The sequence below is a fragment of the Anabrus simplex genome, chromosome 3 (genome assembly GCF_040414725.1).
Source record: "Anabrus simplex isolate iqAnaSimp1 chromosome 3, ASM4041472v1, whole genome shotgun sequence".
Lineage (NCBI taxonomy): Eukaryota > Metazoa > Arthropoda > Insecta > Orthoptera > Tettigoniidae > Anabrus > Anabrus simplex.
In genome coordinates, this window is record NC_090267.1 from 130,650,327 (window position 1) to 130,722,415 (window position 72,089).

The 72,089-nt window shown below is 38.7% G+C and overlaps 1 protein-coding gene across 1 annotated transcript; it reads right to left on the minus strand.

The window, feature by feature from the left end:
- Positions 1–8,129: 8,129 nt before the first annotated feature.
- On the minus strand, positions 8,130–60,400 carry HDAC11 (Histone deacetylase 11). The gene is made up of 9 exons (XM_067144204.2): positions 60,275–60,400; positions 59,825–59,977; positions 52,962–53,103; positions 52,758–52,868; positions 39,386–39,477; positions 27,016–27,226; positions 26,542–26,708; positions 15,743–15,851; positions 8,130–8,998 (listed from the first exon to the last, which is right to left on the minus strand). Exons 2-9 carry the CDS (start codon positions 59,854–59,856, stop codon positions 8,831–8,833), a joined length of 1,032 nt encoding a protein of 343 aa, XP_067000305.1. The 5' UTR covers positions 59,857–59,977; positions 60,275–60,400; the 3' UTR covers positions 8,130–8,830.
- Between the last annotated feature and the right edge of the window lie 11,689 nt (positions 60,401–72,089).

Here is a 72,089-nt window from a genome sequence, read left to right on the forward strand (position 1 = left end):
TGTTTTAAGATTGATTGAGGCTGATGATGCCGAATAAACAGTGGGCGAAACATGTACACTTCAAATTTCTGGTAATTTCCATGTGTATTTAACCACACAATAGTGGAATAAATTGTATTGAATAGGTGGTATTAAAATTACTCCTTGTATAAACTTTGTGATTAAACATGACTTACCATCACAAATATTTCTTAAGGGAAGATCTATTACAAAGACTCATTTTCAGCGTCAGTATAACGCGTCATGTTAAGAGGGATCATAGGGATCATACAGAAGGAATGCTACCTTTTGTTACCACTGTAGAAAATAATAAGTTTCTCCTATATTACTTCATATACTGCCTCGAAAATTTGCAAGATACTGGATAACATCTTGACCTATTAATTGATATGCCATACTTCAAAATAGAACAGAAAATTATTACATCATTAATTAATGAATTTTTAGAAATGTATTAATTACAATTATGATAACAAATTTGATAAGTCTTTAAGTATGAGTCCAATTGGTGATGTCCCTATTTTGCATCAAACCTAACATAATATTATAGAGGATGACCTACGATGAACATTGTTAGGAAATTCAAAAGAGTAACTTATTTTAGAAATTTGGTGCCCAAAATTATATATATTTTAAAGCAAATTTCTGTTTTTAAGAAGTCTAAATTTTGCCTCAATTCCATCATTGTAATCATCCTCCATACATATTACAGATAAACAATTTTGCAATGTTTCACTATCACACAAATTGTTTTCAAGATATCATGTTTCTTGTGTGATAGAAGTTACTTTTGAGAAAAAGAGGCTGCAAAGATGTAAAACAATTTCACTCATATTTTATGCTAGACTGGCATAGGTTAACCTCTCGTTTTGAACATTCATAGCATATTCTTTCAAACTAAATCATCTTCTGAATCTTCTAACCTCCAAAGTTGGCTCTCTTGCCTTTTTCTCTGCCAACTTGGCAGAAAATAAGGTGTTTTGTGTTAATGGTAATAATTGCCATGCATATTTATAATGCACAAGCTGTAATCTCAACACACAAGGCGAGTGTGATGAAGTTGCTTTTGATATTGATCGATGTTTGAAAGTCTATCATGCACTAAAAGACTTCAGTTAAATGTAGAAGGTAATGCATTTCAAAAGGTTGTTGGTTGATAGCAATACACTGCCTCGTAAGAGGTGACTAAAAAGTGACCCAACGGGTCAAACTTGGGAGTGTGGATTGGCGACCCTGTGGCCCTAGCTTAATCAGGCATGGTTTCCACTTACTTGTGCCAGGCTCTTCACTCCCATCTTTCCTATCAGCATTAGGTTTGAGAGGTGTAGGGAGTCTCATTTTCATGCACTTCGCAGCTCTTTCCTTTTCCAATACGTTAATTTTTCGAAGAGTTGTACCTCTTCCTATTCCCTTGTAATTAGTGTTAGGAGAGAATGGTTGCCCAATTGTACTTACTCTTAAAACAATAGTCACCACCACCATCTAAGTACTTCTAGATTTCAGAACATAAATTTACATAATATTATCATATTCCCAGGGACTTTAAACCAAAATAATCATAATTATATTATATTTGGGGATGTTAGGTCATGTAAAAATTATTATACACTGACGCGTTGCAAACCTGCAACCAGCATCATTTTCAGAGTAATGACAAAGATGTTAGTGGCAATTGTCACTCCATAGTAACTTCACTCAAGATGGAAAGAGTTGTAGAAATGTACTTCATTCCAGGGCCTCCAGAGTCAAAGAAAAGATGTTGAAGAGTTAACTATGGAGGATAGCCATGATCTACTCAGTACATAGCTGTACCCTTTGTTAAAATTAATTAGAGGTTTAGCATTTTCTATCTCCACACGAATAATTCTAGGTACAAAATGTTTCTCTTTAAAAATGACAGATGCTGCATCAAAAATGATTTGATGGTCATTATTATGGCCCGGATGTTTAAGACATATATTTTATCTTTATATTATTTCCATGGAAAATACAAGGTAAGCATGATTTGATCTACGGTGACTAAAATTAAGCAATTTTCATGGGTTATATAAAGTCATATTTTGGCTCTTAACTTTTTTTGTCAATTTTTGATAATTTTTCATATTGTTGTCATATTTCCTGGTGAATTTTGGTGCTTTTGCCATATTTTTATCTTTTTATTCCATATTCGCATATCAGCTTTCAGTCGTCTCAAAGACAGATTTTTCACATCTTCTAATTGTTGTCTGTAATTTCTTACATTTTCTTTCTTAGAAGCTTGCCTTCCTCCCAGTTTCAGATGCCACTGGAGGAATTTGAATGACAGAGTTTGTCATCAGAAGTTGACGCGGTCAGTTCAGAACCTCTGATAATAGCAGATGTTTCGCATTCTATCTCCTCTGAATCTACAGAGAAGTCAATTGATACAGTGCTGTCTTGCCCTCATCTTACATCTCGCTCAAGAAGAAAGAGATACTCAGAATTACCCATTGACAAAGAATTTGTTATGTTTATCTGTGGAAGATAAGATTGAGCTATGAGAGATATGTTGGAGGAATGTCTAAAGGTTATGTGTGTAAATTTGAATATGTACTTACTATTGTTGGTAAATGTGATGCTGGCTGCCAAACTGATCACATTGCTGTGTCACCTGAACAAACCTGCAAGAGCAGAAATGCTGATGGAACTCCTCGAAATGAACTTCGTGAACAAATTTCGTTTCGGAAAAGTGAACGTGATTCGATGACAGTGGATTACGAGGAACTTGGAAAGTATGCTCGCTTGGAGAATGACTTTATTGGAGATCTCCAAGAAAAGGACGAGATCCCCTCTGTACCTACAACTCCCAATGGAAAAGAACTAACGCATTTACAAGGAGAAAATATTCAATGTAATGAAATAATCGCAGTTGTTTTTTTATTGCTTATATTAAGCTACAGGACCGGTTTCGACCCCACATACAAGGTCATCTTCAGCTGAACCATTAATATATATTTATATGATGAAGCTTTGATTAAATTGCATAGTCAAAGGAATGTTATATGATGATGTGCATTTAGTCACATACAAATGGGGCATGTCTTATCGTAAATTGGCATATATGTCAGTATGTACAATATTGCAACTGTATGTCTAAAATATTATGTTGAGGTCCTAAAATTAGTGTATAAAACATATCTTCACTTAAACTAACTTATATATATATATGTACAGGATAAAATACATTATATAAAAACATTTCGTGCACATGAACAATCGCATCTTGCTTGTTGGTCAATTCATCAACTCTCGTATTTAAGTCCCATTTTCAGTTGTACGCTCAGCTGCTGTTCTTGGTGTTTAAAAGATATGGTTGTAAAATTGCATGAGTAAAAGATTAGTCCTCATGTGGGATAAAACACTTTCCAATTTAAAAAGAAGAAAAGGTTGCCAGATGTATGGATAAAATTCGGCTAAAATATGTTCAGCCCTGCTATGTATGTTGCCTTATGTTAGAATCAAATCTTATTGTCCTGTGGCGTCCGTAAAATTGGGTTCAAAGTAATGGCTACTTTCCCATTTGTAGCTGTGCAATGGTGTTATGTTTATCTGTGGAAGATAAGATTGAGCTATGAGAGATATTATGTTGGAGGAATGTCTAAAGGTTATGTGTGTAAATTTGAATATGTACTTACTATTGTTGGTGTAGCCGAGTTGCGTTTGACGTGCGAGCTTGTAGTGTACTACTTCGTGTTCTTCTTGGGCTCATACTAGCTGCTGTGAGGGGAAGGGAAGGAGGGGGGTAGGGAGAGTTGTTGTTGTGGGGGTAGGGGTGGAGCTGGGTGTGTTGTTTGATGTTTTTCTGTTACGTGTCGCATTCTGTTTGTCAATTAACTTAAGGTAAGAGTTTTTTAGAGCGGGGATAACTGTATTGAAGATGTTAGTTTTTTCTGTGATTTCATTTATGTTGTAATTTGGATTGGTGTACTGATCTAGAGTAATGTAAAATTCTTCTGTTATGTTGAGCAGGGGGCCTTTGGGGTTTATGTTTAGGATTTGCATATCGTTATCGATGTTTGTAAAACTGTGTTTATAGTCTGCGACATGTTGTCCTATTGAGGAAAAATGATTGTGTTTTACCGCATTTATGTGTTAGTTATATCGGGTTAGGAAGTTTCTACCGGTGCGTCCGACATAGCTTGTCTCGCAATTATTACATTTGATATGGTATACCCCTGAGTGGTTGTATTTGTTGTTGCTATTGATTGTTCTGACGTTGTGTATGATGTTGGTACTATTGTGTGTAGTTCTGAAAGCTATTCTTAGGTTATGTTTTTTAAAAATGTTCGTTATGGGGTATATGTGTGCTGATTAGCAGTTTCCTTTTCTGCGATTATTTCATTACATTGAATATTTTCTCCTTGTAAATGCGTTAGTTCTTTTCCATTGGGAGTTGTAGGTACAGAGGGGATCTCCTCCTTTTCTTGAAGATCTCCAATAAAGTCATTCTCCAAGCGAGCATACTTTCCAAGTTCCTCGTAATCCACTGTCATCGAATCACGTTCACTTTTCCGAAACGAAATTTGTTCACGAAGTTCATTTCGAGGAGTTCCATCAGCATTTCTGCTCTTGCAGGTTTGTTCAGGTGACACAGCAATGTGATCAGTTTGGCAGCCAGCATCACATTTACCAACAATAGTAAGTACATATTCAAATTTACACACATAACCTTTAGACATTCCTCCAACATAATATCTCTCATAGCTCAATCTTATCTTCCACAGATAAACATAACACCATTACACAGCTACAAATGGGAAAGGAGCCATTACTTTGAACCCAATTTTACGGACGCCACAGGACAACAAGATTTGATTCTAACATAAGGCAACATACATAGCAGGGCTGAACATATTTTAGCCGAATTTTATCCATACATCTGGCAACCTTTTCTTCTTTTTAAATTGGAAAGTGTTTTATCCCACATGAGGACTAATCTTTTACTCATGCAATTTTACAACCATATCTTTTAAACTCCAAGAACAGCAGCTGAGTGTACAAATGTAAATAGGACTTAAATACGAGAGTTGATGAATTGACCAACAAGCAAGATACGAATATTCATGTACACGAAATGTTTTTTATATATTGTATTTTATCCTATATATATATAAAAGTTAGTTTAAGTGAAGATATATTTTATACACTAATTTTAGGACCTCAACATAATATTTTAGACATACAGTTGCAATATTGTACATACTGACATATATGCCAATTTACGATAAGACATGCCCCATTTGTATGTGACTAAATGCACATCATCATATAACATTCCTTTGACTATGCAATTTAATCAAAGCTTCATCATATAAATATATATTCATGGTTCAGCTGAAGATGACCTTGTATATGGGGTCGAAACCGGTCCTGTAGCTTAATATAAGCAATAAAAAAACAAGTATTGATTGGTGGAAATTCTTTCCTATTTTTAATTGTATTGCATGCATCTTCGGTAACTACTACTGCTGAAACCCTAACTGAGATGGAAAATGAAATTGCCAATCTGAATGTTATTTCTGATAAGAACAGAGAAATTCTCACCCTCCAGAATCAGATCTCACAGGATACTCTTGCTGAAAGTCTGATAGAGAAGATTTCTTTGTTGCCGTGTGAAATAACAAATCATTGCACTACTATTAAAGAGAGAGATCAGAAGATTTTTGATTTAGAAGAACAGGTATTGCAAATGTCTCAGTCTCCTCTTCTGCTGCTACTGAACTGGAACATGAAGTTATTGGTCTAAAGGAAGCTATTTCCAAAAAGAATAAGGAACTTGCTACAGTTCAGGATCAACTATCATCACTAAGCGTGAATGCTAAAGATCATAAAGAAGAACTTGATAGTATTTTGGATGAAAAAGTAGAACAGTCTGTGGTTATTGCAGATAATGACCAGACGATTCTTAGTCCTGAAAGGCAATTGGTACAAGTGTCTTCATTCGTAATGACTGCTGATACTGAATCTGAAAAAGTCACTAATACTATCCTAGAGAGCATGGAAGTAGTTCAGACACCAACTTGTAATTGTGATGATCAGAAAGGACGGATTTATAGTTTGCAAGATGATTTCGACATGGTGCAAGAAGAAAAAGCTCGTCATTCTGTTGTTAGTAATGACAAGGAGCAGAACTGTTCCTGTGGTAAGGGAGATTTTTGCACGTTAAAGGAGGAATATGTTAAGTTGTCTACTCTTGTTGAAGAAAAGGACAAAATTATTCTAGAACTAAAACAGCAGCTATCACTTTCCTGTGATAAAGAGGATCTTTGCAGATTAAAGGAAGAAGTTACCCAGTTGTCTGCTCTTACTGAAGGAAGGGAACATATTATTAGGGACCTAAAGGAACAGCTATCTCTCTCTTGTGAGACTGTGAAGGAACTGGAAGCTGGAAATGCTAACCTCAGTGTTGAAGTTTCATTGAAAGATACGGACATTCTTTCATTAAAAGATAAATTATCATCACTACATGTTGTTGTCCCTAGTGAAAAGCAGGAAACACTCAGATTACAGGAAAAAATAGCCCAGTTGTGTGCTGTTGGTAAAGGGAAGGACCAAACCATTCAAGTTTTGGAAGAAAAGGTGTTTCTTTCAACCGTGATCAATAATGATTGCGTAAAAAACTATAACGTTGAAATTAATAATCTGAAGACTATTCTTTCTGATAAAAACAATGAAATAGCTCTCTTGAATGAGCTGGTTACTTCACTTAAGACTCGTCTGGCTAATAGGATGCAGGAAATTAACAAGTTAGAGGAAGAAATAACAAAGAAGTCTGCTGTTACCGAAGAGAAGGAACAGAAGCTAGAGGAACAACTTGTGGAGCTGAGAAAGCAGTTAGAGCATCAAGGCAGATCAATGGTTTCTGTAGGAGTTGACACCGAAGGTAACTGTCTTGCCTGTCAGACTGAAATTCGTAACCTGAAGTTTGAAGTCCTTGCCTACAGAAATAAAACTGAACTTCTGAAAGGTCAAATTGAACGTGAAGAAATAAAGTATGAAAAGGCTGCTGCAAAGTTTAAGGATTCAATACATATGGAAGAATTAAACAAACCGTGCTATCAAAACGAACTTCTGGTGGAACTGATTCATAGAAATTTCCACAAACGTCACCTTCTTCAAGGGCAGGTACATTCTGAGGATAAGGAAGAAATGGAAAAAGTGTGAAAGCAAGAAAGAAAATATTGACTGTAATGTGAATAGTGGCAAGACTGCTGATAATAGCATACATAACAGATAATTTTTGTCTAGATATAAGACAGCATTTTTCTTTCTGTTTATTTTCTGTATGGGTATGATCTACCACTCATCCTGTCATAAAAATATATTTATGCAATTATGCAATTATTAATATTATTGTCACTAACATCTTTGTCACTGTTCTGAAGACGATCCTGGTTGTAGGTTTGAAATGCGTCAGTGTATAAGAATTACTACACAACCTAACATCCCCAAAATAATATAATTATGTCATGTAGTGGTCATGAATTTCTAAGTTCTAAGATTACAAAATAATCAATGTCAATGAGTAAAAGGAAGAACAAATACTGTCTTATTTCCCTTTCACAACATGACCTCTTCAAATGCATAACAATGTTTGGTCACTGTCATCATATACTAAAAGACTTACAATGAAGAGGGAGGTTTCACAGAAACTAAAATAATACTCACAAAGTAAACAATAGAAAAATATTAGTAGAACTGACAATAGGTGCTTAAGAGATTAACACATTCACTGCTGGTGACTCTTATAAGTGACAGAGTATGCTGTAATCCCACGTTACTGATGCTTATAAGTGTTCTTCCGTGTGGAAATTCTTAATAATAATGATATTTTTTAAACACCGAGTCATTGTTCGTTTCAAGCTTTTTGGCCTTGAAGAGGGTAACTAATTCCCCTAAAACGGTATTTATTTTTATTTTGTTGTGACAGTCACTACTCGTAACCTGCCATTAGGCAAAGCAAGTGTTTCTAATTCTCAATCACCTCCAAAACAAGATTACCCTCTTCAAGGCCAAAATGCTTGAAACAAACAAGAACTCTGTGTTAAAAATATCAGTATTATGTACAGATTTCCACATATAGGTGTTAGTAGCATGGGCTTACAGCATACCCTGACACTTGTAAGTCACCAGCAGTGAATGTGTTAAGTGGTATTAATCTTCCTTATGAAGGATACTAAACTTCCTTTCTACCACATGCAAATTGTGCAGTAGCAAAGATGAGCAACAGTTTCAGCTAGCTTGCTAATCCTTTAAAAATATATATCTTTACTCTGTAGTTAACCCTGTTACTATGCAGCAAGTACTGTATCAATTTATTACTCTGTCTTCGTGGAACTTACCTAGTAGTTGGTGAACTATATTTTGTATATCACTTTTGAAAAAAAACCTTGTCTTATGCTATTTATAAGATTGTGCTAAGCAAATACAAACATTTTCATCTACTCAATATGACTGAGCAAGTAGAAAAACACTAGAACACCAAAACGTCAGAAAGTAACTTTAAAGTATTATCTACATCACAATATTTATCTAATTTAACAAAAGTTTGTGTATCTTTATTTTCTTTTGCTCATCTTTAGCTGTTTCTTTTAGCAAATAGATTTTAACAGCTCAACAATTCAATCCTTCACATGTGTGTCACAAATACTGATTTCTTTTAATTGAAAATAGCACAGCTAAATCTCTGGATCAACTCATTCAACACTTACAAACACTTAGCTATTAGGAAGCCCTAAGGTTATTCAGAAGTTCTTTGAACTAAATAGACAACATTACAACTAATGAGTATTATCATTTTTGTTTAGATGAATTATTTACCAGTAGGTCCACTTATAAGACCTTTATCAAACAAATTCAGAATGGAATCCGCAATGATTCGGGCTGTCTGTTTCAAATAACCTCCACTTGTCAGCATGACAATTGGAACTCTGCGTTCATGTGCCTTCATGAAAACTAATTCATCCCTTCGAATAATACCCTGAAAGACAGAAAGAGGTCACAAGTTAAAACCTAGAATTGAAATGATCTTACACATGCTGAACATCAAACAAGCTTTCAGATCATTATTATCTATTAACATGGCAATATGAAAAGAGCAAGGAAATATTTGAACTGAAAAGTGGAAGGAAAGAGACCAAGGGGAAGGCCAAGTAATTGGTGGAGAGACTGTACAGTACAATCATAGGTGGAGAAAAACCAATACACATGGCAGGATGCCCAGAAACAAAAATTAAACTAAGTTGGAAGAGATGATGAGCACTAGTTAATTAAAAAAATAATTTAAATGCTATATTTTCGGGGCGCCGACCCATGTGGATCTTTTGCCCCTATGAGCACTAGTTACTGTAGTAACACCCTGAAACTGTAGTTGGCGACATGATAATATAACAGCTTAGGCTTTCACAGCCAGTGTCTCCATTGATTGCATGTGACCTCCGGAGAGGCCTGGTGCACGTCTTTCTATTTGACGTCCATAGGCGACCTGCGTGTCTGGATGTGGGATGTGGGATGTGGGATGTGGGGGTGATGATAAGGTAGGGAGAGCGTGAAACCCAGTGTTGGCACATAGCCTAATCCTGTTGAATAACACCAAGAGTGTCTGCTTACGCTTAAGGTCGCCATCAAGAGTATCGTATGTCCTCTCTCCATGTGAATACTGCGGAGAGGTCTAGAATTGAACCCAGGCTTTTGGCACACAATTCAGTGATTTGAAATTGAATACCACCACTTCTCCTACCCTGCTGATGGTGAAATTTGTTTCCACCAATGGGACTCAAATGGGTTGTTAATAATAATAATAATAATAATAATAATAATAATAATAATAATAATAATAATAATAATAATAATAATAATAATGTTATTTGCTTTATGTCCCACTAACTACTTACAGTTTTCAGAGACACCAAGGTGCTGGAATTTAGTCCCGCAGGAGTTTTTTATGTGCCAGTAAATCTATCGACATGAGGCTGACATGTTCAAGCACCTTCAAATACCACCAGACTGAGCCAAGATTGAACCTGCCAAGTTGGGGTCAGAAGGCCAGCGCCTCAACCATCTGAGCCACTCAGCCCAGCCCAAACTGGTTAACCACGGTGTCAGAACATATAGACTTGATGTGCAGACCAACAAAAAAAGCTGGAAAAAAATAAATAAATTAAAAAAAAAAATTGGTGCAGTTGGCAACAGCTCATTGGAAGTAAATATGCCAATGCAAATGCTGCAGGTGGAGCATCTAGGTATTAACGTTGCAGGTCCTTCAGTGAACTTATGCCAATAGTGAGCCGTTGCCTTTTTTGTAACACAGTTCTTGCATTTGACTGACATGAAAATGGAAATCCAGAACACAATCATCTTCAGGGCTCCTGATGATGGGGGGTTTCAAGCCCAGTATCTCCTGAAAGCAAGCTTAGTGCAGTGTAACCAAATCACCCAGTAAGACTACTCAGCCAGGTAATGCAAGCTGCTTTACGTCGCACCAACACACTGGAGGCCAGGAAGGATAAAGAAGAAATGGAATTGGTGAGGAGAAAGCCCGGCTATTTGAAGTTGTGAAGATTGTCCTTGTTTCGTGGTGTTTTCACGGTTCTCATTTCCTCTTTCCATTGATCTCTCTTCTAATGCTGACCTGTTGTGTTTATTCTACTGGTATTATGTATTTAAATAATAAATAAGCATTTATTGCAGCCAGATGGCCATATAATGGGATACAACAGTAGGTTTCAAGGTTATAAAGTAAGCATGAAATATTGTCACACAATATACTGCGATTTACAGATGCTCGAGACTATAGTCTTTGCTATAGTCAACTATGCTCTTTTCCCTGTTACAACACAGTGTTATGTGGTATATGTTGCATGGCTTCTCACACATAGAACATATACATTCTTTGTTCGGTTCACGATATTTTATGTTTTTGCAAATTTTGTGATGGAAGCCGTGTACGGTGAGTCTTGTGACTAGGTTTCTTAGTTCCTGATTTTCCTGTGCCCATCGTCTATCGGTCATTGCTTCTGTTGCGTAAAAATCCAGTGGTATGTCCTGTTGCTTCAGATGCTTCTGCTCAAGTACCTTCTCCATTTGCAGGGTAGATGACAGGTGTAGTTTGAATCGGAGGTCTTTGATATAGAAAGGTTTCCTTGCTAATTCATAGATTAGTCTGGACGGTGACGATCTTGCCACGCCCAGTGCTCTCTTAAGGAATCGTGCTTTCACTTTTTCTATCGTGGTGAGGTCTGTTGTGGTTAGCCTTTCCGATATTAGCTCTAGGCCGTATGAGATAGTGGGAGTTATTTTGGCGTGGAAGAGTGTCATTGCTGTCCGTAGTGAGAGTTTGGTTATGTTCTTCAGATCATATATTCCTCTGATGGCAGCTGTTGCTTGTTCCTTTATGTGGTGTCTGAAAGAGTGGCACGTTGTTTGCAGGGTGATGCCGAGGTATTTGTAGGTATTAACCGCCGTGAGTTCTTCTTCGCCGAGAGTCATTTTGTTTTCCACTGCTAATTTTCCCCCCTTTTCAGAAAGCCATGTACACTGTCTTTCTCTGGTTTATGCTGAGATCGTTATCAACTGCCCAATTGTGAAGGTGGTTTAGTACTTTCTGTAGCTCTTGCTGGTTTGGGGAACCCAGGACCATTTTGTCTGCATAAACAGAGAGAAACTGAAGTTGTTTCCTCTAGAATCATTGTGATGTCTGCTGTCGCGACGTTAAACAGGGTGGGACTCAGTGTGTCCCCTTGCAGAACTCCATTTGTCTGGATTATTTCTTTTGAGGTCAATATTCCGTCACATACTTCCACTTTGTTGTAGGCCAAAATGCTCCTTATTACCCGTGTGAATCCATGGTCCTCCGTTAACATATATGTTCTAGTTTCTGAACAAGCTTTGATCTGGTCAATAAGTCGAAAGCTTTGATGAAGTCTACAAATACTGTGTGAAATATTCCTTTGGGATGTCTAAGAGCTTCCTCTACGTCATTTAATAGATTGCTTACGGCATGCAAGATGGACCTTCCTTTCCTGAACCCAAACTGCTGTTCAGGGACCATTGGATCTAGTGCCGGAGTGAGTGTCTTGAGGATTAGGTTTGTAAAGACTTTGAAAATGGTGTTCTCCAGGGCAATACCACGGTATGAGTTTGGGTCGTTGCTTTCGCCTTTACCTTTGTAGATGACTTTTATCGTGGATTTCCTCCATTCGTCTGGTATTACCCTTATGATACGCATCTCTTGAACAGGTCTGTCCATAGCTCACTTAGTGTTTCTGCTGAGTCTTTTAGCATCTCACTGTAGATTCCATCTGTGCCGGTCGCCTTCCTGTCTTTTGTCTCCTTTATTGCTGCTCTCACTTCCTTTGTTGTGAATTGTGAGACTGGGCTAGTTCTTGTGTGGTAGTTAGTGTTGTATGCAGTTTGCGATTGTGCTAGGTTCAGAATCTGTGAGAAGTGTTTTTCCCATACTTCCTTTTGGATTTCTGCTTGTTTTCTATCGGACATTCTCCTGCTGGTTACAAAAGGTTCTTTTAAGTGCTTCTTCTGCCTCCCTAAGGGCTTGATTTTCTATATATAGTGCTTTTTTTGCTTTCAGCATGACTTTGTACTCTAAGTTTGACTGCGTATATTTCCAGAGCGGTCCTTTCTTTATGTAGAATGGCCTCACGTAGGGCTTGCAGAACTTCGTTTCGCAGCAGATAGCATTCTGTATTGAACCATGGTTTTGCTGTCCTTTGTATGATTGGGATGGTTGCAGTTTTTAGGGCTTCTTGTATCGTTACCAACGAACGGTTTATGTTGTTGGCTTTTAGATGCTAATTAGCTTCATATATTGCTCTAGTGTTGTTGTTTAAGGAATTGACGTCTATCTGTCTGGAAGTTCTTTTGGTTATTTTGTTCGGCGCATTTTCTTTGGGTTCTTTGAGTGTGATGGTCGTCCTGAGGGAAAATGTTATGTAACTGGAGCAGTGGATGCCGTCCAAAGACCACTTTGATTCCGTATGAAGATGTTCCCTCTGTAAAAATCTAGATTGATCACACTTGTGCTGTTATGAGCGACGTAAGTTATTTCATCTGATTTGTTGATCCGGGTGTATCCTTCTTCGTATAGCATATTCAGCACGGCCCTCGTTTTATTGCTGGGCTTGTCAATTCTACAATTGAAATCTCCCGCCAGGATGATGTTCTTGTCTGACTTTGTTTGGGCAATGGACTCAGCTATTATCTCTATTGTGTCTTCTAAGGAGGAGCCGTACGTTATATATAATCCTATTATTGTTAATTTTGAAGTTTTCATTATTACCGAGTTGTGTTTCTTAAAGATTTTATTGATTGATCCATCTGAAGGTTTGTAGAATATGGAGACCCCTCCCTCTGGTCAGCCTCTTAGCTTTGGTTCTGCAAGCGAGTGGATTGAGTAGTGGTTCGTAAGATTGAGTGGTTCTGTCAAAGTTTCAGTGGTTACTATGATGTCACTCTCTGACCAGATGTCTTCAGGTGCTTTGTATTATGTATTTATTTACCATAAAAACCATGGTGAAATTATTTTTCACTGCTCTTTATGTCAATCAGTGGCAGAGTGTCGGCCTCCAGATGCCAAGATCGTTGGCTCAAACCTGACAGAGATAGTTGGATTTTTGAAGGATAGAAAAAAAGTCCATTCGGCACTCCATGTTGTGCGATGTTGCCATGTAAAAGACTTCTAGCGACACATCTGGTGTTTACTTGACACAATTAATTAAAACTCAGCTATAGGTTGTCCAACAGAGACCTGTTCCTCTGCCATCTGACAGAATAAAAAGGAACGTCGGCAGCCAAAATGGTGTTATACTGGAATGCCTGCACATGGTGGTCGAAGACTTATTATTATTATTATTATTATTATTATTATTATTATTTACTGACATTAATAATACTAATATTATTAATATTTAATATCTATATATTGAAGTTTACTAAAACCAGCTTTGTCCAGTCCATCTGCTCTACTGGACGGATTCTATTAATTTTTATATTTTTCTCTCCAGAATTGCTTGGTGGTGAATCATTAGGCATTGATAGGTTGTTAAGTTCAGCCAGCTTTGAGTAATCCTCACATCTAATCACCAAATGACCACTCCAATAATAGCAGGCAAAGGCTTATCCTAGCCCGCAATACATTCTGTACTTAGCGAGTTGCACACTAAGTGCAAAGTGCAATTTATGTAAAAATATCAGCTAAGCTAAACAAAAATGATGGCGACTATATGCAAACCTGCAATTTCAACCAAACACTGTATACATATAACTTAATACTATGTGGATAGAAATACTATGGGAGTAAGACACACTTACCACCCCTAGGGGTGGATGGGGAGGGAGCGACATATAAAAATACCGTATTTAGGTGAATAATACCCGCATATTTAACAAAAAAAAAATCGAGGCAAGAAATTGGGGTGCAGGTTTTGAGTCAATGTTGGCGTTTTTTTCAAAATCAGCCTTCCTAAAGTTAGGGTGCGGGGATTATTCGCGTAAATACGGTAATTGAAAACAACCTATTTGAGTGTAGAATCCATAGTTTTTGGGGTTGCTGAGATAAATAGTGATGCTCCGGATGACATTTAAGTCCAAGTTCAGCCACCATTGCCATGGGGGTGGGGTAGGTGGGGGGAAGAAAGGGTGAAAAAGAAAATTTCCAAAATGACCAAGATTATGTATGTGTGTTTTTCACCACAGCTCTCTCAACCAAACTTCATACACATATGACTATCTCGAGAAAAATACTATGGGGTTAAGAGACACCTACCACTCCTACATCTGGGGGTGGAGATGGAGTGACATGAACAAATAATCAAAAGCGACCACTATTAGTGCTGAAACCATACTTCTCTGGGTCACTGAGATGTATAATGACACTCCGGATGACATTTAATTCTAAGCTTAGCCATCATCGACATGTAGGTGAGAGAGGGTGAAAAAGAATATGTCCAAAATGACCAAGATTATGAATGTATCTAGGTATGTATGTCCAAGCATAGCTCTCAACCAAACTTGGAACACATATGACTTACTATCTGGAGAAAAATATTGTGGGGGTAAGACACCCCTAGCACCCCTACGGCTGGTCGAAAATGACCAATACTGGTGTCGAATCCACACTTTTCGTGGTTGCTGGGATGAACTGCGACACTCTGGATGCTGTTTAAGTCCAAATTCATCCTCCATCAGCATGGGGGAGGGTGATATAGGGGTGAAAAAGAAAATGCCCCAAATGATCAAGATTAATGTTGAATCCATAGCTTTCATGTTCAGTAGCCTGATTTGCGACCGTCTCAATGACAGTTGGAATCGTGTACATCATATGTATAGGGCGATGTGTAAATACATACAGTTATCACTTATCGCTTATCACTACTTCCCAAACAATATGGACTGCAACAAGGACAAAGCTCCATGCGAAACAATATTATCGAAAACTAAAACTTTTAATTAAACGTACACAATAATATCTTTAAAACTACAAACTATTTAATAAAATATCAATCAACATCATAATAAAGGAATCTACAAAAATTTACCTGACACATAATTAAGAGGTGATACAAATCCAAAATGTAGATATTCAAAAGGTATCTGGGCATCGCATGGAGCAATTTCATATCAAGACACGTTATCTGATCTATTTATAATGAATGCTGTGGAGAAACACGGGCTCTCTAATAATAATAATAATAATAATAAATTCCATTACCTGTGGTGAAATAGCAAGCAGTCCCAGTCTATCTCCATCCAGGATGTCAGTACCAGCATTGTAGACCATGATATCTGGGTGGAACTCACTCAAAGCCTTCTCTAAATTTCTGCAAGCCAAGGAATAACCAGGCCATTATAAGTTTTACCAGAGTAAAAAAAATCACACAGCCAGGTCAAGATTTCAACAAACACAGTAACTTTAAGTAATAAATACTGGTTTATGTGACAGACTTCAGCTTCTAGGTTATCAAATAAAGTTCCCCAGTTGGCATGAATATCTCTATAAATAACTTAAAATTTTGTCTCTACAATGAAACTTTTGCCTCGTACTTTTGCCTTTAAAAAAATTACTTTTACAAATAGAAACTACACTGCTGGAAAAAAACATGCAACATCCTCAAGGATTGTGTTCAGATGTACCAAGGTACAATATGTTATACTGAAGGGTTGTTGTGTGAATGATTCATTTTTCATGGACATCGATCAGATGACACTTAAGCCTAGGTCACACTTGGCGATATTCTCGTTGCTAGTTCTAGCTGCGAGTTCTCGCTGATAGTAAAATCGCTACGAGAATTTATGTCACATTACAAAGACTCAAGCGAGGTAGTATGTAGAGGTACAAGCAGCGATAACATTGTGTTTCTGCGTTTCAGTAGACTAGTTTGCTGAGTTTTGTGTAATTTTCGTGGTGTTTTATAATAATATCGTCTGTTGGATTGTGGTGTAATGTTACAAGACGTTTGTTGAGAATTACAGCGCATGAGGTCAATTGCGGATTATTACCGAGCTCGATAGCTGCAGTCGCTTAAGTGCGGCCAGTATCCAGTATTCGGGAGATAGTAGGTTCGAACCATACTGTCGGCAGTCCTGTAGCCTCATGTAGCGTAACCGTAAATCCCAACTCGTTTAATTCACTGATAATTTTAGAATAAGCACTGGCTCTACGACCTCCTTTCATGTAATCACAGGTCGAAACGTCCCACAGGGCCTCATATTTCCGTAAAACCTCCAGAAATGGTATTATCTGATCACCTGACCACTTTATATTACTCATTTTAAATGATAACACTGGAAAGTATATTAATAAGGTATTTTAAGCTAAAACTTCTCGCTACTGTGCATTTCCTGTCCCAGCGATTACGCTGTCACACAAGGCAATGAGTCGCTGCGTGGTGATCACGTGACTAGCTAGCAGCGAGAAAAGTTAAACATGTCCAACTCTTTTCGCAGCGATTTTCCTTCTCGCTGGGCTTACGGCAAGTAGGGACTTTTTTAGTCACGCTGAGCGATTTAAACAGCGAGTACTCATTGCTAGCTGACTCGCTGCTATAAAATCGCCAAGTGTGACCTAGCCTTTGGGAGGCCTGTCCATGTGTATTCTGTTTTGATTCAGCAGGCAGTAACTGTGCTGAGATTAGAGATGAATAGTGTTTGCAACATTCATTCTAGGGTACAACCATGCCCCGCTGAAAAGTATGTGCTCCTATTCAACAACTGCAGCCATCTGAACAGGGTCGCATTGTGGGCCTGCAGGAAGCTGGATGGACGTATTGGCGGATTGTTGCACAAGTTGGACGCAATGTATCGGTGGTGTGTCGCTGCTTTCAGCAGTGGTCTGTGGAACATTCCCACACCTGTAGACCAGGCTCCGGACATCCGCGTAGTACAGACGCATGCCAAGATAGATACATTGTGCGAGCAGCGATGGCCAATCGAACATCATCTAGGAACTAAATCCAATTACATGTTGCACCTGCTGTGTCACCAAGGACCATTAGGAACTGTCTGCTTACAAAAGGATTATGATACGGTGCCTCTGGCCAGGCTACCATTGACATCACAACACTGCCAAGCACAGTTACTCTGGTATCATGAAAGAGTCGACTGGAGAGGGGAAGGGTGCTCTGTTGTATTCAGTGACAAGAGTAGGTTCTGTCTGTATGTATGCAAGTGATGGACGTATGCATGTATGGCATAGACCTGGTGAGCGGTCTATTCCAGAGTGCATTTCTCCATGACACCCAGGTCCCACCCCAGGCTTCATGGTGTAGGGGACAGCAACTACAACTTGCGGTCACAGTTGGTGTTTCTGCAGAGTAACGTAATCAGTGTCCGCTACATTGCACAGGTTGTTGTCCCCGTGCTACTGCCATTTCTTCAATAAGAAGGTGATGTGCTTTTTCAGCAGGACAATGCACGTCCATATATAGCTGCTGCAATGCAACAGGCTCTACGTGGTGTACACCAACTGCCCTGGCCAGCAAGATCACTGGATCTTGCACCAGTTGAACGCATATGGGACATAGTGAAGCGGGAACTTACATGTTCTCCAGAGTGTGCAAGAACCACTCCTGAATTGCATCAAAAGGTGCAAGATGCTTGGGACAGTCTGTCGCAAGGTATCATTCAGCACCTTTGACAGTTTGCATGCATGAATACACGCTTGCATTGCTGCCGGAGAGGGGTGGGGTACACTGTGTATTGATGCAACTTTTTGGGCACCCTTTAATGTGACATGTGTTTCATTTGGTCTCAATTTGTAATCATATATACTCCTGCAATGATGAACTATCTGTCACATTGCTTGTGAATAAAATGACCTTGTCCTTGAGGATGTTGCATGCTTTTTTTTCTGGCAGAGTAGCTTCAGTGAGGTTAATTTGGGGGTCTCAGAAAGTTTTTTTAAAAGTATTAAGTCTTACACCGACTAATCATCATGCTGAGTAAAATTATCTTTGCCTAGTTTAAAAGAATTTTAATGCGATGCGTGGAGACGAAATCATTAATATTTGAGGAGACTGGACTTCGTTTCTCTACGATGTAGCAGTAGGCCTATATGCACACTGCTGCCAGAATGCTGGCAACTTGGAAAAATTCAAGCATGTTGCAGCGCGTGGCACAGCATAGATTACCGTAATCTTGGAAGCAGAGACAATTAAAGAGGAATGCACTCGGAATTTACCCTCCCTTTCCCTACAGCCCAAGGTCGCTGAACTGTAAGCCAAGTGAAGTGTAGGTGTGCCGGCAGCGAGTGTATTGTGGGCTACTGTACTTGAGAAGTGTGAACGGAGTGCAGAAGTCTTTTCGGAGTTTTGAATAAGTCAGTAGTAAGAGTTTTCAATATGAGCGGTCGAAAAATGAAATATAAAAGGTTAACCCTCAGTGAAAAACCGAAAATTATAGAAAGACTGGAGAAAGGCAAGGCATCATCAAAGTCAGCCGGTGAGTTTGGTGTGGGTGAACCAACAGTGAGAGACAGAAGAAGCAAAAGTAAAACCATCATACAATTTTCTGCTAATTGTGATTGTTCATCATCCTGGAAATCAATGAGAACATCGGACATGAATGATTGAAATTCCTGATACGGTGGTTTAATAAAAAACGAGCGGAAGGTATTCCTGTGTCTGGCCCAATGTGTGCTGAGCAAGCAAAATATTTTCACGATGCTCTTGGCTTAGAAGGCGATTTTAAAGCATCTTCTGGCTGGCTTAACGCGGTTTAAGAAACGCTACAGAATACGAGAAATTGCTATTCACGGAGAGTGTCTCAGCGCAGACACGGGTGCTGCTGAAAAGTTTGCACAGGAATTTCAATCATTCATTGAAAAAGAACAGCTTGACCTTAGACAACTTTACAATGCAAACAAAACAGGGTTGTATTGGAAATGTTTACCGTCCCGAACATTAGTGATGCAACAAGAACAGCAAGCCCCAGGCCGCTAAATATCCAAGGAAGGAATAACCATTATGGTGAGTGCTAAGGCAAGCGATGATCATAAATTCAAATTATTAGCGAAAGGGAAATCCAGAAAACCCCGTTGTTTTAAACGAGAGAATGTACCTTTGCAGTACTACCATCAAAAAGCAGCGTGAATGGGCACACAGATATTTAAGGACTGATTTCACAATCATTTTGTGAAACAAGTGATGGCCTACCTAATTAAGCAGTCACTGCCAATCAAAGCAGTGCTCTTGATTGACAACGCGCCTTCTCATCCACATGAAAGTGAACTTAAAGAAGGTGATATTTACGTGAAATACCTTCCCCCTAATGTAACTTCTATTCTCCAACCTATGGACCAAGGCTTTAATGCTGCTTTAAAGAAGAACTACAGGTCATCTCTGTTACAGCAATTGGTTGAGGAAGGCATCGATATTCCAACATTTTGGAAGGACTTCAGTTTGTTGGATGCTCTTCATGCAGTCAAAAAGTCATGGGACAAAATTACCACTACTACGCTCGTACAATCATGAAAATCTGTTCTAGGTGAAGAGCAAGCATTTGCCTGCTTCAGTGACGATATTTCGAACGGGCAACGTAGTCTCACTACGATGATGATATTACTGAAACACCTGGATAAATGCCAAGATGCAGAAAAAGTAGTAATAATAATAATAATAATAATAATAATAATAATAATGTTATTTGCTTTACGTCCCACTAACTACTTTTACGGTCTTTGGAGACGCCAAGGTGCCGGAATTTAGTAGGAGTTCTTTTACGTGCCAGTAAATCTACCGACACGAGGCTGTCGTATTTGAGCACCTTCAAATACCACCGGACTGAGCCAGGATCGAACCTGCCAAGTTGGGGTTAGAAGGCCAGCTCCTTAACGTCTGAGCCACTCAGCCCGGCACAGAAAAAGTGACATTATTAAGTGGTTAGAAGTCGATAAGGATGATTATGGTTTCAGACATGAAAGTGAGGAGGATATGTACGGAACTTGATGGTTGGTGAGGAAGATGGAGATTCAGATGATATCAAATGCGGGAGTGATGCAACAGAAATTCCGAAAGTTTCCCCACAGCCAACCTAGTGTCTCTATAGACACACTTATCTCATACATATAAAAGAGAGATGAATTTTCATTTCAGATATTGTTTTCTTGAGAAATGTACGATCCAAAATTAGAAAAAATGAACAATCGTCTAAGAAACAAAAAGTGATGACCTATTTTTTTCGTTAGATACGAATGTTGGCATAATCCACATGGCATTTTGTAACTTTTCTCTAGTATGTCTTACAATACAATGTGAAGTGTTATAATTATTTTCTGCTTGTTCATAAAAATACATTTCATTATTTTAACGTATGGTTTTGTTTTTACCAGGCTTAAAAATGACTGGAAAATTCTAAATTCCCATGGAGGGAATTAGATATTTTTCACCAATAGAGCATGTCAAAAACATATCAGATGTAAAGCTTTTCAGGCGTTTGCTCTATTAACCAGCATTTCGTCTATTGCTCTATTGGTGAAAAATATCTAATTCCCTCCATAGGAATTTAGAATTTTCCATTCGGAATTGCTAGGCGGGCAATAATTCCATTGTGGAGATTTATCTCCCGTATGCAGTTATCAGACTGTGCCTCATATATAGGCTTCTGACAAGCTCACCTGCATACACCCAGCGTCAGTGGATAGGGTCTGACACATCCCACTCTGACGAGTCTAGTGTCAGACCTAAGACGAAACGCTGGTTAATAGAGCAAACGCCTGAAAAGCTTTACATCTGATATGTTTTTAAAAATGACTGCCGATGATTCGCGGAAGTGCGTGCATTAATTACTGCAAATTATCGGGAGTGCACTGTACCTGCATTCTTTTGAAGTTTTAACACTGTCAACATTAAGAGTTCATACTCATTTCAAAGTTAACTGAATGATGTTTTTGAAATTACCCTCTGTTAAGAATGTGAAATAAATTTGTAGAAACATCACAAACATGAAGAAAAGTATGATAGGATCCCTACTGTGTACAAATGTACTGGAAGTTTGAAAAATAGTTTGTGGCTGAAAGATCCCCAACATAAAATAAGCAAGCAGAAATAATTAGGATTGTGATGTGAAAGGCTCTTCCCTCATACAACTAAAATTACTCACGTCATCCGGGTGTTATGCTAAAATTAAAAAACAAAAAAAAAATCTTTGCATCCTGCTGGTGAAAATAATTAGGAAGGAGCAGTTCCATAAAGGTGACCCACAACTTACTCAAACAGGCATCAAGGTTTACCAGCTTTTAGGTCTTTCTTTCAAGAAAGAGTAATATTTAGACTGGTTGGTCGGTGTGCCGATTTTCAAGGAAGAAATTACAATGCTAGAAAAACTTGGTCTGCTGAATCTAGACCAGGAGTGAGGTTTTCAGTCCCATCAGTGATCTTAATGATTATGAACTGTGTCGAAATAAATAAAATCAAATGAAGACCACTACTTCCTTCCAGCATAATGTTTCGACAATCAAGTTTTTTAATTACCTTCTAAGTATTTTTGTGTGTTTTGTATACATTCGAAGCATTCTTCATTTCTGTGTTTGACAGCTAGAGCATAATATTAATGTCATGTCAGACCTCAAAGAACCAGAATTGGAGGATGACCTAGTAGTCAACAGAAATGAATGGAAGAGATGGATCAACATCAGCAACCTCGCATGTTAGTGGGGCTAATCGTGCCAGAGAAGGAGAAGAAGAAGAAGACTAATTTATTACTGTTTCTATCCAGTTTTAAATAATTCACAATTTTGTATTTAATTTTAAATAATTAAAAAAAAATCACTTACAGCATAATTATAAAAACTTGAATTAAGCAATCTATCAACCTGGCTAGATAAATCTGTTGTGGTAATAGAGAGTAGACCACACAGGCAACCAACGTCTGTCTCCACGCCGAGTGTTGGGTGGCGGTAAATAACCTGACTCACATTTTTTTTTTTTTTTGCAAATTACTTTACGTCACACCGACACAGATAGGTCTTATGGCGACGATTGGACAGTGACCTCAATTAAGGTACAGCCCCAGCATTTGCTTGGTGTGAAAATGGGTCCGACAGTGGGGTTCACTCCCAGATGTAAGCTTACAGTTGCGCACTCCTAACCACACGGCCAACTCGCCCGGTTCATACATTATACTACAGTCGAAGAAAAGAAGCCAGAAATGGTGTAGGCTTCATAATTAGACAAGACTTAAGATATGGTGAAAAGTGTAAATGACAGGGTGATTAACCCATTCCACTCTGAGCCTGACTATCCCTAACAAACGTTCCAGATTGGACTAAGTGTTTAAAAAAATATATATCTCTCTGTACCAATAGGAGATATTTACATGATTCTTTTTTCTTTGTGCTTGTTTGAGCATCTGGTAATGGAAAATGTTGTTTATTTCACATCAGCTAGCACTTGAGATTTTAAATTTGTTTATATATTAAACCATGTTTTCCAAATAAAAAACTGATGGTCAACTAAGTAAGTACAGTTTTCTGCAATACCATTATAAAGTATTTACCCTAGATCATGTAAAATGTGCATTGCAATTACAAAAACCCAACAATGAAAATGATATAAAAATAATAATTGTTCATTAATAATAGTAATAACAGTAACAAAAATGGGAGCTCTTATGAAATTTTATTTATAAATATTTATGTGACAATAGTGGCTCAGAAGGTGATGTTAGCGGAGATTCTCAGAGTGAAGATGATACTGAAGGTACATTATTATAATTTTATGCAGAAATGAAAATATTGCCATCCAAATATGAATTTGAAACAAACTCTTACATTTCATTATGACTGGAATTCATTTTATAGCCTACCACATATTCCCGTGCGTTTCATATTTTCATGCATACATAAGAATATCTACTTATTAGCAAAGTTTTCTGTTTTTCGAGATATGAGGAATTACAATTTCATAAAATATAGAAAATATCACTTTCATCAAGCACTTGTTTGCTGCAAGAAGCGTACTTAGTGATACTCATCGATATCGTAAATTCTCTAACTAAGACAGATAATACAGCCATCTGTTGAAATACTCTCATAACTAAAACATGAAACACAATGTAGTCACCAGAATGCATGCACAGCTTGTTCTTGATTTTTAGTGAATTGTCAAAAATTACTATGGGCTATGCTCACAATCAGACTGGAAAGAGTTAAGGTAAGATAGACTTGAAACAGGTGTAGCAAATATAATTCAAGGGCATACTCCACAAACAGGAAATACAGATACAGATCTAGAGGAATACCTTGAAAACCTGGAAAGCCATATACAAGACAAGTTGTAGTCATAGGAGGAATGTCCAAATAAGTCAAGATAGGTGGATGAGATTATAGGATCATTTCGGATATTGAAGAGAAACAAGGTAGGAGATATTCTGATAGACTTTCAGAAGAAATAAACTGATTATTGGTAATGCATGGTTTTGAAAGAAAAAGATTCAGAAGATAAGATATAGTTGCGATAACAAATCAAAACCCTAACAAATTACATTTTGGTTGAGAAAGGGAACAGAAAAATGCTGGTTGATATAACAGCCCTTCAAAATGGATCTGTTGAGGGAGATCAGTGAGTTGTTGTAGCAAAGTTAAAGATGGGAAAAAATACAAAAGATGACTGAGGTAAGACGCACAAAGCTAAGAATGGGGAAATTACTGAAGGAAATAAAAGAAAAATTTCAGGCACACATAAAAACAAGGTTACCTAAGGAAGATATCAGAAGGGCAGAAGAAGAATGGGCATACTTTAAAACACCCATGGTGGAATCAGCAGAAAAGACCTGTGGAAGAGTATCAGGAAGGAAGAAAGAAAGACCAAGAAATGCCCTGGTTGAATGATAGGGTAAAAGATAGTCCAACGAAAGAAACAATCATGTGGGCAAAAAAAGTCTGAGGAACAGAACAACAGAATGTAAGACAGAATGCAGGAATTTCAAGAAAGAATACCCCAAAGCGGCTCAAGAAGAGAAAAAGGAATGGTGGCAAAAATTCTCTGGTTCTCTGCAAGATGATGTCAGTGGGTACAAACAAGAAAAACTGAGGTGAAAGTCCCAATTTTATAAAAAATTAAAAGCAGTAGGATATATTGCAGACAGTGGAAAGATAATCTGAGCAGCTTTACAATGAACAAGAGGGAGAAGTCCACATATCGGATTCATTGCTACCAGAAGATAAGGGAAATGAGGTGCCCATGGCAGAAATTGAGTGGGGCACCAAGACGATGAGATGAGGTAAGGCAGCAGGAATTGATAATGTCACTATAAAAATTACAACAACAGCAGGAGCAATCAGTCTACAGTGGTTGTACAGACTCTTCAGAGTGATATGGAAAGTAAAAGGGGTCATAATACGAATATTTAAGAAAAGCAGTGTGAAAACTACAGAGGAGCGGCACTGATCCCCCATACAGCTAAGAACCTCGAAAGAATCTTGGATAACCAAGCAAGGGACAGAGTATTGGAAAGCAAAAAACAAGTGTCATATCAAGACATATATTTGTATGTATCAAGCCATGCGGTTAGTGGTGTGCAGCTGCGAGCTTGCATTCGAGAGATGATACGTCTGAACACCATTGTCGGCAGTTCTGAAGATTGTTTTCTCATTTTTACAAGAGGCTGGGGCTGTTAATTAAGGCCATGGCTGCTTCCTTCCCATACTTAGCCCTTTGATAGGCTACCTAGAAGAATAATGAATGCAGCATAGAGGTGAGAAGCAGAAGGAGAAAAAAAAGATGGTTTATTTGAGCTATTTAATGGCAAGAGGGTTGAAACTTAACTACCCTAAAGAGCAAATAGAGGATTATGGAGGCAATCAGTTAACTCCCAGAGGCTTGCTGACAGAATGCTGAAAGACAAAATAGTCTATAACAAAGATGGATGAATAATTCCACCATCGAACAACCCCGTGCCCTAATTTTAGGAGTGGAAATTTAAAAAAAAAATTGTATGTGTGTTTGTGTATGTTAAATGTCTACAGTGAAACTGTAAATACCATAATACAGTACACTATAAAATTATGAAGCAATTCATTGCAACATATCCTTGGCTGAATGGCCAGCGCAGAGGCCTTTGTATCAGAGGCTCTTGGATTCGATTCCCAAGCCAGGTTGGGGATTTTAATCATATATGGTTAGTTTCTCTGGCTCGGGGAATGGATGTCTGTAGTTGCCGCAATACTCTTCTCTTCATACATACACAATACATCACACAACCAACCATCAAAGAAACACACAATAGTGAATAAAGACCTCCACATAAGGTTGGTGTGGGGAAGGGTATCTGACTGTAAAACATAGCCAAATCCACGTGTGGTAAGCAGTAGAAGAAGAATTCATTGTGTCATAAGCTTCATTATAAGTCTGAAGAAGCATTATTTCAAAATATACTAGCATCAGATCTGTATTACTAATTTGCAAGAGTACATATACATTTTTGTGGTGCACACCAATAACAAATCTGTGAAAATTCACTATCTTTTCTTCAGAACTAGCTGGGAGATGTTGCACAATGTATGTTTTCTTATGAAAACCAAGGTTATTTAGTTCAATATCCATTTCATTCATGGCTGCAATCCAAACAGTCTCTTTACAGTCAATGAGTTTATTTTTAACTTAACCTTTAATTCATCCTGCTGAGTAACCCCTTACCACTGTCTCCATCAGTCTGTACCAGCAATCATTCTTTCCACTTTCTTATTAGTTACTTCCAACTTATAAGATATCCTGAGTTCATCCAGCTATCACTCCCATATAGTGAAGTCTGTCTGAAGACAGGTTGACGTAAAAAGATAAACTTATTTGAGAGCTCACTTTTTTCTTATAGAATACCACTGATTGAAACTGCAAGCTCATTCATTCATTCATTCATTCATTAGCTTTGCAACACTGATTCAATTTCACTTGCTATACCACCATTCTGAAGGAATACACATCCTAATAAAACCTGAAACAAATTTTATTTCCTTAAAGTACAAAACATTCAAAAAAATTACAGATTCTATAATATAGCATTAACATGAAAACTCACGTTTCAACTTGATGTAGATATTCTCTATCTTCTGTGAGGTGTGGAAGGGGAACTCCACGCCGAATTCCTCGTTTAGCCTTCTTGTCCCGAGGATAGATGCCACCATTGTAAATATCCAGGATGTAGACATTTTGATGGTCAGTGAAATCATGCTCGTGTCCATTTCCCTAATTACAGAAAAACATTTAACATTATGCAAGCACTTGGGTTTGTCCATACAGTACAATCAATGGTTTTGATATTTATGGTATAAAAAAGGGTTGTAAGGAATTTGGAAATTAAAAATTTACTACAAAAGGGGGAAATTCCTACAAGGGAAAGTACTGTATATAGCAGCAGCATCATCCAGAAAGCCGATTATTGAGTACTTACTGAAAGGCAAAGATTTGTAGATTTTTGAAACACTGGGGGGGGGGGGGGGGAGAGAGAGAGAGAGAGAGAGAGAGAGAGAGAGAGAACCAAAACATCATTTACCTGGTGAGCATCCAAATCCACAATCATGGCCAACTTCACTCTCCTCTGTTCATGTTGAAATAAGAATTGTATGAGTAGTGTGATATCTGCATAGGGACAGAAACCACCTCCTCGGTCCTTGCTACAATGATGAAAGCCTCCTCCAATGTTGATGGCCCACCCTCGTTCTAGAGCCAATTTCCCAGCCAGAATACTGCCTCCAGTCTGGAACCTACAGAAAGGTGAAACCATCACTTTTTAAATTGCAGGTGGAGATATGAGGGTGAGGGGTAGATAGAACATGAGGGGAGAGAATCCCCAGACATTTCTTTGAGAGGTAATAAGGAGCAGCAAAAATGCAGCATCTGTCAAGTTAAGAGAGCGAGACACAGAGAGAGAGAGAGAGAGAGAGAGAGAAAAAAGCTTGGCAGTCAATTTTGCAAAATTTGAAAACAACATAAAACAATTGGCTAAAAGAAAATGGAAAATAACCAAAAGGCCTTGTAATTTGTCTATCTACCTATGTATCGTGTATGTGTAACATACAATTGCCATTTCTTCTGTAACTTCTGAAGTATTGCTGCTTACTTTGTTTTATCAGTTCAATGCCTGTGCAGTTCAGGAAACACAATGGAGTGGACAAGAGTCAAACGACATCACATGTGGGTACAAACTGATATACAATGATACCTGTGGAGCAATCAGTGGCATTGGTATTGTTGTATTAGCAAAGTTTGACAGCTGTATCTCTGATGAGCAACGGTATGATGACTGTCTGAATGAAGATCTTCTAAACTGAAGATGGAAGAAAAGTACACTTTCTTAGTGCATATACCCCACAGATATGTCTGCCTCGAACAACAAAAGACGCTTTCTGGGAGATGCTTGAAGAGAAAACCACCGAAGTATCTCTAGAAGACTATCTGATTATTGCTGGTGATCTAATCAAACATATGGTCACAGAAAGGAAGATCATGCAGCCCAAGTGGACGTAGTTGTGGGAAAAAGAATGATGATGGCCAATGAATCCTCAATTATGCAGAAGCCCACGACCTAGTCATCACGAACACCTGGTTCAAAAAGTGTGAATCGCATTTAATTACATACAGTACTACAACGGCACAAAGGCAATGAAGATAAATTACATTTTCGTCAGGTGTTGAGATCTTCAAGATGTTTTAGACACAAAGGCTGTGCCAAATGAAACTGTTGCAACGCAGTATCAACCAGTTGTCTGCAAGTTGTGTATCAAATCACCGAATTCCAAACACGCCCTTCAAACAGGATCAGCAAGAATCAAATGGTGGCACTTCAAGCAAAAAGAGGCTGATGTTCCTCAGAATAACACTGCCACAGATTACTACAGTCGAAGAGAGTTGGATCAAACTTAAGGAGGCTGCTTGTGATACTCCACGTACTGTTCCTGGAGCAACAAAGCCAGGATGGCAAAAAACTGACAGACGCATGGCTCTGGAGTGATGTCAGAAATGTCGTTCAAAAGAAGAAACGGCTTTGGCACGAGTTTTCTGCTGACAAGATACAGTCTCGTTGGAACAACTACAAGACAGCCCATAGCAATGCAAAGAAGATCATAGCTACAACAAAAACTACACATTTTGTAGATCTTTACGCAAAACTTGACGCATGAAGGCGAGCGAGAATTATACTGACTAACCAAAGCGAGGCATCGCAAAACAGAAGACATCCAGCGCTTCTATGGCATCAATGTTGAAACAGGAAACTTATTGGTTGATTGGAAAAAGGCAAGAGAGCGCTGGCAGAGCTACTTCGAGAAGGTCTCAACTAAGGAATTTCTCAATCCACCAATTCCAGTCACTGCAGTTGTAGAAGGCCTGTCAATAGATATCAATATCGAAGAGGTCAAGGCTGCTTTGAAAGAAATGAAGCCAAAGAAAGCTACTGGCCTGGATGATCTTCCAGCAGAGCTATGGTACTCTCAACAGTGCGATGCAGCAAAAAAGGTTAGCATGACTCTTCAAGCAGATCATTTAATAGGCTCAAACACCGACCAATGGCAAAAGAGCATCACCATACCCATCTTCAAAAAGAAGGGGAGCCCAGCTGAATGTGTTGATTACTGCCTGATTCAACTTTTGAGTTGTGAGATGAAGGTTATCAAATGTGTTCTTGACAAAAGGATTCACGAGATCGTTGAGATTACCAGAAACCAAGCTGGATTTGTGCAGAACTGTGGCACAACTGATAAGCACGGCTCTTGGTTGAAAAAACATTGTGAGAAGAACAAACCAATCGATCTCACTTTCCTGGACCTCAAGAAGGCCTTTGATCGGGTATGCCATATGACCTCATATGGCTAACACTGCGAAGATAAGACGTACCAGAATACCTTGTTAACTGGGTGCAGCTGCTTTATTTAGACCCAAGGAGTTATATTCAGGCTGCTGCAGAAGCATCCAGTGACTTTCCCACCACCATCAGCATTCACTAAGGTTTAACGTTATCGCTGGTCTTGTTCATTCTAGTGATAAGACACTAACAGCATATCTGCACCATTCTTTGCCATGTACGCTTCTCTATGCTGACGATATCATGTTGACCTCCAAGACCCAGATTGCTCTGCAATGGCAAACCCAAGAATGGAGCGATCGGCTAGTGCTATATGGCCTGCGCCTCTGTAAAAAGACTTAATATGTGATGTCAAATCCACAAGCAATCTGAAGCATTCAGGTAGACAGCGAGGATCTGCTGTAGAGACAAAATTCAAGTATCTTGGCTCTATGATCGCCGATGATGGCCAACTTTTCAAAGCAGTCAATGCAAGGATAAACGCAGCCTGGATGAAATGGCGCACAATGACTGGCATTACTTGCGACCGGAGCATGAAAGATAATTTCAAATTAAAAACCTATCATACTGTCATCCAATCGGTTGCACTGTATGGTTGCGAATGTTGGCCAACTACAACTGAGACAAAGAGCGTCAATTGGGCGTCTTGAAGACAAAGATGCTGAGGTGGACAGCTGGCATCACTAATATGGATTGCATCTCCAATGAAACCATCAGGGAGAGATTTGACGCCGTAGCGATTCAAGACAAAGTGCGCGAAAGCCGTCTACAATGGTTTGGGCATGTACTAAGGACAAGGGCCGATACTATTGCAAAGAAGGGTTACATGTTAAAAGTCGTCAGTAGGAGACCAAAAGGACATTCAAAACAAAGATCTGACTAGCATCGATCTCCACCCTGACACGGTCCAAGGAGACAACGAATCCACGTAGCTGATCCCTGCTACCAGGAGGGACAAACTTTGTAGAAAAAAGACGACTTTTATCTTCAATCAGGCAAACAAAAGTTGAAAATATGCATAGTTCCATGTTGGTCTGTGAAAATGCCTGAAAAGAATTGTACTAAACTAGCCTTGTCTTTTGTTTGAGGCAAAGATGGATTGAAGCACAAAGTAGGCTATAAATTATTTTATTAGTGGAGGATGCAGAGGTAATTCAGAGGAAGATCCAAACAGGAATTCTCCAATATCCTGGTTAATATTAACCCCATTACAAAAATTGCAGCCAGCCTTGTGGTGTACGGCTAGCATGTCTGCCACATATCCAGAGGCATTGGGTTTGATTCCTGGCCAGCCAGTGATTTTAATTGTGAATTCGGCCCCGTGAGACCACCTGAGGAGCTATTTGATATAAGGCAGCAGACCCAGTCAAGAAAGCCACTCAAGACAGCTGAGGATGTCTGTCACGCTAACAATCTGGCACTCCCATATCTGCAGGCCATTTTATTGAACAGCAGTCACCTCGGCACAGTTGTCCTGGCAGGCCAACGCCTTTAATAGCCAATTGCAACACGGTTAAAAAAAAAAAAAAGAACAAAGTAAAAGGAATAGAACCGAGCGAGTTTGCTTTGTCATTCTGGTCATGTAGCTGTGAGCTTTCATCTGGTTTTCTGCATCACACCAGGCAATAGCTTAATAAAGGCCTTGCCTCTACTATCCCCTTTCTTCGAGACATGTGGTGTAAACAAAGCAACGTTTATAGACGTGTTACTGTCAGGGTTAAAGGGGATTCCAAATATCAATTTTCATGTCTGTAACATGTTAGGATTTTGTGATTTATTGTAGATAATTTTGCTGCTGTAGAATCCTGGAGCCGACGTTGCCATGGTTACGGCAGTTCATTACTTTATCCGATTCCTAGAGCAGGGGTAGTGTGGTGCCAATATCTCCGTAACAGTTAGTTTTAGGGCCCGTAACCGAGTTTTGTTCTTTGGGTCAAGAGGATTAAATTGAGCTCTGTCTCGTCCTTATACGACAAATTCGATATTTTGCCTATATTAGCCTATTATTTTTTTATATACCCCCCCCCCACCTTGAACTGTTTCGAAAATAAAATACCGCCCATGTTACTCACTGCCAATGTAGCTTTCTATAGGTGAAGTAATTTTTAAAATCGGTTCAATAGTTTTTGAGTCTATTCGTTACAAACAAACAAATTTTTCCTCTTTAAAATATTAGTATAGATAAATTAAAACTCACCAGAATTGTCTCCAAACGGCTCCTAAAATCTCTAGAAAAGTCACTAGTCACCATCTTTGAAATTTTGTCACTAAATTACTAAAGAAGACTCCAAATCCAGTGACTAGTCTCTAGAATTGACTAGACTGATGCGAACAAACAGGAATTAGCACATGAGCACGAGAGACTGACAGTCGATATACATGTTGTGATACACAGGTTTCAATAAACAACGCACATTCACGCGCATTTCTTGTATTAATAAACATTGATATTTTTCATTTCAAAACAGCCAATGAGCGAAGGACTTTCGGCCACTTGCATACAAAGCTGAACTGGCGGGATTTGAAAACAAATGTTTAAAGCTCACCAAAAAAATAAGCTAAAATCTGGAGAAATAATAGAATAATCAGGAGGCGGGAAAAAATGTCGAAAATCGGGAGTCTCCCACCTAAATTGGGAAAACTGGCAAGTATGATACAGGCGATTAAAGAATGAAGTGGATAGAAAGTGCAAGGTTGTTAAGGAAGAATGGCTGAAGGAGAAGTGCAAGGATGTCGAAGGTTGTATGGTCGTAGGAAAGGTATTATATTTGCCTTTATTTGTAGTGGCGAAGTTAGGACTCATGGTCCTCTCTTACACTTAACCACACTTCATTAACATTGTACATCTGAGAGAAATATTCATAATCTTATCTTAAAACTACCATTACAAACTAGAAACAAAATATGAAAAAATAACAAACTCTACAAATATTCTTTGTCATGTCTTAAAACTATCGTTACAAATTAAAAGTTGAATGACACTAAATACCATAAGCACAGTAAACGTACATTCATACACACATTCACTCTACCAGATTCATTCAGCCTGGTGGCACACATCGAGGAGATGCTCACGGCAAGACAACTTGAAGGAATTTAAGGATTTTATGGCTCTAATGTTGTGGGGGAGAGAATTCCATATTCTAGCTCCATTTGTAACAAAGGAACGGCTAAATGCTGCTGACCTGCTGAGAGGGATAGGAAGTGTACTGCCAGAGCGTGTGTTATGCTGGTGGAAAGAGGATAGGAAATTAAGTTGTGAAGATAAGTAGTATGGGATATTCTCTTTTAATACTCGAAAGGTAGATGATGCATACAGGAAAATCAATGAAACCTTTGGAGAAAGGAAATCTAGGATTTCAGATGGAAAGCCACTTCTAGGGAAAGAAGACAAAGCAGAAAGATGGCAGGAACATATCCAACAGTTGTATCAAGGTAAAGAAGTAAATGATTTGATTCTGGAACAAGAAGAGGCTGTTGATGCTGATGAAATGGGAGACCCAATTTTGAGGTCAGAGTTTGACAGAGCAGTGAGAGACCTAAATAGGAACAAGGTTCCTGGAAATGATGACATTCCCTCTGAATTACTTTCTGCATTAGGAGATACCAGCATGGCAAGGTTATTCCATTTAGTGTGTAAGATGTGCGAGACAGGAGAAGTGCCATCCGATTTTCGGCGGAATGTTGTTATACCTATTCCCAAGAAAGCCGGTGCTGACAAGTGTGAAAACTACCGCATCATTAGTTTAGTATCTGATGCCTGCAAAATTTTTACACATATTATTTACAGAAGAATGGAAAGACAAGTTGAAGCTGAGTTGGGTGTAGATCAATTTGGCTTCAGAAGAAACGTAGGAACACGTGAAGCAATCCTGAATTTACGTCTGATCTTAGAGTTTCGGATTAAGAAGGACAAGCCCACGTACACGGTGTTAGTAGATAGATAAAAGCGATTTATTTATTGATTTATTTATTTCTCCAGATCTACAGTATTATAACCTTATTGATCCTTTCATGGATAAAATAACATGCCTAGCCTAGACAAGATCAAGTTTCCCAACTTCACTTACTAGACAAAAAATACAATCAAACAGACAAACAAACAAAATAAGATAATAATAATAATAATGATGATGATAATAATAATAATAATAATAATAATAATAATCATCATCATCATCCAAGCGCTTCAAAAGATACCAAAACACCACAGAGAGAAAATCACAGAATGCAATGTTCGAAAGAAATGAGAAACAGTTCTATAACAATCTGAACGAGAGAACACAAGATGCAGCACAAGATGGAAATACGCCCAGCGAAGAAAAAATTCACAGCTATTGGTCGGGAGTATGGTCGAACCCAATAGAGCACAATGCGGAAGCCCATTGGATCAGTGAACTGAAAGATAGAACTAATGAAGTGAAGCATATGGCAACCAAGGCTGTTGAGATTGGAGAAATACAACAGAGCATCAAGAAACTGCAGAACTGGAAGGCCCCAGGCATTGATCGTATACACAATTATTACTACAAGAAATTTACACGTACTCATTTCCTTCTGACTCAACATTTCCAGAAATTTTTAGACAACCCGGCAACATTCCCAGCTTTCCTGTGCACTGGCATCACATATCTGAAACCAAAGGATGAAAATCTGCAAAATCCAGCAAAGTATCAGCCTATAACATGTCTATCTACTCTATATAAGATATTCACATCTATAATAGCCAACAGAATTCTGAAACACTGCGAGGAAAACCACATCATTGCTGAGGAGCAAAAGGGTTGCAAGAAGAATACCAAGGGGTGCAAGGAGCAACTGATTATCGACACTGTTGTCCTGGAACAAGCACACCATAAATCCAGGAACCTATACACATGCTTCATTGACTACCAAAAGGCCTTCGATTCAGTACCACACACTTGGCTCATACATGTTCTGGAACTATATAAAGTTGACCCTTCAATCATTCACTTCCTGAAGACGGTAATGGCAGACTGGAACACCTCACTTCACGTTTCTCTAAGAAACTGCAGTGTTGCAACAAGACCCATACCAATACGACGAGGGATCTTCCAAGGGGACTCACTGAGTCCATTATGGTTCTGCATGGCATTAAATCCACTATCCTACCTACTGAACACAAGTGGGTATGGATTTAGCATTAAGAATAAGCGAGAAGAGCTATTCAAAATCAGCCACCTACTCTATATGGATGACATTAAGCTGTATGCCTCTACCAAACCCCATCTCCAACATCTCTTCTCAATTACCAAGACGTTTTCTTCAGATATAGGCATGCGGTTTGGATTGGACAAATGCAGAACCCAAACTGTCATCAGAGGATCCTACTCAGCACAAGGGATACCTTCGAGTTTAAGCGACGAATCCATACAACAGCTGGAGGAAGAAGAAATGTACAAATACCTCGGTTTTCATCAGAGCACTTGTATGAAACATGCTGACATCAAGAGAAATGTCACGCAGCTATATATAACACGTCTCAACAAGGTACTATCATCAAAACTGACAGCTAAACATCTTACCAAAGTAGCCAATACGTACGCCGTACCACTGCTCACATACTCCTTTGGTATCATAAAATGGACCCAAACAAAACTTCAGCAGTTACAAACGAAAACAGCAGTTTCACTCACCCGGTACTCCTAAATCTGCAACCGAACGTCTTACACTCCCGAGATCAGAAGGTGGTAGGGGCTTCTTATCCATTGTCAATTTACATAGCAATCTGATATCAAGTCTAAGAGAATATTTCCACTCGAGAGCTGATACATCGTGTCTTCATCATGCTGTTTGCAGAGCTGATATAAACTATACACCTCTCAATCTGTCGTCGCCAGAAATGCCTGTTTCTACCCCACCTACAAAAGAGATGAATATGGCCATGTGGAAGCAAAAACCTCTTCACGGGAAATATCCCCATGAACTGGATCAGCCTCATATCGACAAATCTGCGTCGCACGCTTGGCTGACCTACTCCGGTCTTTTCCCAGAAACAGAAGGATTTGTTCTGGCCATCCAAGATCAAGTAATTGCTACACGGAACTACCGTAGATTTATCATGAAGGATCCAACAGTTGTCTCAGACAATTGCCGCTGCTATTCCAGAACTACAGAGAGCATACAGCACGTCATCTCTGGTTGCCCACACTTGGTCAACACCGATTATAAGCACCGACATGATCAGGTAGCAAAAATCATTCACCTGAAACTTTCTGTAAAATGTGGATTTCTTCAGTCATCAACTGCATATTGGAAATATACACCTCCACCCATTCTGGAAAACTCTTCACGCTCAGCAACAATAGGCCAGATATTATTCTAATTGATAAATCAAAAAGATCCGCATTCCTTATAGAAATTGCTTGTCCAAATACCTCCAATCTGCAAACAATAATAGCCACAAAGATATAAAAATACACAGAACTGGCAATAGAAATACAACACCTGTGGAAACTAGAGTCAGTCACCACAGTTCCAATAGTAATATCATGTACCGGTGTTATTCCAAAATGCTTGCACAGCTCTCTGGCCGCATTAAACCTGCATCATCACACATACGTAGAATTACAGAAAGCCACCCTCCTGAACACTTGCCACATTGTGAGAAAGTTCCTAGGAACGACTTTTCCTCTGACTCACGCCAAACAGCATGAAGTTCCAGGCCGCAGTTCCAGTAATACTGAAGAACAGATTCCCAAAACGTGGACATAAGAAGTCCGAAGTTGTTTGTATTTATTGTATAAATGTATATGTTGTAATTATTTCTGTTGTAAATATTTGTACATATATGTACCTGCAGTTTCATAATCAAGAGGGTGACTCCTTGCTTAGGCCGAGTCAGCCCATTATGTTACCGGCACAAGCCGAGCCTTCCTAAATTGATACAAATAATAATAATAATAATAATAATAATAATAATAATAATAATAATAATAATAATAATAATAATCATGTGGCTCACGGTTAACTCCCTTCCGGGGATCCAATGGCCATGGTGATACAACAACTGTATGAACAAAATAAAAATAACATAAAATAAGATGATAATAATAATAATAATAATAATAATAATAATAATAATAATCAAGTGGCCCACGGTCAAATCCCTTCCGGGGATCCGAAGGCCATGGTGATCGGCAATTGTATAAACAAAATGTAAATAAAAATAACATAAAATGCAAAATACAAGATCAGCAGAACGGCACAAGGAGGTTAAAGACCTTCCTTCATATCTCTCCTGACTGGGCTCGCGAACCAAGCACATTCCACACCTATTATCCTCTTACTTGACATACTCAGGTTTGCTGACCCAGCCTTAGCGTTACAACACCTGCCGTGTTAGTGTGACACATTCTCCTCACGTTGCAACTTCCTCCGTGAACTACTTCCTTGTTACCACTTATAATTCAATATACTTAACCATAATTAACACTCTTAGCCTAATGTACAATTAACAAACACAATCACTCGTAACCCCACCACTCCCCTCTTATTTTACTTTCAGACCACCCTCACTTAAATACTAACTCCATTCTTTACGTACCACCACATCTGCCTCTTAATCATCGTCACTCTTACCTTCACTTATAATTCAAATATATTCACAATCAAACTCCACACCTAAATTCTGCCAGCACGTCTAATTACTCTTAGCAACTTTAACTCAAAAATTACCATCAAACTATTCAATCTCATACTGCCAACTCAATCTCCTATTCATACCTCAATTTGCCAACCATACTTCACTGCCTCCCTTTCTTCACTCTTTAATCACTCATCATGCCACCCTCACAGAAATTCACTATTCATACAAAATTATCCGCCAACTCAATCTTTTATTCATACCTCAAACATCTACCTCTTACAATTCACTATTAATTTCAAATACCATTAACAGGAGTGACGAATCACGGTACACAATGTGGCGATCCGATGGCAGGGTGTGGGTATGGCAAATGCCCGGTGAACATCATCTGCCAGCGTGTGTAGTGCCAACAGTAAAATTCGGAGGCGGTGGTGTTATGGTGTGGTCGTGCTTTTCATGGAGGGAGTTTGCACCACTTGTTTTGCGTGGCACTATCACAGCACAGGCCTACACTGATGTTTTAAGCACCTTCCTGCTTCCCACTGTTGAAGAGCACTTCAGGGATGGGCAACTGCATCTTTCAACACGATCGAGCACCTGTTCATAATGCACGGCCTGTGGCGGAGTGGTTACATGACAATAACATCCCTATAATGGACTGGCCTGCACAGAGTCCCGACCTGAATCCTATAGAACACCTTTGGGATGTTTTGGAACGCCGACTTCGTCCCAGGCCTCACCGACCGGCATCGCTACCTCTCCTCATTGCAGCGCTCCGTGAAGAATGGGCTGCCATTCCCCAAGCAACCTTCCAGCACCTGATTGAACGTATGCCTGTGAGAATGGAAGATGTCATCAAGGCTAAGGGTGGGCCAACACCATATTGAATTCCAGCATTACCGATGGAGGGCGCCACGAACTTGTACGTCATGTTCAGCCAGGTGTCCGAATACTTTTGATCACATAGTGTATGTTTAATGAATGGTGACATTTAAAATAATAGGCCCTATATATCAAAATCATACTTTCTATACCTTACTTAATGTTTATGCTCACCTTCCATTCCTTATCCTTTTGCAATATTTCATGTTGTGTAGATCCACAGCACACTCTGGCTATTATCAACCCATTGCTACCTGCGTGTTTGTTGAAGACCTGGTTTTTGATCTGTCGTTGCAATACATCATCTCCCTTAGAGATTGGAAATTTGGCAAGGAATTTGAATCTATGTTTAAACCGAGGAGCATCACTCCATTCGGTAGTGGGATACTATTATTATGAATGATTCTTAAGTTATGCTCGACTATCCAAAATTGCAACAGCTGACATTGCCTTATGGAGCATTTATGATGTCACACAGTTGTAGTAATATAAATATTGTATTATTCTCTACGCTAAAATAAATTAACATTACTTCGATACAGTGACGTTACATAACTGCCAACAACCAAAAAGCAGAAATCAGGCAAAATTCCTAGTTATATACTGTAATAGCGCTTCTTAAACAAGGAAACGTAGTCCTGCTTAAAAGCCTTTAGGACAGTGATTCAAAATCATTTCAAGCTGATGTTCTCCTTTAATACATGCCAAATTTCTTCACCCTTATCACCTTCAAATAATTTTGACAGAGAGGGGATAATGTTACCAAACAAAATATGATAAGATTTTTTCTTATAAGATGTCAGGAGCCAAGACAGAGTAAACAACGCCAAGTAAGTTACTTATGCAGTGCAGGCCGTGTAGCTGTAAGTTTGCATCCATGAGATGGTGGGTTCAATCCTCACTATTGACATCCCTAAGGACTGTTTTCTGAGGTTTCCAATTTTCACACCAGGCAAATGCTGGAACTATATTTATATTAAGTCGGTAACTGCTACCTTTCCACTCAAAGCCCTTTTCCGTCCTAGTGTTGCTACAAACCTGTAAAATGTTAGTGATCTTAAACCGCTGGTAAAAATAAAGAACCACAAGAAATATTTATCTATAATAAATTTCATTAATCCACAAACTGCTTTGTGCCCTCCTAAGACCACTGGACTCCTTCCAAATTGCAAATATTGACTCTAGGACATCAAATATATATATTTTTAAACACATATACTGCACTACAGAGTTATTTTTACTTTACAATATGCTTTATGTCACAATGACACAGATGGGTGTTACGGAGATGATCGGATAGGAAAGGGGTAGGAGCCGGAAGGAAGCAACTGTGGCCTTAATTAAAGCACAGCCTCAGCATTTGCCTGGTTTGAAAAATGGGAAAACACGGAAACCCATCTTCAGGGATGCCGACAGTGGGGTCCGAACCCACTATCTCCAGGATGCAAGCTGACAGCTATTTCACCCAAACCACTCAGCCACTCTCTCAGTACATACAGTTGGGAATGTTAGCAATGCCATTTATGAACAATTCTCTTACACTAAGAACTCTCTCACCATTATCATACATACCTCATTGGTTTGAGATAGCTGGCCTGCACCATACAGTTGGGAATAAATGCAAGAGGGGGAATTTCAGCTATCATAGCAACATTCCAACTCCACTGAAACAAAGCAAATTCAATAAATGAATGCTATAAATAGAAGTCACCCACCAATGATAGACAAATTACATATGAGTAAGGCGTGGATGTTAAGGAAAAGTTGTATTTCTTTCCTGAGGTCATTTTACACGAAATCTGAAAAATAAGTATGAATGATGGATCCCTGATGCCATGTAAAGCAATTTTATGTTGCATATAAATGCATATTTCGGTCATTTTAGTGATGTAAGGTTATATTTCGAGCATTTTTGTTTAAACTGAGGCGTTGTTTTTAACAAGGAACATGTTATCAGTGTCAATTTTGAAATACAGGATTTCAAAATACTGTAGTAGATGTATTTTTCTTTCTTTTCCCAAAAAAGATAGGTAGCGGGTTTAGAATACATGATTCCGAGAAAGAAATGCTGTACAAACGTACACCGACAAATACCAGAAAGCATGCTAATACTTAATTTTTGGTTCCTTTTTAGGAAAACAGAGTGAAAACTGCACCTTAGGGATATGGTACTGAATGAAGAACAAAGTTTTAATTTACCTACTGTAGCTCTGTCAGTTTGTGTGATTAAATGTGTCTGCTGTGTTATCGCTAATCACTTTTTGACACGTTTATTGTTAGTGATACTCTAATACTTGCTAACTATACCTAAAATGCTTAAGTCACATTTTACCTCTTCATGTCATATTTAGCTAGTTTTTAGAGCATATTTTGTACTGCCATGGCTGTACCTTAATTAAGGCTACGGCCACTTCCTTCCACTTCCTATACCTTTCCTATCCCATCGTCGGCATAAGACATATCTGTGTTGGTGCGACAAAGCAAAAAACCTGTACGAACACCAATAAATTCAATATTCAAAATATGTTCTTTTTTCTCAATTTAACCTTATACATTTTTATCAAAGGCAGAAAGCTAGGAAGGCGGGCAGATCATTCACAAAAAAATAAATACAATGAAAACTCAATGTAGGCAGAAGTAACCGAAAGAACAACTAGAAATTTATTTTAAGAGAGTTTGAGGCACCTAAAAGAGAGTGGATGCCTGCTCCACTAATGAAGTGAGTTTTTCAAAGATTCACAAGAAATAGATCTGAAAATAAAGATGGTAGAATGTGAAGACATGAAGTTTGTCCTTATCTCACCTTTCTGCTGTTCCCTTCATTACAGGGTTTCTTCCCATGTTAGTTCCTATCCTGTCAAGCTCCTTGGATGAATGGTCACCATAGAGGCCTTCGGTTAAAGGGAGCCCAGGTTTGATTCCTGGCCAGATCAAGGATTTTAATCTTTTAGTCCCCTTGGCTCAGGGAATGGGTGTTTGTGCCGTCCCCAACATCCCTGCAACTCATACACCACACAAAACACTATTATCTACCTCAATAACAATATTTCCCAAACACGGCAGAAACTGCCCACCCTCGTCAGCCTTACAAAGGCTGCACCAGGTTAGCAACAGCCACAGAAAATTCTTATTTCCTATCCTGCTTTCTGTTTTTTGATAATTTGAATTGATATACTCATTTGTTTAATTTCTGAAACTTCCATTAAAACAAATATTCAGTAGTTGATTGACATTAGTCAGTTTAACCAGATAAACTAGCAAGTTTATCAATGCTATCAAAAACCCACCCCTCCCGACTACCTGATTTCTCTGCGGACTTAAAGTAACGCTTGCGGAAAACAACAGCTCCTGTAAATATGTTGATGATTTTGTAAAATGTCAGTTTTTGTAAATACATTCTCAGTGGCAATATGAATATCTAGCAAAAAGCAGCTCTGTGGATTAGCTGTCGCCTTTGGATCTCGGATTCAAATCTGGCAGAGGTAGTCATATTTTTGAAGGGTGAGATAAAAGAATCCATTCAACAGTCCATGTTGTATGATGCTGGCATGTAAAAAGATTTCTTACGACACATTCGGTACTTATTGAACAAAATTAATTAACACTCAGTAATAACTTGCCAACTGAGTTCTGGTTTCTCTGTCATCTGGTAAAGTAAACTTGAATATCAAAACTGGCACATGTAGATAAGCCTAGTAGTAGTAGTAGTAGTAGTAGTAGTAGTAGTAGTAGTAGTAGCAGCAGCAGTAATCAGAGTTTGGAATTAATTGAATATAAGTAACTGAATTAATTGTAACAGATACTTTTTAAATAATTTTAACTTATCATTACTCCACACAAAATGTAATTTTTGCTTGTTTCACTTCTGGAAATAAAATTGTAATAATTACATCACACGGAAACAGAAACAGAAAAAAAAAGTGGTGATGAAGATAACTTCTCAGTTATACTACAGACAAACCTGTTCAGTACTTCTAACAGCATCAAACTTCCCCTAAAATATCCATCAATGTTGGGAATATTCTTAAAATTAAACACAGGTATTTCTTCAAGTGCCCGTGTAGAACATCTTTTCTGCAAATGCAAAGATATACTTTCCCCCAAGAAGTTGGGGCTTAGCAATGAGACCTTTAAGAACCAATTACTTTAAATAGGAAATTATTTGAAATCCTAAAAGTCACTAACTAAAATAAAAATTATGGGAAAATATCATTTTGAAAGTTACAAGTATCATGTTTAGTCTCATTTAGTGATAGTAGCCATTTAGACTGAAATAATTAATTTGCTTTACGTCGCACCGACACAGATAGATCTTGTGGCGACGCTGGGATAGGAAACGGCTAGGAGTGGGAAGGAAGCGGCCATGTCCTTAAGGTACAGCCCCGGCATTTGCCTGGAGTGAAAAAGGGGAAATCACGGAAAACCATCTTCAGGGCTACCAACAGTGGGATTCGAACCCACTATTTCCTGGATGCAAGCTCACAGCTGCGTGCCCCTAACCGCATGGCCAACTCGCCCAGTAAAATAATAAATTGCCATTTAGTCTGCCTATGTTTTTAAAAGAAATGTAGTAACATATTTTTCTTTGCAAACTTTGATATCACTCCAACCTCACAAGAAAAGACAAAGGAGAAAAGGTCAGTGATTTCCTGAAGACAAGCATTTTGTGAAGTAATTGTAAGTGTAATTTTACTGACTGCTTGTTGAAAAGGTAGGTAATTTGTAATGGAGTAAAATACTCGTTAGTTAACTGTAATTTAACCCAATTACTTTTTTCTTGTACTTTTCCCATCAATGTCACATTCATCATCATCTCTGAACCTATGCTCTATAATGATGGGACATTCGATTCATTTTACTGAATCGAGTCATTTGATTCCGTTCACGTTACTGAATCGATACAGTGATCCGATTCACGGCTCATTGGTCACCGCTCCTACTGCATCTGTGTAGTAAGTGCTGGTAAGACAGCAGCAACAGCATTCAGTGCTCGCAGCTGCCATCTGGTCTTCATACTATGAACTCCTTTCTTAGAAAAAATGCTAGTTACTCTAATACATTGAAGGTTTCCGGCGACGCAGGGTGGGAAAGGTTAGGATTAGGAAGGTAGCAGCCATGGCCTGAATTAAGGTACAGTCCCAGCATTTCCTGGTGTAAAAATGGGGAAACTACGGAAAACCATCTTAACGGCTGCCGACGGTGGGATTCGAACCCACCATCCCCCGAATGCAAGCGCATAGCCACGCGATATTAACCGCACGACAACTCGCTCAGTCATTTTTGAAAATATGTATTTTTCTATCAGCTGAGGATTTTTTAAATCATCATATTTTGTATAGGCTACCCGAGATGTACAATAGCCCGCTGGTTTTCTGATTCAACATACTGTTATTGCGTCTGTCCACATATGATTGAAGTCTTGTGCAACGATGTGACATATGAACTGAGAAAATACTGAGCCGTTCTTTCCAATATAAAACAGGTACTTTTGAGTGGTCATGAGCATGACTCATAGTCATAGGGCAGGCTAGAGTCGAGTTTGTCAAATGTCAACTAAGTTATAATACTAAGATTCATTAAACTAATAAATAGTATAACCTAATAGCCTACCTACTTACTAGCTACTTCAGAATTATGTTGTGACTACCTTTTTAACACTGCAAATAAAACCATCTATTATTTAAACATCCCTGTAAGAAGAGGACAGTGAATGCAAATGGGTATTATTTTCAAATGAGCTGAGCTCAAGAGTCCATTATAGCATACGATTCTTTCAGTGTAGCATGGCTCACTGTATGTCTCGCTGCAGCAGAAGCTCGGCTCTCCGCGTGTCCAGTGAGCCGATAAGGAGCCGTGTGTATCATGTGTCTCACTGAGCCGCGCTCGTTCACGATTCTTTCGATGTGCCAAGATTCACTGTCTTGCTGCAGCGGAAGCTCGGCTCTCCGCGTGTCCAGTGAGCCGATAAGGAGCCGTGTGTATCATGTGTCTCACTGAGCCGTGCTCGTTCACGATTCTTTCCATGTGCCATGATTCACTGTCTCGCTGCAGCGGAAGCTCGGCTCCCCATCAACGTCCAGTGAGTGCGCCACTCAGCACTGTCCGCTGGGAGTAAGCTGAATCGTGTGCCGTGAGCTCGCCGTTCCTGTGAATCGATTCACTCGGACACTTGAATGAATCGATATACTGCTTCGAATCATGCATTCAGTAGCCAACACTAATGTCCTATTTGTTAACACCATTCATGAGAGGATTTGTCAAATTAAGGGTTCTTCAATAATTTAATCAGATAAATATTCCGGTAGAAGTGCAAAAAGTTACAAGAAAATAATTTAGTCTACACCCCACACAAAGATGAAGAAGCATCAAACATCATAGGTTTACCAGCAAAATACGAGGATTGGGGCAAAAGTCATGGCAACTACTTTTTTCTTGTAGATATGTTTTTTTTTGCTAGGGGCTTTACGTCGCGCCGACACAGATAGGTCTTATGGCGACGATGGGATAGGAAATGCCTAGGAGTTGGAAGGAAGCGGCCGTGGCCTTAATTAAGGTACAGCCCCAGCATGTAGATATGTTAACGGATCACAAACGTTTATGTGTCGTGTGGAAGTTCTGCAGGCATAGTGTGTATGCAGAACAACAGATGGCTCTGTGATAGCTGCTAGTAGCGCAGCGAGGGCTGTGAAATTAGTCAGTTGGTGAGCGTCGTGCAAGATGGAAGTAACCCGTGTTGAGCAGCACGCTTACATCAAAATAGCTGTTCTCCGAGGGAGAAATGCGATGGAATGTCACAGTGAATTAGTGGAAGCCCTTGGGAATAATGCCCTACCATACCGTACAGTAGCACGGTGGGTAGGAAAGTTTCAGCAAGGACGCGTGTCAACCAGTGATGAGCAACATTCGGTACGACCTGTCAGTGTGCGGACCGACGTGGCACGTGCCGTCATCAAACAGCTCCTGGATGAAGACAATGGATGTTACTGGAGATAGAGAGGGCAAGTGGCATCGAGAAACGCACCATCCACAGGATATTGCATAATGAGCTGCAACTGCGCAAAATCGCATCGTGGTGGGTACCGCATGCACTGATGGAAGTTCAAAGGTGGGTGCGCTATGCAATATGCTCCGACCACCTTGCACGCTGGCAAAAGGATGGCGATCAATTCTTGTCACGAATAATCGCCACTGATGAATTTGGGCCAGGGCATACGAACCAGAACTGAAACGTCAGTCCACGGAGTGGCGACATGCTGGATCACCAAGGAGGCAGAAGGTACGTCAGAATCCTTCCCCAGTCAAAGTGATGGTGATCGTCGCGTATGACGTCAGGGGTGTCTGTTTGCCACTTTGTTCCACGTGGCAGAACAGTGACCGCAGAGTACTACAGGGACTTTCTGGTGTGACAGGTACGATGTGACATTCGGGAGAAACATCCGGATCTTGTGGACAGTGCAATAATTCTACATAACAATGCAAAACTACATAAAGCAGTGTGTAGGGCAGTTACTGCGACGTTGGGGACGGGAAGAATTAGAGCACCCACCGTACTCTCCCGACATTTCGCCCTGTGACTTTGATCTCATTTGAAAGATTAAGGAACCACTATGTGGTAGGCGGTTTGCAACACAAGAGGACATTGCTAATGCTGTGCGCCAACAGGTGATCCAATTCACATATGGTGTGGCAAATGCTGTGGCAGATGGTATTCAGCGCCTCCCACATCATTGGCAGCGTGTGGTGTCAGTAGCAGGGGACTACTTTGAGGGTCTTTAGGCCCAGGTTTGTCATGTCAACTTTATGTGTACTGTGTTGTCATTCTTTTGTACCGGGAAGGCCATACTGCCCTGTATACTACCGTAATAAATTAGTGTGTTACGATATTTCAGTGCTATTCATTGTCCACACATGTAGTTAACACCTTGTCGTTTCATCCATATATGTCACATTTTCCAACCGGACTGGTATCTTCAAGAAAAAAAAAATAGTTGCCATGACTTTTGCCCCAAACCTTGTACATTAAGTCAAAAATCTTATGCTACTTCCGAGAAAGAAAAAAGGTCTGAGAGTTTTTTTTTTTTCGTATTTGTTTTACATCGCACCAACACAGATAGGTCTTATGGCGACAATGGGATAGGAAAGGCTTAGGAATGGGAAGGAAGTGACTGTGGCCTCAATTAAGGTACAGCCCCAGCATTTGCCTGGTGTGAAAATGGGAAACCATGGAAAACCATCTTCAGGGCTGCCGACAGTGGGGCTCGAACCCACTGTCTCCCGATTACTGGATACTGGCCACACTTAAGCGACTGCAGCTATCGAGCTCGGTAACCAGGAATGAATTAGCTGGAAAATTTATAATGTCCAATAACGGACTGTTTATATTGGTATTATATTGGTATCAGGGACGATATCGGGAGTCACCCAATTTGGTTATCTATTGACGAGACCACAGACAGTTGTGAAAGATATATGGCCAACGTTATTGTTGGAAAACTCAGTCCTAGTGAACCGCGGAAGGGCCACCTAATCCTGTGCAGATGTGACAAACCATGGAACCATTGTGCAAACAGCTCTGCATACGTATAGTTTTGTTAATTTTTCAAGCGTTTTGCCAAAGAAGAATAAGTACAGTCTGGCTATAATTTCAATGCATTCTACGTATGCTCAGTGAAGACTCTGATAGTTCTGATAGTTAAATATCTCTTGCAGTTGTAAGACATGTCAGAATCCCATTAACTGAACGGTTCACCCTTCATTTTATGCATTCCTGTTTCAGGCTTGCCGTGGCCAACCTTTCCAGATGAGGAGGTAAACAAAGTACTCGCATTGGTGACTGACACTGCTCCCTACATGATTAAGGCTGGGAAGAGCCTCAAGTTTCTCTACCCGAAGATGTTACATGTTACTCGTCTTGCCCATGCAATGCACAGAGTTGCTGAGGAGCTGCGTGAAATATCGTCCAGCGTCAACAGCGTCATTTCTTTGGTGAAGAAAATTTTCGTCAAAGCTCCTACTCGCGTCCGTGCCTTCAAGACGATGCATCCAGAGCTCCCTTTACCTCCCGAACCCATATTGACGCGATGGGTAACTTGGATGTTGGCTGCCTTGTATTACGCTGAAAATCATAGGGCAATTGAAGAGGTAAGACTATTTGAAATGTTTAAAATCTTCTCATTTTCGAGGTTTTCTCTTTCATTCTTTTCATACCTTTTATGTTTACTCCATCATACGGTGCCTAATTTTGTAATTTTCTCAGTTATTCTCCTCGGCTAATGTTTTTCAATTATATTTTTTCCAGGTGATCAGTACGTTTGAAGAGGCGGACAGCAGGCGAAAGCTAAGGCTGCTTTTAAAATGAAGGGCTTGATGCCATTCTTGACTTTCATAAAAGCCTACATGAGCATCATTTCTGAGGCCATCCTAAAGTTGGAATCGTGAGGGATGGAGTTGCTTAAGTGGTCGCTACAATACAAGGAGTCATCCAAGAAGCCAACTCATAGCCTGGAGAGACTGGGAAAACCGTGAAACAAAAGCTGGAGTTCATGATGGCTCGAAATCCCAGTTGGAGTGCAGCGTTGGACTTGGAGAGGATGCTGCATGGTGAGCCTGCACCGTCAGAGGATTTTCCAAACTACTCTGCACAAGAAGCAGCATCATTCAAGTATTTACCTCTCGTGTCAGTTGACGTCGAAAGATCGTTCTCATCAGTGAAACTTGAGTGATTTAAGAAAATCATTCAAAACTGAAAACATAGAAAAAATTCTTGTAGTACAGACCAATGCAGATCTACTTCACTGACTCGCCTAATTCTGAACATTTTGTAAATGAACTTTTAAACTCTAACTTTTATAAGAAAACTTGAATGCGAGTATATCACAGTGTATCATACATACAATTAGAAAATAAAGCTCGTATATAAAGATATGTTATTGTTTTCTTTCATTTCACTTTCCTTCTTATAGTTTTTAATGGTGTTTTTCATACATATTCTGCATATTTAACTGCATATAATGGTTTTTTCGAGCATATCTATCGACCATGTAACACATGGTTTCTGAGCATATCTGGATATTTTATCGAGCATATTGATCCGAGCCATACTCATCACTTTCTCATTTCCGCTTGGCTGAGTAGCTCAGACGGTAGAACATTGGCCTTCTGAGCCGAACTTGACAGGTTCGATTCTGGTGCAGTCCAGTGGTATTTGAAGGTACTCAGTAGATTTACAGACATCAGAGAACTCTGCAGGACAAAATGTTGGCATCTCAGCATCTCCAAGAACTGTAAAAGTAGTTAGTGGGATGTAAAACCAGTAATATTATTATTTCCTAGCTGAATTGGAGCATGACGTCAATAATCACCTGTTGTTTTCTGCTTAATTTTGGCTCACTTAAATAATTTGATTGTACTGACTTGGAATTTGTTAGTTGCTTTTCTAGTAATGAAATCTTAGCATTAGTTATTTTAAATTTATTAAGGATAGTCATTAAATTACGTTTATGTCTTTTTTTTTTTTTTTTTGTACGTTAACTCATTTTCTATTTAGTCGTGTCCAAACCTACTTCATTTCTTACCGAGCTCGACAGCTGCAGTCGCTTAAGTGCGGCCAGTATCGAGTATTCGGGAGATAGTAGGTTCAAACCCCACTGTCGGCAGCCCTGAAGATGGTTTCCCGTGGTTTCCCATTTTCACACCAGGCAAATACTGGGGCTGTACCTTAAGGCAATGGCCACTTCGTTCCCACTCCTAGCCCTTTCCTGTCCCATCGTCACCATAAGACCTATCTGTGTCGGTGCGACGTAAACCAAAAAAACAAAACAAAAAAAAACACATTTCTTTTAGCACTCTCAGGAAACGAGGCCTGTTTGATTTGTTTCTTGAAATTTTCTCCATCTGTGGAGGCTGTCTTTTGTGAGGTGAACGTTGTTTCTTTAATTGTTTGTTGAGATATTGTGGCAAATGGGGGAATATATGAGGGACAGTGCCAGTTTCCATCTATCTTTAAGAACTGCTACAAATAAATCTGATTTAACTATAAATTTATCAGAAAAGTGTAAATTGCACACAAGACACTTGTCAGAGAAAATTTTTGTTTTTTCTGGGAATCATATTTTCCCATTTTGAAAATTCCAGTTACTTTAACTTTAGGTGGCTTGAAGATATGTTTATCTTTAGAAGTTTTGTAACTGGACTTACAGCCTGGAACAAAGAAAGTAGGTAGTTTTTCCTCCTCGGTATGTTTGCATCGCATATGAGTTTGAGGTTTTATAAGCTTTAACAAATTACATGCTCTTCACTTTCACTTAACAATAATACACAACTCTTAGGTTCTTGCCTTCACAGAACAACACTACTGAACATAAACATATTACAACTGCAGAAACCAACCTTCAAACAGCTACGTTATTGCCTCTCGTGGATGAATCACAACAGTCCCTATAGCGGCCAATAGTAAACAACTTACAGACTTGTAGTATTATCTTTTTTGTCAATTAAAATAATCTGATATTTTCATAGGTGATACATCATCAAAAGGCAGTGTTCTTTCAGCTTGATGTTGTTAAGTTTAATTAGATATTCCTTGCCTAACTATCAATTATTGAGTAATCAAAAGTGGTATGTGCAATAAAATCTTAGTTTAATGATGCAATTGAGATTCCTTTCACAGAGCTCACCCTATCTCTTCTACTTGCTATGGTTTTGAAAAACAAATTCTGTATAAGTACACAACACTGGCATTCAAATAATAACCTTTGAGTGAAAAATTATTAATACATACCTATATGTAATTAAAGTAAGCCCACCTGGTGGCCATGATCATTAAGGCATCAAATCTATATAGTTCGAGACCATGGTTAGCCGGTTCGAGCCCCATTGGTTGAAAAAATTTTCACCATCAGAATGTTGGCCAGCAGCATAGGAGAAGTGGTTGTATACAATTTCTAATCACCAGATTGTTGGTTGCAGAGTAATGTCACAACTCATAAACAACACGCTATCAGATAGATTGATCCAGGTAGTTATGGATAACAAACACAGTAAAGTTAAAAAGCTCAACAATGGTCTCCCTCAAGGATCTGTGCTCTCTCCATTGCTGTTTAATATGTACATTGCCGATATACCTCATACTACATCACGCCAATTCGCTTATGCGGATGACCTAGCAATAGTTACTCAGCAATCCAATGTGAATGAAATAGAAGCAATTCTGAACAGAGACCTTGTCATTGTGAGTGAGTACTTTGATAAGTGGTGTTTGATACCTAGCACCAGCAAAACAGAAACTTGTCTCTTTCACCTTAATAACAGGCAGGCGAACGTTACTTTGAATGTTTCCCTTGACAACTCTCCCCTACCACACAATTCTAACCCCAAGTACCTTGGAGTAACTCTTGATCGGACGCTATCCTTCAGGAAACATTTAATGAATTCCGCTGCTAAACTGAAGACCAGGAACAATATCATTCAGAAACTTGCAGGTTCTACATGGGGAGCATCAGCATCCACTCTTAGGTCGTCAACACTGGGACTGGTATACTCTACAGCCGAGTATTGTTCTTCTGTTTGGTTGAATAGCCCTTATGTTAAGAATATTGATGTTGTTCTGAATCAGACGATGCGCATTGTCAGCGGCGCAGTCAGATCTACTCCTCTTTTCTGGCTGCCAGTCTTGAGTCACATAACACCTCCAAGGATTCGCAGACAAAATAACCTAATTCGCGAGTTCAGGAAGATAACAATGAACCCAAGTCTTCCCATTCATGAAGACATGGTTGTTAGGTATGGACGTCTGAAGTCAAGATCTCCACCCATTCAGACTGCAAGTGAACTCATCAATAGGAACTGTAACAGTTCTGATGAATGGCAATTGGAGTGGACCAACTCAGCTCCAGATGAATGGCAGACCCTCTTTAGTCTCCAACACCCACCACCTGGTTTTAATCTCCCCAGAAGAACTTGGGTTCTTCTGAACAGAGTCCGTACCAATCATGGGCGATGTGGGTCATTGTTGCATACGTGGGGTATGCGCTCCTCCCCTGAGTGCGACTGTGGTGAGAAGAAACAGACCATCCGTCATATTGTCACCGAATGTCCTAGGAGGTCATACTCCGGTCAGCTAAAGGAGTTTGTGTGTGCTTCTGATGGGGTTGCACAATGGTTGGACAGCTTGGATTTAAGTTTATGAACTGTTTTAGAGATTGGTTGATTGTTTAAGGTGTTATATTGTTTGTTATATTTTTGAATATTTGTATGTAGAGTTATGTACTAGCCATAAGCTAAATAAATAAATAAATAAATAAATAAATAAATAAATAAATAAATAAATAAATAAATAAATAAATAAATAAATAAATAAATAAATAAATAAATAACCAGATTATGTGCCAAAAGCCTGGATTTAATTAGAAACCTCTCCACAGTATACATATCGAGTGACCGGGCGAGTTGGCCGTGCGGTTAGGGGCGCGCAGCTGTGAGCTTGCATCTGGGAGATAATGGGTTCGAACCCTTGGCAGCCCTGGAAACGGTTTTCCATGGTTTCCCATTTTCACACCAGGCAAATGCTGGGGCTGTACCTTAATTAAGGCAGCGGTCACATCCTTCCCACTCCTAGACCTTTCCTATCATATCATCGCCATAAGACCTACCTGTGTCGGTGCGACGTAAAGCAACTAGCATATCGAGTGAGGGCATATGACTGTTGATGATGATTCGTCCATTGGACGGACACATTAAGCCTTGAGCAGTCCTCTTGGTGTTATTCGACAGGAGTAGGCTATGTCCCAGCACCGGCTTTCCTACTATCATATGTCACGTCATTCATTTCATCTCAATTCCTCTGATAAGGTTGATGTCAGGAAAGGCATCCAGTCAAAAAATCTTGCTCAAAGCTTCATCTCACTTCATACCCAACCCTGTACCAGAAATGGGATAAGGGCTGGACATACATACACGTGTAATTAAAGTAGCTTGCATCAGTTTCTTCCTAAATCAAACGTCTGGCAAATAGTTCCTTTCCTAAGATAAGGTAGTCAGCAATAGTATGATGGAGTTAAGATGGCATTGTTCCATCAAAGATTTCTTGTAGCTTTTCAGTCTTCTTAAATTTGCAAAAGACTTTCACTAGAATCTTCTGACATTAGAACAGTTAGCCCAAAGTAATATGCAAGATAAATATCGTGATAGGTCAGTGTGGAAAGAGGGCATAACAGAGAAAATAGACAAGGACAAACATTAAAGGACAGGGATAATCTTCACATCTCCATAAAATGCCATCTTCAAAATAAATTGGCTCTCTCCTCGTCAATCCCAGTTTTACATCCATTCCTTGCCAGCTCTGATAAGCTAATTTCTGCTTCAAGTTTCATAGGAGGGTAGGTATCAATACTCATTGAGGGTCCATTATAATCAATCTTGATGGGAAAATTGTAAGATAAAGACTGGAAAAGGGTATGTGATGATTATTTAGTACAGTTATACAGGTACAGCAATACAAAGATCAAGCTCAGAAAATTTTATTATTAGTAGTAGGAAGCACTGGGCGAGTGCAGCAGCTACCTAAGATATACTACAGGTGTGCACGCTGACAAAATATACAAAGAAAAAAGGTCACACAATCCATTACTTGTAGCAGAAATATCTTCTCTAGGTGTATTCCCACACAGCCATTTTCTCTTTTGAATCTATGAGAGTTAAATAAAAATTTTAAACCTTAAAGAAACACCTGATTTTTCACCTGAAAAGGTTTCTGAACATATTGACTAATTGACTGTGGTAAGATTCAATTCTATCTAACCAACTACATGGCAAACTGGATAGTTCATATAAATATCTTTTAGCCAAATAATTTAAAGCATATAAATTATATAATTTGCTCCAATACACTACAATGCAGCACAACATTCAACCTTCATATTTGTCAACAACTAACCAAGATCCTTACCTTCAAACTCTTAAGGTAGCGGACCGTGTGAACGAGTAGCAAATCATCCAAGGAAGCTTCATTAGGTTTGATCACGGTGTTCTCATCAATGAGCAAGGCATCTTTTAGATACTGAAAGAAAGGAAATCACTAAAATCCTTATTACTATTCATTTCGCATTCTGTATTATTACTTTGTTTTGTACAATGTATTAACAGTTCTCACCTGGAAAATATGGCCCCACTTGCTAGCATCAAATGGATGAAGTTTCTCCAAGCCCACAAAGTGCACATTATACTCCTTCCTGTAGATTATTGGCAGCTGGTTAGGTCCAATATCAAAGTACAGTTTGGTGACATATGGAGGTCTAAAAGAAACAAAGATAGAACTCAGCATTAAACAATATTTTAACTCTCGATCATAGCTGACACAAGAGTACAAGATGTTAGTGTATCTCACTTGTCTACTGTAAATAGGATGAAGAAATGACAGATTAAAATATTGGCTTATGGCTGCTGTGAAAGCTGCTGACTGGTTATGTTGGTGAGAAACGAATCATTTATGTGAAACTACTCCATTTGGAGATGATCACTGGTATTTCCTCTTAAATGATGCTGTTTATTCGGCTATTCATCTGTCGAATGGGGACGTTAAGCCTTGAGCAAACCCCTTGATATTATTCGGCAGGAGTAGGCTATGCGCTGGCACCGGGTTTCACCCTCTCCCGTCTACTATCATATATCACGGCATTAATTTCATCTCATTAACTCCTCTGATGAGGTTGACGTCAGGAAGGGCATCCAGTTGTGAAACCTCACTATGAAGATTCATTTCACTTCATATCTGACCCCACAGAGTAAAAGGACAAGGGTTGGTCATACATACATATATTAACATGTTGTTAACTAAGGACAAAGAGTCTATACTGGTATGTATGTATGTATGTATGTATGTATGTATGTATGTAAAGTACTCAGCCCTGAGGCTGGTTTGGACCTCTACAGCTCTGCCATCATATGTGGCTCAGGCATCACTGAAGAGGCATACTAGGGAGATGAGGAGTGAGGTAGTTTCCCTTTGTTCTCCTCACACATGGGTATTCGAAAATTCAACACATTACATTAAAACTATTATGAAATCAAGAATTCCCCACCTGAAAGGACATGTTTTTAGTAAATAAATGGAGGAATGGAGCAAAGTTAGTCAGTCTGAAATCGTATTCAGGCATCAAAAGTCTCACTGTAGTATCGTTCTCATTGTCAGTTAATTTGTTAATAGTTATAGTTTGATCGTGATCTCGCGGGTTACTTATTCTAACATTAAAACACACCCGCAAGTTTTATGGAAACATATTTTAAACTGAATAAATTGGTATAATAAATGTTAGGAGAAAATTGAAAATCTGCACAGAGAAAAGCAAGACCATGGTGACATCAAGAGGAAAAAGGCAAGGGAAAGGCATTGTAAAATGAGTGGTCTAAGCCTTGAAATTGACAGTTTTAAATACCTAGGAAGTGAATTAATGCAGAATACATGGCTGGACATGGAGATTAACAAAATGGTGCAACAGGGCAATGTATTCTTCCGGAGTGTACGAAACCTTGCATGGAATAAGGAAGTACCAAGGAAGTTTAAAGAGACAATGTACAAAATGTATTATGCACCCATACTGACTTACATGGCTGAGACGTGGACAATGACAAGTAGGGAGGAGAGTAGAATTCCAGCCAGTCCGACCCCACGGTGTAGGGGGCAACGCGTCCGCCTGTCACCTGGCGGCCCCAGGTTTGATTCCCGGCTGGATCACGGGTTTTTAATTGTAAATGATTAATATCCCTGGCCTGGGGACTGGGTGTTTGTGTTGTCCTTAATGTTCCTTTCCTCACATTCAACACTCTACACTTCCTCCATTCCAATCACACGCAGGTTCATATCACATGGTGCAAGTAGGGGCAAAGGATCACTATAGGTCAACGCCCCGAACCATTAAAGAAAAATATATATATTCAAGCCACCGAAAGGAAATACCTAATAAGTATGACAGGAAACATAAGGAAAAATGGTGTGAAAAACGAATATGCGAGACAGGTCAGATTGGAAAACCTGAATGAGAGAACGGATAGGATAGGATAGGTGGATTGATTCAATAATGAGGAGTCCAAGAAGAAGAAACCTGGACTGGGACAAAATGATGGAAGAGGAATGGTAACAGGAAAGAGAAAGGTGCAGAAGTGCCATAAAAGCCCCGACTCAGCAGGAGCTGGATAAAGGGTTTTTTTTTTGCTATTGGCTTTACGTTGCACCGACACAGATAGGTCTTATGGCGACGATGGGATAGGAAAGGTCTAGGAGTTGGAAGGAAGCGGCTGTGGCCTTAATTAAGGTACAGCCCCAGCATTTGCCTGGTGTGAAAATGGGAAACCACGGAAAACTATTTTCAGGGCTGCCGATAGTGGGATTCGAACCTACTATCTCCCGGATGCAAGCTCACAGACGCGCGCCTCTACGCGCACGGCTGATGATGAATAAACATTATAATAATTTATATTTATTCATGTGAAATGTTAAACTGTAGTTTACTGGTTGTAGGGATACGCTGATCTTAAATTGATTGTATGCAACAAGAAGACATAAGGAATAGGAAGTATAATCTTTTCCATTTATTAAACATTTAATAAATATTTTGTACTTAAAGAAAGGTCATAATCTACACATCTGAACAATTAATTTGTGACATACGGACTGAATGAAGTAAAAATTATAATATAAACTAGCCAAAATATACTGTATGTAGTAGCCCCTATTTCACCAAAATTACCCAAATACAAAAAAAATGTTCATTTTGGCTATAGTTAACAATGCAAACTCAACAACTGATAAAAATTGTAAACTAATTTTTATGCAATGTTTAAACAGTCATTAATCTATAAATGAAGTTATAAATTAATGAAATTCATAATGAAATTTGTGTATTTTTCTAAACATACAGAAATATTATCATGTGCCACTAAGATTTTTCAAAATTGTGTCAAACTTGTAATAGTGACAAAAGTTGGATTGGCCATTTTAAAATAAATAATAGAACTGTCTCATGATGCTCACAATATAGCACACACTGCCCTCTATTCCATGGTTACTTTCCCCTTCCCCTGAACCCGATGATTTGTAAATAGTAGGGCTATAAATATATTTGAACATTTTTCATAGCACAACTGTTAGCGCTATGAGCAGCCGATGTCGGGGAGGGGGGACAGGGTTCGACTTCCGGTTCTGACAGAGATTTAAGATTGGGACGAGGGGTGGATAGAGGTTAAAAATGGCACATGCAGCTCACTCCCACTGGGGGGGGGGGGTGAATCTGAAAAGAGCTGCACCACATCGGGACAAGGACACAAGTTTTGTCTGGCTCCATGACTAAATTTTATTAGATGGAAAATAAATTCCTTTTCTTAATAAGAAATAAAGTCATATCCATCAATATGGGCATTAGAATGAAGTTTATAGCTTATCCATGGATAAATGCCATGCTAACCTTTGATCCAAGGAGTTCCAGGTTCTATTTCCGGTCAGATTGATTTCAACCTTTATTGGCTAATTCTTCTGGTTTAGGGGCTAGGTGTGTGTACCATCTTTAGCATTAGAATTTATCTTAGAGCACCATGCTCACAGGCACTTAGGTATCCTCATCATCATCGGTTTGCCCTTCCAGCGAGCCGGGTAGGGTGTTTGAAAATGAGCGCCTTCCAAAGTTGCCTATTCAGAAAGATTTTGCTGTCCATAACAGATTCCCAATTCCATCCTCTTCTCTCCATGTCAGTTGGTTTATCCATCTTCTTCTTGGTCTTCCAGCTGGTCTTCTACCTGTTATTCTCTTTTCCAAATAAGCACATGGTAATCATGGTAACATTTGTTTAACATGCCCAAACCATTTAAGTCTAGATGATCTAAGTCTTCCTCCATTGATTCATTTAGACCTAGGTTAGATCAGATCTCATCATTTTTCACATGATCAAGTCGTGTCTTTTGGAGGGCAGTTCTAAGAAATTTCATTTCACAGGCTTGAATCCTACTACAATCCTTTGATGTTAGTGTGCAGGTTTCCAAAGAATATGTAAGGATGGGAATGAAATATGACTTGTACAGGGTCATTTTTGTTCTTTGTGGGACCTTAAATCAATCAATCAATCAATCAATCAATCAATCAATCAATACTGATCTGCATTTAGGGCAGTCGCCCAGGTGGCAGATTCCCTATCTGTTTTCCTAGCCTTTTCCTAAATGATTTCAAAGAAATTGGAAATTTATTGAACATTTCCCTTAGTAAGTTATTCCAATCCCTAACTCCCCTTCCTCTTGAATTCCAACTTTATATTCTTATCTTCTTCTTCTCATCCCATCGTAGGTGTCTAATGATACTGTAAAAGTTAGAGCCTTTGGTTACTCTGTTTGTTATTTCTATCTCAACCCTATTATTACTACCTATTACGCTTTCTAAATATCTGAATTGGTGTACTACTTCAACTTGGTGGTCCTGTATTTTTATGTTGCATTCTGTATTATGTCTGCTGAATTTCAATGGTTCTGTTTTTGATGGGCTCAATTTCATTCCATAATCATCAAACTTCTTACACCATGCATTCAGATTATTTTGCACTCCCTCCTCTGTTTCATCTCGTATTGCCACATCGTTTGCAAACACCAGAGCCTGAAGATCTTTATTACATTTTCCTTTTAGTTCCATTAAAATGGTATCCATAACTGCTATGAATAAAAGAGGTGATAAGGCACTTACCTGTTGCACTCCTTTGGTTGTACTGAACCATTCAGAGTGACCATCTCCAATACTGACACAGCTTTTGCAATTAGTATATAGCATTTGGATCTTCCTAATAAGGTACTCCGGTACACCAAGTTTTCTAAGACTTTTCCAAATAGTTGATCTAGGAACATTATCATATGCCTTTTCAAGGTCTATAAACACAATAGTTAGGTTTCTTTGCCAGTGTTTCTCTGCCAACATCCTCAAAAGCAAATATCAGGTCTGTTGTGCTTCTTCCAGTCATGTTGATCCTCTTCTAAGATAGGCTCTAGTATATACCTTACTCTGGCTTCAATGATCTTCTCCATAATTTTAAGGCCGTGTGATAAGAGGGTAATGCCTCTGTAATTTTCACTTTTCCTTCTACTCCCTTTCTTAAAGATAGGAACTACCACCCCTTTTGTCCAATCTTCAAGTATTTTGTTATCCTTCCATATTGTTCTGAGAACTCTTTACAGCCAATGTATTTCTGGTGGACCAGCAGCTTTAATCATGTCAGCTGTAACTTCTTCAGCTCCTGCTGACTTACCACTTATCCTATGGAGAGCTTGCTCTAATTCTATCCATAAAATTGGTATCCTATAGGGAGTAATTTCAAAAAATCTGCACCAGGCCTCTCTGAAGGCCACATGCCATTATTATTATTACTGGGCATTCAGCCTCCAATAATACTAATCAAAGGGAATGGAAGATGCCTGACCTTCAAAGAACAAAGGCATAAAAAAAAAAAAAAAAAAAAGCAAGGGAAAGGTCACGAAGGTGTGAAAATTACAGACCCTCTATGCCTTGCAAAAGTTAATAAAGTTGGAGTCATAAGAGAACAAGAGTTGACCTTGTTTGGTCACAGAGGAAAGATAAAGGTGAGGAAACTAACACAAGTAAGTGGAAGAAATGCTAGACTCAGCTAGGGGAACACTGGTTGCCAATCCACGCTCCTAAACTGACAGTCACCTTGTTTTATTTTTGCTAGTGGCTTTACGTTGCAGCGACAGATAGGTCTTATAAGTTATAAATATCATTATGGATCCGTATTGAAGATACTATATGTAGGATGCTAATTAGTTTATAATATCACCTATTCAATACATTAAAATTTTAAACAATTAGGAATTTATCTTTATTTCCATATGAGACATGTTTTACCTTTCACTAAAGGGATCATCAGTCACAGGGCATAAATCAGGTACCTGATTTGTAATTAAAATGTGATTACTAAGAAATAATATTAACATATTATAGTAGGGATAGTCAATGAGAAAAACAATGTTGGCTGTAATTACCAGTTGTGAAGGATAACAGCATCAAAATATTAAGGTATGTCTTACAAAGGTTAACTTAACATATTTACATGGGAGCAGTCTAGGGGAAAGATAACAGACTGGCACTAATGGTAAGACCACAGGTTATTTAACAGTGTCCAGCAGCAGTGGTCCGAATGAAATATTGATGTTACACTATCAGAAATGTTAGGAAAATGTTACTAAAATTTCAATGAGATAAACAATGTTCATTAATAATATGGAGTTAAAAAGAATTATATTAAGATATTTACATGGGGGCAGTAAATCCTTGTATGTATGTTTGGGTGTATTCTAACATTCCCATCCACATGTTTTTGTATTTATCCCTAAGACTTTTGTTTCGGAAGCCACCCACTCCCCCTAGAAAAAATCCTAACCTTTCCAAAAAAAATTCCTGCGTACAGCCTTGGACTATGGTATGGTTTATTATGTCACATCTTTCAAAAGAGTCTTTAAATTTAAAGCACATAAGATGTTCGTTTCATTTGTGTAAATATTCTGCAACGTACTGGTAGTATGTTAAGTTCACTACGTTAGCCTGAAATTTAAAGTTTGATCAATAAATGTTGTCACCCGTTCATACCTATTTATGATTTATGTTCTTCAATGTTAATGTCCATAATGTAGTGAGGACAAGAATTACTACATGTTCTACAGTAAACATCTTACCGTGTAGGAGTAGATAGAACCGATTGGTACCACACTTCTGCCTGCAGATGCTCAACTAATAATTCAGTAAGCTATCAATGTGAGTAAGAAGTTACAGAGTAAATGAGTTCTGTCACTCAAATAAACTATCACCACTAATTCATCACAGTCATAGTGTCTTCTCGAGAAGAAACACACTATTTTATTAACGACAAGAAACAGAAAATCTTTGCATCCATTATACTTAAATTCTAGATAGAGAATAAAACCAAGCAAATGCAGTAATATGAAACAGGCTCGGTATTAATAAATACTCGTACCTGGAATGACGTTTCTTTTTCACAGGTCGCATTTTTCGATGCAAATTTCTTCTTTTAAGGAAACTGAGAAGCTAAATTGCTTGAAGCTCCATAAGTGTATGTTTTCATTGTTTTCACGATAAAGTATATGTAACAGATTTCTTCCTTGCTGCCCTGTAAAGAAGGTTAAGGAATGGAAAAGCAATCACTCTTATTGACAGGATAAGATTAATGTTCAAGTACTTGTAAACCAGAGAACAAGCACTATGTTTGAACAACATAATTAAAATCTTATACGATGCACACAATGAAGCTTTAAATCAGCAATGCAAACGGAAAAAAATACAAAGAAGGTAAAGAGATAACCACTGCATGACCCAGTGTAAAACATTTCAAATATTGTATCAAACGAAATAATAACATACGAAATATCTCTAATTTTCGGGTAACAATTTTATCTCTTCACATTACCTGATAATCTGATTGGACCATGGGCAACATGTTTTCGATGACCAACACGAAGACGCATACACAGACTTATAGATGATAGGTTATGTCATGTTTCCATATTAGCTGTCAAATTTGACAAGCGTCTCGCACTGCGATAATACGACCTGGCCAATCAGAATGCATTCTTGAAAAGTATGGCCGCTGGTGGCCTCAGCCTTTTACGAAAGTGCTGCCATCTGGTATGATTCGTAGTAAATATGAAAATTGATTAGCAATTGTTTTTGCGTAAGTGGAGGGAAAAGTTGTTGTTTGAATTGTGTTTAACATGTGGTCAATACGTTCGGGTGAATAATTTTTAATATTTGTTTGAATTGCGTCAACACATGGTCAGTAAGTTCATTTGGATCATTTCTAGTGTGGTTAATACGTTCATTCGGATAATTTCTGCTATCTGCACGATGCAAAATTAAAGAGACATAAATTACAAGTAGCCTACACAAGTTGTCATCTGAATCACTAAAGCGTGGGCGGCTTAATGGAACTGGATTTACTTGTAAATTTTGTAGCTGGGACACATCCAGCGAACGAGAGTTACGGGGACATATGAGCGTCCTACAGTCAGCGAGAAGATTCAAAATTCATATAGACTGTCCTGGTAAGTGCTGACTATTTCCATATTAGTAGTTGAATAGGTTATAGGTAATGGATTGGTATGTTTTTACTCAAAAGCCTGTTTTTTTCATTTCAGTGGTGAATTGTCCGTATATCACTGCGAATCACCAAGAGTTGAGTCAGCATGTGTTGCATGACCACAGTGAATTAATTCTTGAAGGATGTTCTATCACAGAAATGTCTTCAGTAACATGAAAGGTGGGAAGAATGTTCAACCATTGTATCATAATAGTTATGCAACGGATCTTCATATTCGTATTTTTGTTCACTGTATCTAGTTAGGCAATCCGTATGGAGATAGTTGAATGCATAAATGTTCATTAAAGTTTATTAAGGGTAGGCCTATGCCATGAAATATCACAATCTGCTACAAGCTCTTCACAAAATGTATTTTCCTCACATGTTCATTAAATACCAGTACCAATATTCTTTAAATCAGTATAATTTTCTGTTCCTATTAATAGCTCCATTAGGCCTAATGATGCTTGAAATGTACTCGCAACCAAAATTCATGCTTTCAGAAAGATTTTCCTTAATATTTTCAGTATTTATTTGAAATAAGTTATTTGCATGAGGGTGAAATCTCAGATTTCATTAAAATTGTTATACTGGCACTAACTACATTTTACCATTCTTTGAAATCTCAAGAAGGGTACCTATGGTTCTTGCTGAATTCGTTAAAGTATTATTTTAAGAAATTTTGTTAAGACTTATCTAGTTCTAGCAGTTACAGCATTATATCCTTGGAAAGAATGTGCACAAAATTCCGAACATATTAATCCATGATGCAACCCTACATTTTAAATTATATGTCTGTTTTGAATACAGGATGATTACTTGTATGTTGGGTATTCAGCCCGAAGGCTGGTTTGATCCTCTCCAGCTCTGCCAACAGCTGTCATAAATGGCCTAGGCGTCACTGAAAAGGCGTACTAGGGAAATGAGGAGTGAGGTAGTTTCCCGTTGCTTTCCTGACCGTGCCAGCCATTGCTATTACATATCAGTCTGCCAAGCCCACTGAAATGCATGCACCAACCGACCCTATGAGTGATATTTTCACACCGTTCATAACAGGGACTGGTTGCATAAACAATGGTATTACTAGCATCACCCATACCTCAGTCACTTTCATATTGTCAAAGCCAAGGATGAGACTGAGACAGGTCAGTGAAAGTAACAATTTTGATATAGACCATACCAGAAGACATAGTGCACTGTAAACACTACATCTCGCCAGCAAAGGCATGATGATTACTTTCCCCTGTGAAATATAATTGTTGCAAGGCTGAATTGGCCGGAGTGAATTCTGATTTCCATTTTAGAATTAGCATAGGAAGTCAGTGTGTTCATGTCACACCGATTGATCTAATGGAAACCTGCATTTTATGTAATATTTCATCATTATTTTCATTCTTAGATAAAGTAATTATTTTTAATTTTCAGGAATAACTTAGAGATGGGAATGTTTGCATAGTAAGATTGAATACCTACTTTCCTTAATCTTGTCTATAATCTGTCCTTATTTTCTCCATTCCACAGTTCTTGACAAACTGGATGTTTAGGCTACATCTTCTATAATCTATTTTGTCCACAAATATGGTTCCTGTGACAGTTAAAGATCTGTTTTATCAACTTTTAGATTCAAAGAAAATATTGACAGCACCACCGATACCATTAAATCTTTGTCTTTCTGAAGTGCAAGAAAAGTGCTCATCTCTTTGCCAGAATCTGCGAGGTATTTACCTAAATTTATGAAATAATATTTGTTACATCCTCATGTAATTTATGAACTTTCTCTGAAAAAATTTATACTTTAATATCTTTTGAGGTAACTGCAAAGAAATTGTCATTGTTTAAGAAGCCTTTCTCGTGGTCAGTCGAGATTTCTTCTGAGGATGCAGAGCACAGTTTTCTGCGAAACGTTAAGAATTTCACCTTATTTTCTTGACACAGCATAAGTCCAAAAGCCTATACAGCATCATGTCTACTATGTTGTCATACAGTAAGCTTACTTGAAACTCTGGAAAAGGAAATTAAATAGCGACTGGTTTGTTCCAGATGTAAAGAATTGCATTTTGAAGAATAGAAGTATAGTTTACCAGAAAATAATATATAACCACTACTTTTTTTTCCAAAGAAATAAACCTGTTGTTGGATCAAGTTGCACAAGTCTTGGTGAGTGGAGTCAATAGTAGCACTTGAAGAGTGATTTCTAGCCTCCATGGCTCAGGCGGCAGTGCGCCAGCCTCTCACCGCTGGATTCCGTGTTTCAAATCCCAGTCACTCCATGGGAGATTTGTGTTGGACAAAAAAGGAGGCAGGAGAGGTTTTCTCCAGGTACTCCGGTTTTCCCTGTCATCTTTTATTCCAGCAACACTCTCCAGTATCATTTCATCTGTCAGTTATTAATCATTGCCCCAGAGAAGTGCAACAGGCTTCGGCAGCCGGCACAGGTCCTATCCTCACCACTAGATGGGGCTTCATGTGTTCCATTCCTGACCCGGTTGAATGACTGGAAACAGGCTGTGGATATTCATACTCGGGAGTGATTTCCAGTATTTTTTTTCTGAGTAATTCAGTGCTTGGATATACTGATCAACTGTTCAGGCTGGGCTGGGTAGCTAGGGCAGTAGAGCACTGGCTTTCTGAGCTCAAGTTGGTATGTTCAGTCCTAGCCCAGTCCAGTGGTACTTGAATTTAATGGTGCTTTTTGAGGATCCAACTTAACAGACAGACCATACTCAGAGGTATTTATCAAAATTATCTGAAGCTCACTTAAAATTCTCAAGTTCAATGTTTATTTATAGAAGTATGCACGGAAATCACATTTTTATGTTGAGATAGTCATTTTTAAAATACAACAATGAACATTAGATCAGCCTGCCTGGTGGCCATGATCATTAAGGCGTTGAAGTCTAAACTGTCTGACACCGAGGTTAGCCAGTTCGAGTCCCGTTGGTCAAAAAAAAATTCACCATCAGAATGTTGGCTGGCAGGGTAGGGGAGGGGGTGGTATTCAATTTATAACCACTAGATTGCTTGTCAAAAGCCTGGATTAAATTCCAAACCTCTCTGCAATGCTCATATGGAGTGAGGGCATATGACGCTGTTGATAGTGATTTGTCCGTCGGACGGAGACGTTAAGCCTTGAGCAGACCTCTTGGTGCTATTCGACAGGAGTAGGCTACGTGCTGGCATGGGTTTCACCCTCTCCCTTCCTAGTATCATATATCACATCATTCATTTCATCTCATTAACTCCTCTGATGAGGTTGACGTCAGGAAGGGCATCCAGTCATAAACACCCGCCATGACAGATTCATCTCACCTCACCTCATACCCGACCCCGTACAGAAACGGGACAAGGGTTGGCCAAACAACAATAAACATTAGATCACCAAAACAGTACTCTACAAACAATGTCCAAACCTTGTTCCGTTTTATCTACAATAAACATTAGATCACCAAAATAGTACTCTACAAACAATGTCCAAACCTTGTTCCGTTTTATCTACGGGGTCGGGAATACGGTGAGATGAATCAGTCGTGGTGGGTTTTTATGACCGGATGCCCTTCCTGGCGTCAGCCTCATCAGAGGAGTTAATGAGATGAAATGAATGACGTGATATATGATAGTAGAAAGGGAGAGGGTGAAACCCTGTGCCAACATATAGCCTACTCCTGTCGAATAGCACCAAGGGGTCTGCTCAAGGCTTAACATCTCCAACCAACGGACGAATCACCATCAACAGCGTCATATGCCCTCACTCTATATGGGCACTGCGGAGAGGTTTGGAATTTATTCCAGGATTTTGGCACGCAATCTAGTGATTAGAAATTGTATATCACTACCTCCTCTACCCTGGTGGCCAAAGATTCTGATGGCCAAAATGTTTTCGATCAAGGGGACTTGAACCGGCTAACCACGGTGTTAGACCATGCAGACTTCAACGCCTTAACAATTATGGACACCAGGCGGGAACGAGTACTCTACAAACAAGTTTAGTAATAAAAAAAAGTAAATGTCTAATTTGTTGTAGTTTGTGAGTTTTTATGGAATGACCCTTACCATAATACAAGTTGAGCTGTGCAATAAGTTTATTAATGTTAATAACTAGTAGTTCAATTTTTCTATTCTTTTCAAGAATTTAAGGTATGGAAATCAAAGGAAAAAAAGACACTCAATCCAGATATTTTCTAACTAGTCCACCAAGACATAAGAGGACATCGACAGCTACCAAACCAAACCCCACGACACTACAGCCCTTGAAGGATCTACTTATTTCTGTCATCGCAGTGGATTGGTCAACAGAAGAGGAAAGGGAATACAGCATATGAAATTTCAGGGTTCGTGTAAAATAAATAAATCGAGTGTGCATGTTATTTACAATAATGTACATTTGGACATTGCAGAGGAGTTGGGCATATCCTGCTGTCAAAAGAAGAGAGAGAGAGAGCAGATTGCTGGCCAGTTGGCTCAGAATATTCCCTTTAACACTGTTCTGAAAAATATCACAGGCAATTTAGATACTAAGCAGATTACCAGGCTACACCTTCTGCAAAGACATGACCTGAGTAATATTGTTCGTGATTTTAGATTAGATAGTGATAAACAGAGTCAGAAAGTGTGTGCACTGGGATGGATAGGTTAAAAGAACAAGGTAATGAGTATGTCCGGTTTGGTAAATTACAAGGGATTTCCAACCCAGAATACGGATTGACAGAGAATGATTTTGTATTAATAATTATGACTGATATGCAGAAAGTAATGCTTGTGGAGTTTGGGAAAAAAATCATTTGTATGGACAGTACTCATGGGACAAATGCTTGTGACTTCTCACTTACAACGTTATTGATGTTAGATGAATACAGTGAGAGATTCTCTGTTGCATTCTGTTACTCTAATCGAACAGACTGCAATGTGCTGAAATGGATTTTTTTTTTTTGGTATGTTGTCAAATAATCAATATCTGCAATTGATTTTCCTGTGCAGATACTGATAACTGATAATTAGGCTTCATTCTCTAATGCATGGGTTGAAGTCACGGGTGCCCCTTTGAAGAAACTTCTATGCATGTGGCATATGGATAGGGCTTAGAGAAAGAACATTTCCTCTAAAATTCATGGTACACAGGCATTCAAAGCAATTGTGTAACAAACACCTAAGGACGTTGTTGCAGTGTGAAAACATAATTGAATTCCACAGTGAGCTCAACAACTTCCTAGATGCTTGTGAAAATAATGACACATGTAGAGAGTTTGGTGTGTACTTCGAAAAGGAATATACTAGTAGGCCTATTGTTACCGATTAAAAATGCACATTAATACCAGTATGCATTTAGAAGTCTTCCACCAAGTCCTGAAACAAGTGGTAATGAAAGGTCTTTGAGTCAGTAGGATGGATAAGAGCATAAATGCTGTGATGTCAGTGGTAAAACACAAAGTGTTTGATAGGTTGCTAAAAGTAAATAAAGGAAAACTTAGCAAAGCTGTGCAACATATAAGGCAGAGACACAAAAACAATCCACAAATGTGTATTGATGATGTGACAGTGGAAAGTTCCACTTCATGTAAGGTTGAAAGCAGGAGGACAGATGAGTTTTATAGTGTCAGGAAAGAATGTAACAGGTCATTCATTCTGCTGTCCATTGATTTGCTCTGAATATAAAATATGTATTCATCAGTATCCATGTACATGCTGTGACTATTCTTTGCAGCTACAATATGCAAACATATTCATTTGGTTTTGAGGAGAGCCTATTGTACTCATCTGTCCTGGAATTCCTGTAATTATTTTGAAAATTTTCCTTAGGTGCAACTTCATGCCATGTATATTTTATTTCACTTTTTCATGGTAGTTTATAGTTTACTCAACATATCTGTAAATGTATCTTCATTCTCCTTGAGTGAGTCAAGATTATTTTCCAGTTTAGACATGTTTTTTACAGTATTTTAAATTGAATCATTCAGTATATTTGGCACAATGGCTACAGGCTCCTTTGTTACCTTCCTAGCTATTTCATTATTTCAGCACAAGCTGCCATGCATTTATTTTTGGAACTAATGAATTTGTCGTTGGCAATTATTTTTCATTTTTCAATGTGTCTTCTACATAATGATTTAATAGCATTGTAGCTTTCTTTGCCTTCCGAAATACCCTGCTTAGCTTTAATGTAAAACAGTACCAATGAGTTCTTAATGGCTGCAAGATGAGGAGTGTATCATTTTGACGTATTTTCTCATGTACCATTGTATTAATATTTTAATAAATGAATGTACATAAAAATAATGAGTTGACATTTATTGAAAAAATAATTCCTACATATTACTGTAAAATGCAGTTGGTGTTTCAATGCTGATAATGATCCTGCAATCATTAAAAGGGAAATTCCTCAAGGCAATATTATTGGACCTTCAATAATATGAGTAAACAACTGGAATCTGAGATAAGGCTTTTTGCAGATGATGTCATACTGTATAGAGTAATAAATAAGTTAAAAGATTGTAAGCTACTGCAAAAAGACTGAAAATGTTGCAAGATGGACAGCAGGCAATGATATGATGATAAACGGTGTGAAGTCAGGTTGTGAGTTTCACTAATAGGAAAAGTCCACTCAGTTTTCATTACTGAATTGATGGGGTGAAAGTTCCTCATGGGGATCATTGTAAGTATGTACGTGTTGATATAAGTAAAGATCTTCATTGGGGTAATCACATAAATGTGATTGTAAGTAAAGGGTACGGATTTCTGCACATGGTTGTGAGGGGTTGCAGTAAGGATGTAAAGGAGAGGGCATATAAGTCTGGTATTACCCCAATTAAGAGTAAGTTTCCAGTGTATGGGACCTTTAACATGATTACTCGACTCGAGAAATGGAAGAAATCCAAAGAAAAGCAGCTCGGTTTCTTCTGGGTGATTTCTGACAGAAGAGATGCATTACAAAAATGTTGCAGAATTTGGGATGGGAAGACTTGGGTGTAAGGAGACTAAGTGGTACTTTCTGAACTGTCAGCGGAGAGATAGTGTGGAATGACATTGGTAATCGAATAAGTTTGAGATCAAAATATGAAGATAAAGTTGAAATTCAAGAGGACAAACTAGGACAAATATTATTTTATAAGAAGAGGAGTTAGTGATTGGAATAATTTACCATGGGAGATGTTTAATAAATTTAAAAATTCTTTGTAATTCTTGAAGAGAAGATGAGTAAACAACAGATAAAGTATCTGCCACCTGGGCAACTGCCCTAAATGCAGATCAGTGGTGACTGATGCGAATGACAGAAAACATGACCGACAAATGGTGAATAAGTTAATCTGAGAAGGACAACTGAATCAGAAAGTGATGTAACAAACCATATAGAGGGAAAAATATTCTAGACATAGTGCTAATAAAACCAGATGAGCACTATAGAAAAACTGATCATGAAGATCATTTCTGTTGTAGTTGAAAATAAATGTGAGAGAATAGAATGCTGCAAGACTATTAGGCAATATCATAAAGTTGATAAGAGAGACAGAGGGGAGTTAAAAAAAAAAAATTATGATTAGTTAAAAATGGTGAATGAAAATATAAACGGACTATGGGATGGGTTTAACTAATTGTTGGGGAGTTTGAAAACAGGTATGGTATTTTTCTAAAGTGGTAAGTAATGGTATAGACACACTGTATTATAACAGAGGTGCAGGTTAGAAAGAAATAGGAATATATGAGGAAGTAAGGAGAGACTGAAAGAACTTACTAGGAAATTAAATTTAGCAAGAAAAGTCAGCTAAGGTTAACATGATGACAAGTATAATTGACAGCCATATGAATTTTAGTGAGTACCGTACCGTAATGGATGGGTATGTATAGGTACTTAAAGGCAGACACAAATTCCAGGGAAAATTAATGAACTAGGAGAAAGCATAAGAATTCAGTTAGCAATATGCAAAGATAGTTGGATGTAAGATTAATTTCCAGGTTGAGGAGGTGACTAATACAGGCAAAGTAGTGGAATTTACCTATTATAATAAAGACATTTTCAAAAAAGGTACAAAAGCTAAAAAATAAAAAAAAAAAAAGCAGCTGGCTTTATTAAGAATTCAGGGTAATTACTAGAAATATGCTGCCATATCGGAAATATTTGTTTACTGTTTGTAAGAAGGAGCTCTGGCCCCACTGTATAAAGAAAAGGGTGATGAACATAAGGCAGATAATTACAGGCCGGCCTGCTTAACATGTGTTGCATATAAGCTCTGGTTTGATAGAAGGCTGTACACGTTTAGGAAAAGTTATTCCAGTGAGGCTCAACTTGTAGGATTCCAACATGATATAGCAGATAATTTAGATTCAGGTAGAATGGACTATATGTATCCATCCATGGTCGTGGTGTTTATTGTTTTAAGAGGAACTGGGCAACCATCCTCTATTAACATGAATCAGAGGGAAGAGATTCGACACTTCGAAAAAAGAAGGTAGCAGCCAAAGGAAGGTGAGGGCCATGAAGACTGGTAAAGTGAAAGTCTCTCTAGACCTCAAAAACCTAATACCACTGGGTCAGAAAAGAACAAGAAATGACCAAGGGAGATTGGATAGGATAAATGAAAGTGAAGAACTTTGTGTGTAAGTAAAGGGAAGCAATGCCAGGACTCGGCCAAAGTCACCACGGTCGTCAACCCGTGCTTGCAAGTTTAGAGTTCCTGGGCTCCTTTTAGTTGCCACTTATGGCAGGCTGGGGATGCCATGGGTGCATTCTATTGCCCCCACCCACAGGAGGTATTGATTCAAGGATTTTGACAGGGTAGATCATTAGAGATTACTGACGAAAATGATGGCTAATGGACAAAAGAGTGGTTGAATGGGTGGCTAAATTTCTAGAAAGAACTCGCAGAATTAGAGTAGTTGAAGCATTACCTGATCCTGAAATGGTTATCTGGAATCAAAGATAAGGCTTTTTTTGCTAATGACGTTACACTGTATGTATTAAATAAGCTGCAGGTTTGTAAGCGACTACAAAAAGAGATCAACAATGTTGTGAGATGGACAGGAGACAAGGGTATGATGGTAAATGGGATGAAAAGTCTGGTTGTAATTTTCACAAAGAGGAAAAGTCCTCTCAGATTTAATTACTCTGTTGATCAGGTGACAGTACCTCATGGGGATCACAGTCTAGGTCTTAATATAAGGAAAGATCTTCATTCATGAATGAGATAGTACATAAAGGTTACACATGAGGGTATTTAAGGGTTATAGTAAGGAGGTAAACCAGAGGGCATATACAATAAGTCTCTGGTAAGACCCCCAATCAGAGGATGGTTTCACTGTGTGAGACTCCCACCAGGATTACTTGATACAAAAACTGGAGAAGATCCAAAGGAAAGCAGCATAATTTCTTCCGGTGATTTCCGACAAAGGAGTAGTTTTTGAATATGTTGGAAAGAAAAGACCTGGGAGTAAGGAGACGAGATGCTCGACTAAGCGGCATGCTCTGAGCTGTCAGCAGAGAGATGGCGTGTGACGGGCGTAGCCATATGGGACGGGTTTACTGGTGGTTAGAAACCCCATGGAAATTTTATAAAAGAAAATAAACGGAAACTGATTGTAAACACGTGAAAGTCGACTCAATGGGGTGGCTCTTTTTAACAATCATAGATACATAATTGTAAAACCAACAGATATCTTGAATATGTCTTCTAAGAAGCCTCGAAAGTTGGATTTTAGATTTAAACTGAACATGCCATTCGCTGTAAAACTGCTGAGCTTGATCGTATTGTTTTTTCTGTATTTTAATGTAAGATTCTGTAGTGTACTGCAATCTGAATATCAACATAATTCATTTGTATTAATGTCTTTATGATGACACTCAAGCATGCACAAGCACCTTAATTATGTTCTATCATAATTTTGCAACTTTAAGCCCCCTCCCATAAGTTGATCTGCTACTGGAGTGTAATGGCATTAGTAGACAAATAAGCTTGGAGAGGAGCTTTTAAAGGTAGGATAGATCATAATATGAGGATAACGTTGGAATTCAAGAGGACAAATTAGGGCAAATAATTTATAAGACGACGAGTTACGGATTGGATCAATTTATCATGGGAAATGTTTGATAGATTTCCGAGTTCTTTGAAATCATTGAAGAAAATACTAGGTAAAATGATAGGGAATCTTCCAATTGGGCTACAGCTCTAAATGCAGATCATTCACCATGGGCTTAATAGAACCCTTCATAATTCATCAGTTATATTATCATGTATAAGAAACACCCCTAACCTCGTTTTTTTCTGCTAACATAGCTTGAAATGTCGAATACCTTATGCAAAACTATCGGTTACGTAAATCTAAACTTGGATTTCTGTGTAACAACCTGAAATAATTCCATAATTATTAACAAGGACTATAAAAACACTGCATCGGTTTTCTGAGCAACTCGACCTGAAATCATTCATAGTAAATCGAAAAAAGAATCGTATCCTTTCGTATTCGAGTTTTAATTATTAGTGTGTTAAATTTAATTCTTCTGTTTTAGGTTATCAGACAAACGTATATAGTGGCATAAATAGGCTGGATTCGATCACTGACGATCAGCTGATCATCGTAAACAAACTAATCGCGAAGTCGCCATCACCAAAGCAAGGAATTATGGGAATAAAAAGCGGCCGGCCAGGGCCACAGACTCTGAGAATGCGTTGTGATTGGCCAGGTCGTATTATCGCAGTGTTATACCGAGACGCTTGTCAAATTTGCAGCAGATACTCATGATGTACAAAGAGTATTAAAGCTTCCATAATTACTCTTTGTTATACGAACCATAAGTAGCTCCGTATTCCTTCAAAATAACTATAGATCAATCTCTCTAACAGAAAAGTTATTACTTTACCGAGGTCAGCGATTCCCTGAAAAGAATGTGAGTTAGCGCGGTGACGAAAACGCAATGCACGGACATACGTATAGTGCGGTTCGTAAACAAGGTCAGCGAATTATTTACAATGCCGTTAAGTTTTGTGATCCAGAGAACAAGGATGAAAAATGCCTCTAAAAGTGCTATCGCCTCTACCGGCTTTAGTAAGAAAACAATACTGAATGGAAAATACGAAAAGAGGGTCAACATGAAGAAAGTGGAACGAGCAAAATTAGGTCACCTCGTAAAATGGGCAAACCGCCTGCAAATGACATTATACTG

Bases quoted from the DNA above. Each gene is read 5' to 3' on its own strand.
- HDAC11 (XM_067144204.2), bottom strand. From the start codon at position 59,856: ATGCGACCTGTGAAAAAGAAACGTCATTCCAG. The intron at 53,104-59,824 runs GTACGAGTATTT...TGTTTCTTTTAG, and splicing joins AAAAAGAAACGTCATTCCAG to ACCTCCATATGTCACCAAAC. The intron at 15,852-26,541 runs GTGAGTTTTCAT...CTTGGCTTGCAG, and splicing joins TATCTACATCAAGTTGAAAC to AAATTTAGAGAAGGCTTTGA.